This window comes from Pelodiscus sinensis, chromosome 3 (assembly GCF_049634645.1).
Source record: "Pelodiscus sinensis isolate JC-2024 chromosome 3, ASM4963464v1, whole genome shotgun sequence".
In the NCBI taxonomy this organism is placed as follows: domain Eukaryota; kingdom Metazoa; phylum Chordata; order Testudines; family Trionychidae; genus Pelodiscus; species Pelodiscus sinensis.
Genome location: NC_134713.1, coordinates 7,535,309 through 7,607,240, shown reverse-complemented (window position 1 = coordinate 7,607,240; position 71,932 = coordinate 7,535,309). Strand labels below are relative to the sequence as shown.

The 71,932-nt window shown below is 45.0% G+C and overlaps 1 protein-coding gene across 5 annotated transcripts; it reads left to right on the top strand.

Moving 5' to 3' along the window:
- The first annotated feature begins 11,494 nt into the window (after positions 1-11,494).
- Positions 11,495-58,873, top strand: LOC102455312 (beta-defensin 5). 5 transcript variants are annotated; one of them, XR_012902447.1, is made up of 7 exons: positions 11,495-11,692; positions 42,569-42,788; positions 44,843-44,973; positions 47,442-47,513; positions 49,547-49,594; positions 57,546-57,647; positions 58,844-58,873. XR_012902447.1 is itself a non-coding variant. In XM_075923327.1 (6 exons), the coding sequence occupies exons 2-5, from the start codon at positions 42,731-42,733 to the stop codon at positions 49,571-49,573; spliced, it is 288 nt and encodes a 95-aa protein (XP_075779442.1). In that variant the 5' UTR covers positions 11,495-11,692; positions 42,569-42,730; the 3' UTR covers positions 49,574-49,594; positions 51,458-51,913. The 5 variants fall into 5 exon arrangements, 2 of the variants coding, with proteins under 2 accessions (XP_075779442.1, XP_075779441.1); XR_012902446.1 differs by lacking the exon at positions 58,844-58,873 and adding an exon at positions 53,430-53,464 and having other exon boundaries at positions 42,644-42,788; positions 57,546-57,646; XR_012902445.1 differs by lacking the exon at positions 58,844-58,873 and adding an exon at positions 53,430-53,464 and having other exon boundaries at positions 57,546-57,646.
- The last annotated feature ends 13,059 nt before the right edge of the window (positions 58,874-71,932 follow it).

Sequence of the window (71,932 nt, the reverse complement as noted above, 5' to 3'; positions counted from 1 at the left end):
GGTCATCCTAGCTATTTAGGAGGAGTTCTTGAAGGGACAGATAGATGGATGAATGGATGGAGTGACTCTCGCAAATCTATAGTCGATATATAAATCTGCCTTTCCTACTAGAAAGTAAGGTATAAAGAACGGAGAAATCCATGTTTTGAAGTTGAGCATATTTACCTGGTAAGCCAGGTGGGTTGCCCACTCAGCTCTATGGGTATGTCTACACTACAATGTTAATTCGAACTAACTTAGTTCGAATTAGTTAATTCAAACTAAGCTAATTCAAACTAACGGATCCACACTAAAAAACTAGTTCGAATTAGCATTTTGCTAATTTGAACTAGCATGTCCACATTAAGTGGACCATGAACCGGGCTTAAGGATGGCCGGAAGCAGTGCCAGCAGGGCATCAGAGGAGGACTTAGAGCGTGGAGATGCTGTCTCAGGCTAGCCGAGGGCTGTGCTTAAAGGGTCCCGACCCCCACCCCGGACAGACAGTTCTCAGGGGTGCCCCGCTTGCAAAGCAGTCCTGGCTTGGAGTGCCCGGACTACCCACACTGGGCACATCACAGCACTCGGCCATCAGCCCGGCTGCACTTGCCGCAGGCTGCCATCTGGGGAGAGGGGGTAATTGGGGGGCTGCAGGAGAGCTTCCACCCCCAGAAGCCCACAGAGCCAGCCCAGTCCTCCCCATCGGGGGCTCATGCCCCATTCCTCCCTCACCTCCTTCCACTTACCCTTCCCTAGCCCCTCTTCTTGATGTACAAAGTAAAGATAAGGTGTCTTCCAAAATGGAATCTGTCTTTATTGAACAAAACTGGGGGAGACTGGGAAAAGAAGTTGGGAGAGGGGAAGAGAGAGGCTGGGAGAGGGGAGGGCAACTACAATGATCAGGGGTTGGGAACAGGTCCCATATGAAGAGTGGCTAAAGAGACTGGGACTTTTCAGCTTAGAAAAGCATGAGTGGGGTGGAGAGGGTGCATACAGAAAAGTTCTTCATTAGTTCCCATAAAGAAGGACTATAGGACACCAAAGGAAAGGAATGGGTAGCAGGCTTCAAACTAGTAACAGAAAGTTGTTCTTCACAAAGCAAAGAGTCAACATGTGGAACTCCTTGCTGCAGGAGGCTGTGAAGGCTAGAACTAGAACAGAGTTTAAAGGGACGTGAGATCAAGTCATGGATGCTGGGTCCATGGAGTGGTATTATCCAGGGGGTAGGAGTGGTGTCCCTGCCCAAAGTTTGTGGAAGGCTGGAGAGGGATGGCACGAGACAAATGGCTTGGTCACTGTCTTCGGTCCATCCCCTCCAGGGTCCCTAGGGTTGGCCGCTGTCGGCAGACAGGCTACTGAGCTAGATGGACATTTGGTCTGACCCAGGACGGCCATTGTAAGCTCAGGGCTCAGGGTCGGGGGTCTCACTGGACCCCCTTGATTCTCTTGCACACCTGCTCCTGGGTGGCCAGGATGGCAGCTCTCCTGCCCTAGACGGCCACTTTCCTGTGCCTAGTGCGGAGATCGTGGACGAGGTCCACGATATCTGCAGTAGCCCAGGCGGGTGCCCGCCTCTTGCGGTCCTGGGCAAGCTCCCAGGAGCTGCCAGCCTGGTCCTGGGAAGAGAGGGAGGGCTGGGGGACATCGGGTGGGTGGCTCGATCCGTGCCAGGTGCAGGGTCTGCTGGCTGGGTGCTGGCAGGCTTGTACCTGGCACGGGCACCGTAGCCAGCCCGTGCCCCTTTAAGGGGTCCGGGGCCGGGAGGGGGGCAGAAGAGTTTCTCTGGTGTTGGCCAGAGTGGCCACCAGGGAAACCTGGGGAGGGCTAGCCTCCCACTAGTTCGAATTAAGGGGCTACACACCCCTTAATTCGAACTAGCTAGTTCGAACTAGGCTTTATCCTCGTAAAATGAGGTTTTCCTAGTTCAAACTAAGCAGTCCGTTAGTTCAAATTAAATTCAAACTAACGGAGCGCTAGTGTAGCACCTATGAAAGTTAGTTCGAACTAACGTCCATTAGTTCGAACTAACTTTGTAGTGTAGACATACCCTCACTGACTATCTTCATGAAAGCTCTGTAGAAGAATGATGCAGTACGGAAATCAATCCTGTGTTCCACATTTAAGCAGGGATATCTTCATTCACCATTCTGTGTCTGAGAAATTCCTGCCCTGCTTATCATTTGGAAGTAAAGATAACAACGTCTTATTTTAATGGACATGAACACAGAATATGAGAGTTTCTTTTCCCTTTTTTAGATGTGAGTGATGGTTAGATGTGAGTGATGCTGAGATTGACAATAAAGGATGGAAAGCAAATTGTTAGCTGGAAAATTATTCATGGGGAGCCCTTGAATCATGCATAATAATTTGTTATCATTCCTTTCATAAAAGGAACTAGTGAGTGGTAAACTGGCATGTTAGTGGTTTGATAGAGGCATGGGAGCTGTTTTGCTGTTTCTTATCCTTAATATTCCTTAATATTCTATTTTTTTAAAACAATGAATATACATCATGCTCATGTTATCTAAGTCTGTTTCTAGGCTTGGGGACATACATATGAGGGTAGTTTACATGGGTAAATTTTTACCTATTTGTTCCTCCTTTAACAAATCCATGTGGTTTGTGCCGTTGTCGCAGGAGTTGTTTTCACTCACAGTGTGCCTGCACAGTGTGTAAAATGCTCTTTTCAATATTCCACAGTATGTCGACACTGTCTCTGCCTCCATCTCCCCCAAACTCTTCCCTCCATGAGGTCCCCTCCTTTATACTTGACTTTCTATACATGACCATGTACTGCAGGTTCCTGTGAAGAAATTAAGATGGCGGCACAAATCCCAAAGAATGGTGCTTCTAGAAACCCGGATAAATGTGCAAGTCTGTGTTTCACTGAGACAGCAACATGGGATCCTCTCCTGTTACCTCCTGGTTTTCTCCACAAACCGGTTCCTTTTATCAGTGCCCCCTGACCTGCTCCCAGCTCTCCATCAGAGCCCTTTCCATAATCTCTGCAGGGACCAGCCATGGAGGGACTTGTCTTTACTGGGAAAAGGCATTGTGTTAGGAAAGCTGCTAATATTTCAACAGGGAAGGCAGTGCAGCCTATTGGCTAAAGCACTGGACTGGGACACAGGCAAGCTGGATTCTATGCCTATCTCCAGTGGTGCTGGAATAGTTTTTAGAGTGGGGGTGCTGAACTGTGCCCCCCTTAACCCTGTTGATGCCCCTAACCCCCATTGGTGCTGGGGTTGGGAGCAGAGCAGTAGCTCTGGCCGGAGAGGGGGAGTATGCAAGCAAAGATAAGGGGGGAGGGGAAGCTGGTGCCACAGCTGGGGGAGGAGTAAAACAGTGGGCTGGGGCCAGTGGTCAGGACCCACGCAAAACCAGGGGGTACTCAGAACCCATCACACTTCTAGTTCCCATGCCTGTGCCTTTCTTTGACCTGTTGGGTGACCCACGGTCCTGCCCCACATGTGAGGTCCAGTAGTTAGGGCAAGACTCAAGGGAGAGATTGGCATGTACCCATAAGCAAGAGGTGTCATGTGATCTGCCCTAAGAGTTCCTCCCACTGCTCTTTGCCTATCAGAGTGGGGTTTGGCCATATTGCACTGCCCATAGAGTGGGTTGACTAGATGGTTCTGAGTTGGGTTGACCAATAGGGAACAGAGTCACGTGACTCCTTCCAGGAACTTCTCCTTTCATTGTCTGCAAACTAGAATGGGCTTCAGTCCCATAAGACCACCCAAGAATCATCATCAGCATCATCAACAAACATGGGCTCAATGCCCATTGGTGTCCGATGTCTCCCTCACTATTTCCTTCCATCTTTCCCTGTCCAGTGCGGAGTGGCTTAGTTTCTGTAGACTAGCTCTGCACCAATCTACTATATCATCTACCCATTCTCTGTGGGATCTGCCTCTCCTATTCAGACCATCTATTATGCCAAATAACAGGGTCTTTATTTTTCGCTCATCGTTCATTTTGCAGATATTCCCAAATATTTATTTATTTATTATTTATTTAAATATTTTACCCCGCCTTTCTATTTAAAATATTCAAGGTGGCTTACAAGAACAAACAAAAAAAATACAAATATATATACAAATTTAAAATATAAGAATGTAAAATATGAGAACTCAGAGGGACATAACCAGCTAAACACATATAGAGAGGAGGAACACACACATACAGACTCAAACATTAATAAAAGCATGAGTAAAAAGGGTGGCTTTAGCCTGACGCCGGAACAACACTAGTGTTGTCGCCATGCGAATATCCCGAGGAAGAGAATTCCACAGCCTGGGAGCAAAAGCTGAGAATGCCCTGTTCCGCGTAGATGTTAATCTTATCTCTGCAAGTGGGGAAACATGAAGCAAAGCCTCCCCAGCTGACCTCAATCCCCGGGCAGGTTCATATGGGAGAAGGGGGTTCTTCAGATACCCTGGACCCAACTCATTTATGGCTTTATAGGTCATAACTAAAACCTTAAATTGTGCCTGGAAACATACCGGAAGCCAGTGCAGCTGCCGAAGCACTTGCATAATGTGCTCCGTATAACTAGTGTTAGTTAAGACTCGAGCAGCCGCATTCTGGACCAGTTGAAGTTTCCGAAGGCTCTTTAGAGGTAGAACCACATAAAGTGCATTTCAGTAATCCAGTCGGGGTGTAACAAGAGCATGGATCACTGTGGCCAAGGCATGTTTGTTCAGTAAGGGTCGCAGCTGGTGGATTAAATGAAGTTGCCCAAAGGCACTCCTGGCCACCGAAGAAATCTGATTTTCAAATGTTAAAACAGGGTCCCGGAGGACTCCCAAGCTGCGTACCTGTTCTTTCAGGGGGAGAGTAACCCCGTCTAGAACAGGTGCCATGTCACATTCACGAACAGATGGCCTCCTGATCCACAGGACCTCAGTCTTATCTGGGTTCAACTTCAGCTTATTTGACTTCATCCAAACCATCACTGCCTCCAGACACCGATTTAGATCAGTCACTGCCACACCTGGTTCTAATGTCACAGAGAAATAGAGTTGGGTGTCATCTGCATATTGGTGGCACCATCCTCCAAAACTCCTTATGACCTCTCCCAGCGGCTTCATGTAGATATTAAACAGCATAGAGGACAAGATGGAATCTTGTGGGACCCCATAGCACAATCACCACGGGATCGAATAGAAGCCCCCTAGCTCCACCTTCTGAAAGTGTCCTGACAGGTAGGACTGGAACCATTGCAAAACAGTGCCTCCAATACCCAATTCCGCCAGGCGTCCCAGAAGGATATCATGATCAATGGTATCAAAAGCCACTGAGAGGTCTAGGAGAATCAATAAGGATGCACTCCCCTTGTCTATCTCCTGGCGTAAATCATCTACCAGGGCAACCAAGGCTGTTTCAGTTCCAAAACCAGGCGTAAAGCCAGACTGAAATTGATCTAAATAGTCTGTTTCTTCCAAGAAAGCTTGGAGTTGCAATGCCACCGCCCTCTCGAGTACCTTGCCCAAGAAGGGATTATTAGCAATTGGGCGATAGTTATTTAAGTCATGTGGGTCCAGAGAGGTCTTCTTGAGTAATGGTTTTATCACTGCCTCTTTCAAGGCAGCAGGAACCATACCAGATCTAAAAGACGCATTAATAATCCCCTGGACCTAGCCAGTTATCCCTTCCCAGCTAGATTTAATAATCCATAAAGGGCAGGGGTCAAGTGAGCACGTGGTCGGTCGCACTCCTCCAAGCACCCTGTCCACATCCTCAGTCTGCAATAGCTGAAACTGATCCAGAGAAAAAAGACTGGGTGTTGCACTCAACACATTCTGTGCCCCACTTACACAGCAACCAGAGACTAAATCCAACCGGATGCAGGCAATCTTATTAGCAAAATGTTTTGCAAACAAATTTCAGCCGGGGGCCAAAGGCTCCTCTATTTTGTCACGAGTGCCAGACTGCAACAGGCCCCACACTACTCGAAACAATTCTGCTGGACGGCATTGTGCGGACGCGATACGGGTGGAGAAGTAGCTTTTCTTTGCTGTCAGCACCATCACAGAGTAAGCTCGCAGTTCAGCTCTAACCCGCAGTCGATCAGACTCAGCTCTAGTTCTCCTCCAGCGGCGTTCTTGCTGTCGCACAGACTGTTTTGCTGCCATCAGCTCCTTAGAAAACCAGGGAGCAAACTTGGCTCGACTGGTCTGAAGAGGGCGCTTAGGAGCAATCATATCAACTGCCTGGGCTACCTTGGTGTTCCATATATCAACTAGGGTATCTACAGGACTATTTGCCATAATGGCTGAACAATTTCTCAGGGACCTCAGAAAACCCTCCGGATCCATCAGCCTCTGAGGACAGATCATCTTAATTGGTCCTCCGCCTCTGTGGAGGGGAAGGTCAGCAGACCAAGTAGTGATCAGTCCATGACAAAGGGAGTGTAGCCACATCTCTTATCCCAAGAACTCTATCACCCTTAGTCCAAAAACCAAATCGAGCGTATGACCTGCAACATGTGTTGGGTCAGTTATTTCTTGGGATAATCCTAGGGTGGCCATGGTATCCATAAAATCTTGGGCCGGACCAGACAGAACAGCCTCAGCATGGATATTAAAGTCCCCCAAGACCAAAAGCTTTGGCGTCCTCAATGCCACCTCCGAGACCACGTTGGCCAGCTCGAGCAGAGCATCTGCCATAGAGTGAGGTGGGCGCTACACAAGCAGCATACCCAACCTATCCCGGCCACCCAACGTCAAGTACAGACACTCGAATTTGACACTTTGTTGGAACACAACCCTAGCCAGTGAGATAGTATCTTGATAGACAATTGCCACCCCACCTCCCTGACCATTAAGCTGTGGCTGATGCTGTACCGAGAACCCAGCCAGGCACAACTGGGAAAAGTCAACGCCTCCCTCCACTCTCAACCAGGTCTCAGTGATACAACCCAGGTCAGCCCCTTCATTCAGAATTAAATCGTGGATGACAGCTGTCTTCTGGGATACTGACCTGGTATTGAGCAACAGCACCCTCAGGGCTGATGGCCAGGTATTAAAGTTCCCAAAATTTTTAAGGCTGGGAATAGGACTGGAAAAAGGAAAAGCACGTAACTGTTTAAATCTCATTCCCCTTGGCTGGCCAGTCTGGATCTTACTTCCATATCCTCCTCTACCTGTCACAACTGCCACGATGCCATCTGAGCCCTCCTCCTTAGCACCCTATCTGTGGCAAACCACATATTGGCGGTGGGGGTGGGATGGGTAGCAGAACAAACACACACCTTCAATTGGGTAGCTAAAGGGAACTTCCTCTCACCAAGAACCCTCACCTGCCCTCCCTGCTCTCTCCAGGGACTGAATAGGCCACCACACAACCAAATGTGTTGCTCTCACCAGCACACACAAACACACATGCAATTACAATCTACCACCACAGCATACACCCCTGCCCCTGAAGGACTCCCCCAAGAGGGTGGCCCGCCGGCAGCGGCCCGCCACCAGGGGCGGCCTCCTGGCTTTAAGGCTGCCCCTGGTAATGGCTGCAGGCAACATCTGCAGCTGAAAGGTCTGAGCCCTACCAGACAGGCCTCTCACTCAGGAGCTAGGTGGTAACAACTGTGCAGCAAGAGCTCTGCCTTCTGAGGTCTCGAATAGCTGTAATATACTTCCGTTGTATAACCTTCTGCAGTAGGTTCTCTTTCGGCTGTATCTTCCTATATCATTCCTTGTTGGTGACTTTCTACATCCATCCTATTCTCAGGATCTTTCTAAAACAACTCCTCTCGAACACCAGTATCCTTCTTTTCAAATCTTTTGTTATCACCCATGTCGTGGACAAATTTGGTGAACTAACCCATTTGGAAAGGGACTTGTGACCTCTCTAAGAATTCCTCCTGCTACCCTCTATCACCCGCTTTGCATTTTGACCTGTAGGACCTTCCAGAAAGTCACAGCAGGTTGAGCACACAATGAAATTCAGCAAACAACACTTCAAGGTTGTACATTTACAGAAGAAAAACCAAACACACGAACACTTGAATGGGGGGAAACTGATGTGGCAACAGCACTGCTCAGACAGATCTGGAAAAGGCGTGATGGACCACAAACTCAGCATCGGTCAAAGGTGAGATGATGCTGAAAAAAAAATGTAATGTTGGGGTTCATTAGCAGATGCACAGCATTAACGTTACATGCAGTGATATTACTGCTGTACTTGTTACCGATTTGGTCTCAGTGGGAATGTGGTATCCATTTTTGGCACCACTGTATAAAAAGGATGTAAAGAAACAAGAAACAACGCAGATGTAAGTGAGAAAGATAATAAAAGGGAGGAATCCAAGCCTTATGGGCAAAGTCTGTAGGAAATGGACATAATTAGTTTGGAGAAAAGAAATCATTGTCCACTATGTGCTTCCTCTGCTGTTTTTGAAATTCTGGGAGCAGCCCTGGGAAAATCTTACCCTATTTTAACCGCATGGGTGCGGTTAGTCATCAAATTCATGTCCTTCATGTCCCAGTTTATAATTGCATCAGCCTGCACTGACACTGTTTGGTGCCATGAGCCAGGGACTGGTTATTAGGAACAGCACAGTAATTACCAAATCAAAATTAAAAGTGGCTAAAAAACACACTTTTTTTTTCCCAATAGAAAGGCACTTGCTTCTCTGCAGATGGTCACAGGGCTAGATGCAGAAAGGAGTTTGTGAAACTTAGAATGTCTGCAAGGAATAGTCACTTCTGATGTCTGGCCTGCTCTATTTCATTTGGTAATTACAGGGTAAAAGTTATAATTAATTCACATGTGGAAGCAGCTTAGATCTTCTTCAGGGAAGGTGCTAATGGATGCATTCCAGTTATGAAGGTATTGTAATTATATTATTCCTTATTAGGTTAGAATGTCCTGGGTAACACTGGTGGTGCTGGTTATCATCTGGTTTAATTACATCTTAATTAAAGTGTGTCAGGATCTAGCTTTGTGTGGAAATGGAGCAGTGCTGAGAGCTGCTCAGAACAGAAAGACCTGACAAAAAGAGTAGGGGTGTGTGTTTATGGAGGGTGTTTCTAAACAATATGCAATTTATCTTTACTTAAGTCACACACTAGTATTATGTTGAGAGAAACCAAATGGATGTCTGCAATTCTTCAAGACACAGCAAGAGAAACCTCCCACAGAGCAACCTCCCACAGTGAAAAGACTTAGAAGGTCGCCACGTTAATCTATATCTAAAAAACAGCAAGGAGTCCTGTGGCACCTTAGAGAGCAACAGATTTATTAGGACACTAGCATATATACCTGGCATTGCTCAGGTCTTTAATTGTACTAATGTTTGGGGTTTGGTTTTGTAAATTAAAAGAAAAAGGCTTGCTGCCCACCCATGTAGCCACTCTCATATAGCGTCCCTCAGAAAAGCAGCCCCTCCCTTTGCATGTTCTGGAAAACTGTCCCTTTTCTTGGACTTCTTGTTGTCCTAGCACAACCAAACCCTGACCTTGCTTTTAATTAGGAGAAGAGAAAGCTGCATACCAAATTTGTTGGCTCTATCTCATGTTACTGTTTAGGAGGAGTTCTTGAACAGACAGACAGATAGACAGATAGATAGATAAGCTTGCTTAGGCCCTAATAAATCTGTTAGGGTATGTCTAGACTACAGAGTTTTGTCGACAGATACTGTCGACAAAGCCTTTGTCGACAAAGAGCGTCTAGACTACATCCAGGTCTGTCGACAAAGCAAGCCGCTTTGTCGACATAACAGTGTGGACGCAAAGGACAGTGTAGATGCAATAATGCCTTCTATCAACAGAACTCTGTCGACAAAAGGCGTTATTCCTCATAGAATGAGGTTTACATACGTCGACAAAACTGCTGAGTTTTGTCGACGTTATGTCGACATAACTCAAAGGCAGTGTGGACACAGGTATAGTTTTGTCGACAAAAGTCCACTTTTGTCACCAAAACCCTGTAGTCTAGACACACCCTTAGTCTCTAAATTGCCACAGGACTTCTCATTGTTGCTCCAAAAGTGAGGGCATTTAGCAAATCTCTCCCACTCTCTCTCATTTTCTTTGGTTAAGAAACACTCACACATCATAGCCCTCCTCCCTTGGATTCCTTTCTTGCAAATCCTTTGTACTGGGATAGTTTCCCACGGGGATTTTATGACTCTTGATATCTTCAGATAAATTTCCATCCTTATGCCATAGGACCAGATAGACAGACTCATACTTGGTGTGAAGGCCAGGATTTTAATAGAGTTTACAAAAGAGCTAGATAGATTCATGGAGGATGGATCCACCAATGGCTATTAGCCAGGATGGACAGAGAAGGTGTCCCTAGTCTCTGTTTGTCAGGAGCTGTGAATGTGTGACTGGATAGATCACTTGATGATTCCCTCTGGGGCACTATCAGAAGATAGGATATTGGGCTAGATGGACCTTTGGTTTGACCATGTATGGTCATTCATGTGTGTGTGTGTGTGTACGCGTGTGTGCACGTGTTCAGTATGGACACCACAAGAATCAAGAAAGAAATTAAAACAATCTGTTTATTGTTTTTATTATTAACAAATACTTTATCCTTTTATAAATACTACACTAACTTGCATTAAACATCTACAACTTGGTGGAAAATGCCAGACCCGGCACTTTTAGAAAATATACAACTTCTTGCTGCTAAAGGAAGAGGGGGTCCTATTCTTTAGAAGAAATTGAGGGCCTCTGGAGGTATGTCTAACTGCACACTTATTTAGGAATAAGCTATTTCAGAAGAAATACTCCAAAATAGTTTATTTAGAAATAGGGTTTCTACACTATTGGGAAGCCTCGAAATTAGTCCAAGATAGGCTCCCCTAATGTGGATGTGCTAACTCATTTTAGAGCTCAAGGAAGTATTGGGGAGTGATTACTAGGAATGGCTTTGGAGAGGAGCTATTTAGAAATAGTAGCAGTGGCGTGTCCACACTACCGCTATTTTGAAATAGCTATTTCAGAAGAGGGGTTATTCCTCGTGGAATGAGGTTGGAATAAGCCATCTGTTCTTTTGAAATAACAGAATTGCTGTGTCGATGCTCACATTGTTACTTAGAAATAACATCAGTTATTTCAAAATAACTCTGCTGTGTAGATGCACACTACGAAGGACTAGCCAGACCTCTAAAATGGTGGGAGGAGGAGCAGGCTGCCAGCTACTTTCTGGAAAATCAGCCGAGCAATGTCCTGTCACCACAAAATACCAGAAGGGGGGATGGTAAGCAAAGAGGCCTTCCTTAACAACAGAGCACAAAGCAAAGGAGAAGCAAAAGGCTGTTGGGAGGGACACCAAAGGAATATTTAGACACCCGCCCCATCAGACTGACTGAGGAAGGCTGCTGCAGGATGGGTGGTTGCCACGGGGAGACAGAATCCTCCTCTAACTTCAGCCAAGGTTCACTCCAGCTTCCAGTAGGTTCTGAAAATAAGTCAAGGTGAGTGTGATGGGGCGGCCCAGCCCTGCACTATAAATCAACCTGTGGGCAGGGTCCAGCTGGCTGAGAGCGCCCCACCCCCACGGCCTTGCCAGACATGCTCCCTGGTGAGCCGCATTATAAAAGAGGCTCACTTGGGGCTGACGGCCGAAGGGGAAGGACCTGCAGAGCCAGCTCCTCACTCAGAGGAGTCCCCGCAGCCGGAACCAACGCCACAGCCATGACAACCTCAGCAGCAACAGCCGTGGCCACAGTCGTGGCTCTGGAGACAGGGGAGAGGTACGACCACAGGAGAACTGCGGGGAGGCAGGAAGCAGCCCAGGGCAGGGAGTGATAGTTCCTGGAGTGCTTGGCCGATTGAGGGGAAAAGCCCCCTGGCTGAGCAAGCAGTGGAGCGCTTCACTGTCAATAGGGCCCTGGGCTGGGACCTGGTGGAGTGGGAGGACCCGGGTCCCCCTATCCTCCCCTTCCCTGCTGAGGCACTCTGAAGCAGGGGAAGCAGGAGCGGCAATCCGTGCCCCCGCCTGCACGGCCATCAATGGCTGTGACGTCATCATCAAGTGCCTGGGCCAGCGGCACTCTAGGCAACTGCCTAGTTCGCCTACGCTCATGGGCCGCCCCTGAGGGGAAGGCCGACTGCCAGAGGACTAGGCCACAAGGCCGTATGTATTCCAAGAGGGGAACCTGTAAAGACTGTACCGTAGGGCCGTAGTGACCCCCAAGTGGTGGAAACATATAAAGACTGAGACCCAGGGGCAGAATGAGGGAATTCCCAACCAAAGGGCTGCACCCCTCGATAGTGAGGTTAACTCAAATTTGACAATAAGTGAGGTTGGCAGATGATGGGGAGGAGCCAGGTGCAGTCATCAGGGTGGTGGTGAGGCAGCAGTTAAGGCAGATCTATGGTTTTATTCAGCAGCTGGAATAGACCCAGCTGGAATGTTGTCAGCTGTGGGGAATGCAAGCTGTGTTGAAAACTGTATGATAATTGTATGCCAACACATTAAATGCTACAGCTCCTGCTCACAAGGCTAGAGAAAGACTGATTTGATTATGAGCAGGGATTGAGAAACAGGGATGATCATGTGAGGTGATCATATTTCTTTACTTATTTTGGTATACAAAAGAGGTGAAATTCCCTTTATCCCCACACCTGGAAAATTCTAAAATCCAAAAAGATAGTAAGGAAGATTTTCTAACATTTCTGATTTACATTAGCAGTTCCTTGACTTAACAAGAAGCACAGGTCTCAGGTTTCAGTGGGGAAGTCTACATTAGATATTAGGAAAACCTATTTCACTAGAATGGTGGTGGAGTATTGCAATGGGTTGCCTAAGCAGCTGATGGAATCGCCATTCCTAAAGATGTTTAAGCCCTGAGTTGACAAAGTCCTGGCTGAGATGCTGTAGTTGGGATTGGTCCTGCTTTTGGCAGGGGGTTGGACTCAATGACCTCCTGAGGTCTCTTCCAAACCTAATCCTCTATGGCTTTGTCTACACTGTGAGTTTTGCCAAAAGAGGCAATGCAAATGAAGCATGGATGTGCATTTTCTCATGCTTCATTTGCATACTCTCTTTTGGTCTGTTTTTGCGCAAAAACAAGCAGTGTGGCCGTGGCCGTTTTGCACAACCCCCCCTTTTTGTGCAAGATCCTTATGCCTCTCCTTTGCGCAAAACAGAACAAAAGAGAGTATGCAAATGAAGCACGAGAAAATATTCCTCAGCACTTCATTTACATTATCTCTTTTGGAAAAACTCATAGGCTGTGTCTAGACTGGCAAGTTTTTCCGCAAAAGCAGCTGCTTTTGCAGAAAACTTGCCAGCTGTCTACACTGGCCGCTTGAATTTCTGCAAGAACACTTACTTCCTACTGTCTGAAATCTGTGCTTCTTGCAGAAATACTATGCTGCTCCCATTTGGGAAAAAGTCCTTTTGTGCAAAGCTTTTGTGCAGAAGGGCCAGTGTAGACAGCTCAGATTTGTTTTGCGCAAAAAAGCCCCGATCGCGAAAATAGCGATCAGGGCTTTTTTGCGGAAAAGTGCATCTAGATTGGCACGGACACTTTTCCGCTCTTTTCCGCAAATGCTTTCAACGGAAAACTTTTCCATTAAAAACTTTTCCATTAAAAGCATTTGCGGAAAATCATGCCAGTCTAGACGTAGCCATAGTGTAGATAAAGCCTAAGAGTTTATGATTGTAAGGAACTTTACAATATCTACCTTTACTAGCAATAGACTCTGTGCCTTAGAATCCCCTATTTGGGAATGTGCCTTACAAAAATGGGGATTTGATTACTCAGTATAGTCACTAATGGAAGGACCCTATTTTCCAATAACTAGCTGAAGTCAGATTCAGCCATGAGATTTCTTTAGTAGTAGCACTCACCTTAATGACAGCTGAGAACCTGATCCATTATGACCTTTCCTGAAATCCTTGTTCATATCTAAAAAGATCTCCTTTCTGGAGATCATTTCTGGATTTGAAAGGCCTGCTGTCCTCCGACGGAGAGTTGGTAGGATCTGTTGTGAGTCTCTCCAGGAAGAGAGTGAACTTGAAAGTGCGGGAGTGCTGACATCATCAAAGAGAAATGCTTAAAAACAAAGCCTGAAAAAATCCATACAAAATGATGCAGTGTGAAAAACAGGAAATGGAGAAAATGAATGAATCTGTAAGAAATGCAGATCCAGCAGATGTATTGCAGCATTTTGGACCCCTCTGAACACAGCCATGAAAATTTAAATGAAACGGCGATTATTTAAATCGCCGCTTCATTTCACTTTGCCCAATAAACAAATATACATGGCTCCGTCGACAGAGCCATGTAGTGTAGACGTACCCCTAGTGCCCATGGGTGTTGGCAGTAGCAACCTTGGGGACTGAGGCTTCGAACTCTGACATGGGCCATCCTGGGAATGAGAGGGACCCCACCATGGAGCAGGGGGCTGCTGCCTGAGGGTATGTCTGTTATACCTTGGTGTCTTTGTACCTCGGTACCTTCAGTGGTCTGAATTGTCAGTATCAGCATCGTCTGGTCAGGGTCGTCCTGGCGTGCTCCTGACAGGACCTCTACTCCGTTGGTGATGATAAACTTTTGGCTGCGTGCATAACAATCGGCCCGCCCTTTATCTAGAATGTTAGACCCCGTGCACTTTGGTCAACACAAGAGATCTCTGAGAGGCCCCGGAAACGACAGATGCAGGCAAGGTCTGAAATCAATCCAGCAGGTCTATTGTCAAATGCGAAGCTCTACCAGTTGGTAACAGAGATCAGTACAATGTGACACCACTGGGCACTATGGCCCACGTTGACAAGGTACCAACACCGGGCAGGCCTATTGCCATATAACAGATATTAACAGCAGTCAAAGTTAAGCTACTGTGCATTCTGTAAGTTTAGGCAATGACACCTACAGTTTAGGTGCCTAGTGCACCCCCTTTGGCTTACAGTTTGTTCTCGGTGGCTCCCTGTGTCCTAACTTACACAATCACACAGTTATCAGTAAGGCCTCTTTCTTGGCTCCTATGTTACTGAACCAAAGTCTTGCTCGCTAGATTGCTAGGCCTGTTGCTGTTTTCATGTTACAGGCCTCTATTCAGGCCTGCTGACTCCATGTTACTGACCCTCAACTTACTACAACGTCTAGACTGCAGAGTTTTTCCGGGATATCAGAGGTATCCTGGAAAAGCTCTTCCATGTCCAAAGAAAGCGTCTGCTTTTCCAGAAAAAAAAATTCGGAAAAGCAGACATGTTTTTTCAGCATCCCTGTAAACCTCATTCTACAAGGAAGAAGGGATGTTCCGAAAGAGGCATTTTTTCTGATATTTGGTCCTGTGTAGACAGGCCAATTGTCAAAAAAGCCTCTTTTGGAAGAAAAGTGGAAAAAGATATGCAAATTGAGGTTCGCAATTTGCGTATCTTTTACCGATAGAATTTTGTAGTCTCGACACAGCCTGAGGGAGCTGGGTGATTGGTTGGTATGGGAATGTGGATACTGGGGACTTGTGGGTAAAGAGGCTGACCCCTTGGTTGGGGGATATAGTGTGAAGCTGGTGCTTGAAAGGGGGAGATTTCTTTGAGCAGGGGGGAAAAAGCAACATTAGAACTGGGTGACCAGGTATTAAAGGGATTGGATGGCATGGGGACAAAGGCTGTGCTAATGTCTTTCAAAGAAACCGCGCCCTTTAAAAACTCCCCACACTTAATAATGAAAGGCGGGGTCCTGGTCTGTTTACTTGGGGAAATGGGAATTTCAGTGAACACATGGCATTGCTCCCCAGCTAGGCCGTAAATGCTAGCTCCTGTGGCTCTGGTCTGCCAGCCCAGGCATAGCTTGAATGCCCCTGTGTGGGAGGGCACATGTTCCCCAAATGAGGTGTTTACACAGAAGGAGAGGCACAGAGAGCGTGGGATGAATGGGGGTGGATATTTGGATAATGTGGTGTTTTGAGAGTGCTTGAAATGAGAGTGGGTGTGGGACGAATGCTAATGGGCTAGTTATCTACTAGTTTAATTAAGTACAGGTATGGCAGGATCTGCCTTTGTGTGGAAATGGAGTTATGTTGAAAGCCGCTCAGAACAGAGGTAGCTGTTAATTGGATTCTGTGTGTGGGAAGGGGTAAGCTACTCACATGTTGTATTTACCTAGATCAAGGTCTGGTGTTTTGTTAAAGAAATCCCAATGGATGTCTGGGAATTCTTCAGATCAGAGCAAGAGAAACCTTCAACAGTGAAGCTATTTACCTAACCTCTGCACTTAACTACATTTAAATATCCCCGGCTTCATTAAAATAAAAATGGCCGCCACATTGTGCCGGCTCAGCTGATCATCAGCACAGTGCATGAGTCAAGACGTGGATCGGTTGATAGGGGAAGCCTTTGTTGACTGTTCCTGTAAACCTTGTTCCACGAGGCATAAGGGAGCGGTCAACAAAGGCTTCCCCTGTCGACCAATCCACGTCTTGACACACCGCTGTGCCGACGATCAGCAGAGTCTGCACAACGCGGTGGCCATTTTTATTTTAATGAAGCCGGGGATATTTAAATTCCCGTTTCATTGACTATATTGGGTAGCCTATTTTACATGCCTCTGTTGGCAGTGGCATGTAGTCTAGACGTACCCAGAGAGAGAGAGAGACATTGAGAGAGAACGAGAAAGAGTGCAAGCAGTGACAAGATTAAGACATCATACTAAGGGAAAATTTGGAACTTTGTTGTGGTTTTGGTTTTTATTATGAACAAGTGATTCATTCAGACAATTTAATCAGGAGAAAAAAACTGATTAAAAATTCCACAACCTTTCCCCCCTCATTGCAGATTTGAGAAACGTCACAGACTTTTCTCTGGGGCCTGCAGAGCCTTCCAGTAAATGCAAAAAGTCAAGGCTTGACTTTCCTAATATTCTAAGGCAGAGAATAGGGAAGTGGAATACAAATAAAACAAAAATCCACACGTTAAAAAGAAAAAAAAACACTTCTGGTCTTCTCCTAATAATAAAAAGTCAAAAAACTCTATTGCCAATACTATATTCTGATTTACAATTAACCTGCATTAACCAGGGTTGTATATCTATAGTGCATTAGAAAATGCTTGGTCTGGTGCAGAAAGAAGAATGGTTGTGTCCTGCTACTAAAGGATGAAGGTGCATATTCCTTTGAGAAAAATGGAGGCTCCAGTCTCTGCAATGGACTGGCCAGAACCCTAGACAGCACAAGGAATTAAGGACCACCAGCTGTGGTCTGGAAAGTCATCTTGCTGATGGGCCGTTTCCTCAACATGCTAGAGGGAGGTGGAGCTCCCCTCAAGAACAGAACACAAAGCAAGGCAGAAGGGTAAGGATGTTAGTAGGTAGGGTTTCCTACAGAGCCTACAGAAAGGAAGTTTGATGGGACACAAGGAGACTATTTTGACACCCCACATCTCCCATAGGGAGTTGGATGAAAGGTAGGTGGGAGACAGTGGGTAAGTGAATCTTCCTCAAACTTCAGCCAAGGTTAACTCCAACTTTCAGCTAGTTCAGAAACGCAGCCAAGGAGAGGTTTGTTGACAGCCAGGCTACGTCTACACTGCAGGCTTCTTGCACAAGAACTTTTTGCACAAGAGCTCTTCTTGCACAAGAAAACCCCTATCTGGTTGTGTCTACACTGCACCCCTTTTCCGGAAAAGGGATGCAGATGAGACAAGTCGGAATTGCAAATGCAGTGGGGGATTTAAATATCCCCTGCTTCATTTGTATAAACATGGCTTCCGCTTTCTTCCGGCTTGGGGCTTTGCCGGAGAAAAGCGCCAGTCTAGATGGGATCTTTCGGAAAATAAATCTTTTTCTGAAAGATCCCTTATTCCTGATTTTAAGAGGAATAAGGGATCTTTCGGAAAAGACTTTCTTTTCCGAAAGATCCCGTCTAGACTGGCGCTTTTCTCCGGCAAAGCCCCGAGCCGGAAGAAAGCGGCAGCCATGTTTATACAAATGAAGCAGGGGATATTTAAATCCCCCGCTGCATTTGCAATTCCGACTTGTCTCATCTGCATCCCTTTTCCGGAAAAGGGGTGTAGTGTAGACACAGCCTTCATGAATAGCCATCAGAGCTTTCTTGTGCAAGAGTGTCCATGGCAGTGTGGATGCTCTCTTGCGCAAAAGCACATGCCAGTGTGGACACACTCTGAACCTGGTTTAAATGCATCTGCTGGGGACTGTTGAGATGTTAGATGTTTCTACAGAACACTTAGAAACTGTCTTAAGTTTCCCTAGCTGCAATTTAAATCCAATCATCTCTTGTTCTCTCCTTCTGGAGAGAATGAAACAAATCTTCCAAAGCACTCAGTACCTGCAAATGCCCTTAACTTTCACATTTTGTACATCAATATTTCTTCTCTCTACTTTAGATTGTTCTGGGTTGATGCCTCATGGATTGAGGAAGGAAGAAACTCATAGAACTAACTGTAAAATTCCTCAGTTCATTTATAGGAAAAAGGCATAAATTTCTTACACACAGTAATAGAAATATTATTCACTTTGTTTCTCACTTATAAAAATAATTGTAACATCCTTGTAATGTATTCTGATGCATGAAATTCGAGTATTTCCCTGCATGCATGTACAATATTATGAAATGTACAAATGTACAATGTTACAAAACAAGTACATGCATTTACTTATTCTTCTGCCACTGCTTCTTAGGTACAGAAGTGCTCTGGGATTCTTTTCAATAGGACCCTTACTCAAATGGAATGGGATGTTTTCCATTGTTGTCAAAGGGCTTTTGATCAGGCAGTAGATGACTGATTATATTCATACTGCAACTTCTTCCAGGCAGGGACATGCTAACAGTATTTCACTAGGCAGGCTGCTAGCATGGAGCTGTCCCTATAACAGGGTCTGGCTTCAGGCTTAGATGATCTGGGAAGCAGAACTGGAACTTCTTGGGAATCTTTCATAAGAACAGGGGTATATTGCAGTGGTAGAGTGTTTGACTGCAGATCAAGTAGTTCTTGGTTCAAAAGCAGTCTCTTTTATTTCAGTAGGAGGAAGGTGAAGCACTTGAATGGTTCCCTGGGGAGGTGGTGGAATCTCCATCCCTAGAGGTGTTTAAATCCCGGCTTGACAAAGCCCTGGCTGGGATGATTTAGTTGGGATTGGACCTGTTTTGGGCAGAGGGTTGTACTCGATGGCCTCGTGAGGTCTCTTCCAGCCCTAGGATTCTAGGATTTTATGAACATATTCCTTCTGTAATTAAGTATTTGTTGCTTTAGTTTTTGCCAAGGACAAAAGTGTGTTTAATTTTAAAAATATATATACATGAATGTGAGTTCCAGTTTTCTAACGTTTATATATTTTTTGTTTTAATTTTTATGCCATGAAGCTAATCACATTTCAAGTGCACAATTTTAATTAAATCCCACAGTAGAATTTCAAATTTCTCCTTTAAAATATAAAATTTGTATCCTACATGCAGGTTCCACAATATTTAGTAAGCATCAATTCTTTTTAAAATGTCTACATTGAATTTATGTATGTATTTATGTATGAGTTGTTGCTTAATTTTGTAGAATATTATTAGGAAAGATTTAAAAACAAAATATGGAAATTGCTTTTGATTAGAGTAGGAGGTAAAGGGAGGGGAGATCTGTTTTCCAAAATGGAATATATTTACTTGGAAAGCCAGGTAGTCAGAGAGCTTATAGAATCATAGAACACCAGAAATGGAAGGGACTTTATGAGGTCATCAAGACCAATTCACTGCACTCATGGTAGGACCAAGTACCATCTAGATCAGCATTTCCCAAACTATGGGCCGTGGCCCGGTACCGGGCTGCAGGAAAAATATACTGGGCCTCAGTGTGGCTGCTGAGAGGGGAGCAGAGCAGGGTGGGCTGGGTGTGTGTATGTGTGTGGGGGGGGAAACCAGCTCCAGGAAGCAGGGCTGGGGGCAGCAGGGCTGTCCCGCAGAGATGGGGGAAGGTGGGTGGGCGGCTGGCAGAAGCAGGGTTGGGGGCAGCAGGTCTGTCCTGCGGAGATCGGGGCTGGTGGGCTGGCAGAAGCAGGGTTGGAGGCAGTGGGGCTGTCCCGTGGCGATTGGGGCAGGAGGGCAGGCGGCAGAAGCAGGGTTGGGGGCAGTGGGGCTGTCCGGTGGATATCGGGGAGGGCAGGCGGTGGAACCAGGGCTGGACGGGAGAGATCAGGAGGAGGAGGATGGGAGAGCCAGCTGCCAGAAGCAGGGCAGGACGGGAGCAGTGGGGCTGGTGGGGGGGGGGGTTGTCGGGGGAGCAGGGCTGACCGGGGGAAATTGGTGGGGTGTGAGGTTTACTGCTGTCGATAAAACTGCCGAGTTCTGTTGACGTTATGTCAACAGAACTTGGTGGTAGTGTAGACACAGGTGTAGTTTTGTCGACAAAAGTCCACTTTTGTCGACAAAACTCTGTAGTCTACACATACCCATGGGGTCCTTCCATGGAGAAGGAGAAACAACAGAACTCACAACAGCCTGACCATTTCTGTTGTCAATTTTTAGAGGCCTCACCCATGATGAGAGTCCCATAGTGTTAACTACAATAAAGGACGGTCTCTGCTGCAAAGAGTTAACCATTGAAATGACAAAGCAACTGCTATTAACACCACTGTACAAATGAGGAGACAAGATCCAGAGAGATGAAATGATTTCCCCAGAGTCAGGCAAGAAGTCACTGGCAGAACTGGGAACTAAACTCAGATTTGTCAACCCTCTCCTGCAACTGAACCATAAGAGCATTCTTTCTGGATCTGCTTTGCGGCTTTACGCTGATAGGTCAGCCAAGCGACAAGCAGCTCTCCGAGTTAGTCTCATTGATATTGCTCAGGTTTGCTGCTGATGTGAGGTTTCCTCATCATGCCGATGGGGAAATTCCATGAGTAGAGAGGATGCTACGGGTAGAGATTCAGCACAGGTAAGGTCACGTCTGGAGTATTGAGTCCAGTTCTGGGCCTCCCACTATAGAAAGGATGTGGACACATTGGAGAGGGTCCAGCAGAGGGCAACAAAAATGATTAGGGGGCTGGAGAAATGACCTACGAAGAGAGGCTGAGGGATTTGGGTTTATTTAGTCTGCAGAAGAGAAGAGTAAGGGGGGATTTGATAGCAGCCTTCAACTTCCTGGAGGGAGATTCCAAAGAGGATGGAGAGAGACTGTTCTCAGTAGTGACGGATGGCAGAACAAAGAACAATGGTCTCAAGTTACAGTGGGGGATGTCTAGGTTGGATATTAGGAAAAACTATTTCCTAATAGTGACGCACTGGAATGGGTTCCCTAGAGAGGTGGTGGAAGCTCCATCCCTAGAGGTTTTTAAGTCTCGGCTTGACAAAGCCCTGGCTGAGATGATTTAGTTGGGATTGGTCCTGATTTGGGCAGGGGGCTGGACTTGATACCTCCTGAGGTCTCTTCCAGCTCTATGATTCTATGATTCTATGCCGCCTTACGGCCTGGGGACGGTTCTGTAGGCATCCTGACTCCACTTCCCTCTGACTCCCATAAGTAATTGGGGGGGAGGGCAATTTATTCCGATTACTTAGCTCCCTTTCTGGTGTTAGGGATGCACAGCCCTTACCCCACCCCTCCTTGCCTGTGACATGGCCTCCCTCATCCTTAGACCCTTCCTTCAGGCGTGGGGTTTTCACAGCTCATCTTCTTGGGCCTATCTTCTGACTGAGTGCCTTCCTCAGCAGCTCCTCCAGCAACTCTCCTTGCCTGGGCTTGGAGTCTCCTGTTTGATTCACCCACCTCCAATCCTCTGACCAGACGGGGTGGATCATAATTGTCCCAAAATCCTGAGTGCGCTAGGTGGAGGGAGGATCCTGGTCCCAGGCTCTTAACTAGCTATCCCTGGGGCCATCATCCCCTCACTCAGGGGGTAGTTCCAGGATAAATGGAACAAAATAACAAGCCTTTGAGGCTGTACAAGTGGTACGGTCCCCTACTGAACAATGCAAGCGGGTGGAGGAACTCCATGGCTAGTAGGCCTGGAGCTGTGGGCCCGGACCTCGTCAGAAGGTGGACAGACGGCATCCCTTGCCCTCTCTCTGTGCATTGGGGGCTCTCAGAGACTGCAGACGGGGGTCAGACAAGAGACCTGAGGGCACAGGAGATCATGGTGGCTTTTCCTAGAAGGTTTCGGTGACAGGAGAAAAAAGCCAGAGTTTTTGCTCTCCAGGGATGGATGTAAAGGGGGCAGAGGCATCTGAGGGGTTATTGTGTTCCAAGGGAGCTGGGGCATGGAGGAAGGTGGGGTGGGATGGGGCGGGTAGAGGAGTATGGATGCAGAGGCATACAAAAGGAATCAGGGTTTGGGGTCCCCTGAGAACAGTCACCTTGGTATTGTCACAGGTCTCGCTGGCAGTGATCCAGACCTTTCTGTGGGATGGAGCAAAGACCTGTGGCCTGAGGGGGCTGGATGTTTGAGTGGTGTGGGGATATGTGTGCTGGGGATTTGGGGGGAATCAGGCTGAGCTGACCCCTTGGCTGAGAGAGATAGAGGGGAAGTTGGGACTTTGAAGGGGCTTTGTTTCTTTGACCCAGGAAAATGGAGCCAGGAATTAGAACAAGGATACTGGAGAGAACTGATTTTACAGGAATAGTGGCTGTGCTTAGTGTCTTGCCCAAGAAACCAGAAAAAGCAGTAAGTGGTGGTAGGTTATTGTGGCTTCTGTACTGGCACACAAGGGACTATTAATGAACATGTGGCAACTCCAGCTCTCCCTGGGCTTGGCTATAAATGAGAGATCCTGGTGGAAAGATATGGATGCCCAGAATGAGTGTGTAGGCAGAACGAGTGCATATGAGAGTATGCAATGAACGGAGGTAGGCAATGCATTAAGTTATATCTTGGGCAATCTACTGTAATGAGGGTGGAGAAGGAGGAAGTGAGCGTGAATATGGGATGAACGCTAAGGGGGATATCGGGTTTGAATACACTGAGTAGGCATGAACAGCTGAATCAAGCACTGTGCCACACATTTAGATATATCTTTATACAAATCAGTCTACTGGCTTGTTATTGCTGGGAGCTGGTACAGTTGGAACCTGATACAATCTTTTGGGATTGAATAAGTCTCTCAGACCAATATTTATCATCCTAGAAATTTTCAGGGGGAATTCTTTTCAGACCCTTTTTGTAGTTTCTCAAAAGTAAAAACGCATTGAATTTCCCCTCTTTCCAACCTTGTCTGGCTACGTCTAGACTTCAGTGCTTTTCTGGGATACCTCTGGTACCTCTGGAATCCTGGAAAAGTCATGCCCTGTCCAAGGAACACGTCCACTTTTTTGAAAAAAATTTCAAAAAAGTATATGCGCTCTTTCACCATCGCTGTAAACCTCGTTCTAGGAGGAAGAAAGGGATGTGTCAAAAGAACATGGGTTTTTTTTTTTCAAAATGTGGCAATGTATAGCTGCGCCAAATTTTAGAAAAGCCTTTTTCTGGCTTACCTTTGTAGTCTAGATGTAGCCTCTATGGTGAAAGAATCAGCTGCTTTTCCGGAAAAACTTGCCAGCTGTCTACACTGGCCACTTGAATTTCTGCAAAAGCACTGACTTCCTACTGTAAGAAATCAGTGCTTTTTGCAGAAACACTATGCTGCTCCCGTGCTTTTGCGGAAAAGCATCTGTGCCAATCTAGACGCTCTTTTCCGAAAATGCTTTTAACGGAAAGCTTTTCCGTTAAAAGCATTTCTGGAAAATCATGCCAGTCTAGACGTAGCCCTTGTGTTAGATAAGTTGCACCAATTGCTCTTGGGGGTGAATTCTGTGTGAAAAATATCAAAATTCTGCATATTTTATTTGTCAAGATAATGCCATATAACCTCTCGAATTAAAACTGTTTTGATAATTTTTTAAAGTACAATACAGAAAAAGGTAATAATAACTATTTAATATTATCTAAACACATGAAAGTTAAGTTACAAACACTTAGTAACTAATACCCTGCATTCCAGTGGTAATTCTGGATTTTCATTTAAATTAAATTACAATACAGAACACCATAAAACAACAACAGAGGAAGTAGAATGTCATTTTAAGTGGCTCAGGATTTCACTCATGAAAATCATACAGCATTGCTAATATTTATCCTACATTTCTATGCAATACAGTGCAGTGTTTTCATTTAAATTATGGTACAGAAAACAAAGAGCTTTCAAGTTTTTCTCAAGTGATTTCCTTATGTTATAAAACATCAAATTGTACAGTGAAAAACTTCTCCCTGCTTCTGGACGGGTTTAAGTTGGGGGCTATAGGTGATGATAAGTGGTGTTCTATTGTTGGTTCTCTTGGGTCTGTCTTGAAGTAGATGGTTTCTGGGTATTCGTCTGGCTCTTTCAATTTTTTTTTTTATTTTTCCAGGTGGGTAATTGACGTTTATAAATGCTTGGTAGAGATCCTGAAGTTTCTGGTCTCTGACAGTGGGATTAGAACAGATGCGATTGTATCTAAGGGTTGGCTATAGACGATGGATCGTATGGTGTGTCCAGTAGTGAGCGTGCTGATACCTGAGATGATGGGGCATTTTTACATCCCAACATCAGTTTCAGCCTGGACATTCTATATGAGAGATCCATTTCCTGGACACCACAGTACAAATCACCAATGGTAAATTAGACACGACTCTCTACAGAAAACCCAGAAAATCCTATAGCCCCCAACTTAAACCCGTCCAACGCATTATCAATCAACTACAACCTATACTGGAACAGGATACTACACGCCGAGAGGCTCTGGGAGACAGACCCATAGTCTCCTCTAGACAACCACCTAACCTCAGGATAATTCTTACCAACAACCACAGGACATAGCACACTAATACCAACCCTGGAACTTTCCCTTGCAACAAACCCCGGTGCCAGCTTTGTCCACATATTTACTCTGCTGACACCATTATTGGACCTAACCATGCCTATTACAAGATCAAGAACACATATTCCTGTTCATCCAGAAATATAATTGATGCCATCATGTGCCTAAAGTGTCCGTCTGCCATGTACATAGGACAAACGTCTCAGACACTTTGCCAAAGAATCAAGGCACATAAAACAGACATCAGACTCTCTCACAGAGAGAAAGCTGTTGCTTGCCATTTCAGCCAGACTGACCATTCTGTCAATGACCTTAAAACATGCATATTGCTTCAGGGTGATTTTAACTCCTATCACCCCTAATGTCATTACCTCACAGACACTAACCTTCCCTCCCCCCTTCTTTGTTCTTAAACCTGATTCGTCATTTTTATATGTGTTCACATTTTTTTTGACTGTATCACTTTGGTATACATGGTCGTGCCAATTTTCTTCCACATATTGATCTGAGGAAGTGGGTCTGGCCCACGAAAGCTCATCACTAATAAACCATTTTATTAGTCTTTAAAGTGCTACAGAGTTCTGTCTTTTGTTTCAGCTAGACAAGACTAACACAGCTACATCTCTATCACCATCTATTCCTAATACACTAAGGGCATGTCTACACTACAAAGTTAATTCGAAATAACAGCAGTTATTTCGAATTAACTTTAATAGCGTCTACACAAGGCAAACCGCTATTTTGAAATAAATTCGAAATACTGGAGCCTTTATTTCAAATTTGGTAAACCTCATTCTACAAGGAATAACACCAAGTTCGAAATAGCTATTTCAAATTAAGTGCTGTATAGACACTTAATTCGAAATAGGGAGCCTCCAGCCCTTCCCAGGGAGCCCTTGTTGCCACTCTGGGCACAACCAGGAAAGCTTACTCTCTTCTCCCCCAGCCCCGGAGCCCTTAAAGGGGTTGACTCTGGCCACAGTGCCTGTGCCAGCTCCAAGCCTGCCAGCCCAGAACCAGCAGTGGCCACCGGGGCCCCTGACCCAGAGGACCCAAAACATGAGCCAGCAAGCCACTGGCATCCAGCCCTCCACCGCTCCCCAGGAGCAGTCTGCCTGCTCCCAGGAGCCTGACAGGGGCCAGAGAAGGCGGGCGCCTTCCTGGTCCAGGGTAGAGATCATGGACCCTATTCAGGTTTGGGGGGGATGCCCCCAATGGCCATGATCTCCGCACTAGATGGAGGAATGTGGCCATCTATGGCAGGATAGCTGCCAGCCTGGCCACCAAAGGCCACATGTGAACCCAGGAGCAGGTTAGCATGAAAGTCAGGTTGGTCCGGCGAGACCCCTCAACCCTGAGCCCTGAGCTTCCCCTCCCCCTTCTTCCCCTTGCTTCCCCCTTCCAGCTGCCTCCTCCCAGGTTTCCTCCTCCCCTCTTCCACCCTCTCTCTTCCCCTCTCCCACCCTCTTTTCCCAGTCTCCCCAGAGGTTCATCCGCCCCCCCCTCAGTTTTGTTCAATAAACCCAGTTTCTATTTTTGAACATACGTGTCTTTTGTTTGACATCAGAAAGGTGGGCTAGAGAGAGGTAAGTGGAAGGATGTGAAGGAGGAATGGGGCAGGAGCCCCTGGTGGGGAGGACCGGAGAAGCTCTGAGGGCTTCTCTGGGTGGACGCTCTCCATCAGGGCCTCCTGGATCCTGACAGCCCCCCGATTAATCCCCCGGATGGCAGCCTGTAGCAAGTGTAGCTGGGCTGATGGCAACGACCCCACGAGATGCGTGCTCAGAGGCAGCTCTGGCTCCATGAAGCCGAGTGCTGTGGTGTCCCGAGTGCGGGCACTGAGGGCTCTCCAAGATATGTTACCAGATTTGCCCAATACTCTGGGGTATGCTCATTTATCAGGGTTACTCTTATGGGACTGGGGGGAGGTTAACAATTTGATCAGTGTGCTGTTTGTGCTTACGTGTGCTTTCATATGGAGCTGAATTCTCCCTGCTGCCAATTCCCCCTCCCACTGGAGATCTCCTGCAGGAACTAGGTTCCTCAGGATGGGGTTCTTACCACCTTAGGAACACACACAGACACTCAGACCCACTAACAGAGCACGTCTGAGAGGACTGGGTACTCAGCACTCACAAGCTGACCCCCTCATATGTCCCTGGACTCAGATGGCTGGGTTTAACAGCAATGCCACACTGCTCTCTCTTTGGACTCCGTGGGCTGGATTAAACAGCACTTTAAGCTGCCACCCTCATAAGCCCCCAGGTTCAGCACCACAGTCATTCATTGGTAAACCACACGATGAGCAAACCCGACAGGATTTTGGGCACCTCAGGGATCTTTAGCTTGGGTACAAGAAGCGTTGTTGCAGAGCGAATGGGGAAACCAAAACAACCCCCTTAAGGAAGAGTGAGCAAAAGAGAAAGAAAGAGAGAGAGAAGCAACCAGCTTAACAATGAAAGTTATTTATTTCTGAGTAGTGAATAGATATCAGAAAGTTACAATATTAAATCTAAATTGAAACTGATTACAAATGTTAGGAAATCATATAACAGGGCAGGGTCAGGAGGCTATGCTTAGAGAGATAGTTGATGGGAGGGAGAGAGAGACCTCACCACTCCATGGAGCTTGCACTGATTGGGATTCCCAGATGATGATTGTAACCGGAGGTCCAGAGGGCAGGAGACAAGCAGCATGAGCAGAGCCCGCAGCATGAGCAGACAGGAGATGAAAAAGTCTCAATGGAACTGATGCAGTTTAAATCCAGGTATCAGAACAGTTTTTCTTTGGGCAAGGATAGGAGTTTTTATAGGGATAGTTCAAAGAGAAAGAGGAGAGACAATAGAGACTGATCACCCCTGGTTATGGGTGATGTTCCTTGAAAGAGCTCACAATGCAACTAGGCAGTTTCAGTATTTTAGATGTCAATAGGATCGTTACTAGAATTGGTCTGATAATGACTAATTTGGGTGTGAGCAGGCCTGGATTCATTAGCATCTGGAGCAGAGATTTCCAATCAGGCAGTGCTTCTCTGCTTTCGGTATCCGATAGTTCACTGCGGTTCCTGCCTTGGAAGAGCTGGTTTCCATTCTGTATGCTAATGTGTTCTATCTTCAATGCAGATGAGGCTGGGGTGTTTCCTTAATTAGTTTAGGTGTGTCTTCCCTGGCCTTTTCATTGTTTTGTCTGATTCCAGCAAAGGCTTAGGGGAAGGGGCGGGAGGATGGTTTTCCATGAATGTCACTCCCTGGCTCCCAAAAGCACAGGGCTGGTAGGTAACAGATAGGACTGCTTTGCTGTCCCTCATCAAGGTAGACAAGCAAGCGGGAAACCCTGAGAACTGTCTGTCCGGGGTGGCTGTAGGGACCCTTTAAGCACAGAGCTCAGTTAGCCTCAGGCAGCAGCCCCACACACTAAGTCCTAACCTGATGCCCTGCCAGCACTGGTTCCGGCCATCCTTAACTTCGGTTCAGGGTCCACTCAGTGTGGACGTGCTGTTTTGAAATAGCAAAATGCTATTTCGAAATTGTTTTTGTATTATTTCGAATTAGCTTAATTCAAATTAAGTATTTCAAATTAAGTTAATTTGAAATAGCACGGTAGTGTAGACATACCCAAAGAAACTTGTTACATGCAAATTCTTACCTTAACAGTTATTCTAATCAGCTCTTTCAGAAGGTAGGCAGCCTCTTTGCTTGGGCCCAGTCCTTATTTCTGTTCAATCATACATATTTTTCCCTCAGGCATCTTGGGTGGTAATTGGGAGTTTCCTGACATCTGGCTTCTGCTTCTATTGTATGATTGTATTATAAATTGTATTGTAAATACAGTGCCCATCTATAAAAAGTGAAATAAGAACAACCCAGGAAACTACAGACCAGTTAGTTTTACTTCTGTGCCAGGGAAGATAATGGAGCAAGTAATTAAGGAAATCATCTGTAAACACTTGGAAAATGGCAAGGTGATAGGTAACAGCCAGGATGGATTTGTAAAGGACAAATCATGTCAAACCAATCTGATAGCTCTCTTTAATAGGATAATGAGTCTTGTGGATAAGGGAGAAGCAGTGGATGTGGTATACCTAGACTTTAGTAAGGCATTTGATACAGTCTCACATGATATTCTTATCAATAAACTAGGTAAATACAACTTAGATGGGGCTACTATAAGGTGGGTGCATAACTGGCTGGATAACCGTACTCAGAGAGTAGTTAATAATGGTTCACAATCCTGCTGGAAAGGCATAACAAGTGGGGTTCCACAGGGGTCTGTTTTGGGACCGGCTCTGTTCAATATCTTCATCAACGATTTAGATATTGGTATAAAAAGTACGCTTATTAAGTTTGAAGATGATACCAAGCTGGGAAGGATTGCGACTAATCTGGAGGATAGGGTCATAATTCAAAATGACCTGGACAAATTGGAGAAATGGTCTGAGGGAAATAGGATGAAGTTTAATAAAGAGAAATGCAAAGTGCTCCACTTAGGAAGGAACAATCAGTTTCACACATACAGAATGGGAAGCAACAGTCTGGGAAGTACGGCAGAAAGGGATCTAGGGGTTATAGTGGACCACATGTTACATATGAGTCAGCAGTATGATGCTGTTGCAAAGAAAGCAAACATGATTCTGGGATGTATTAACAGGTGTGTTGTGAGCAAGACACAAGAAGTCATTCTTCCGCTCTACACTGCGCTGGTTAGGCCTCAGTTGGAGTATTGTGTCCAGTTCTGGGCACCGCATTTCAAGAAAGATGTGGAAAAATTGGAGAGGGTCCAGAGAAGAGCAATGAGAATGATTAAAGGTCTAGAGAACATGACCTATGAGGGAAGGTTGAAGGAATTGGGTTTGTTTAGTTTAGAAAAGAGAAGATTGGGGGGGACATGATAGCAGTTTTCAGGTATCTAAAAGGGTGTCATAAGGAGGAGGGAGAAGACTTGTTCATCTTGGCCTCTGAGGATACAAGAAGAAGCAATGGGCTTAAACTGCAGCAAGGGAGGTTTAGGTTGGACATTAGGAAAATGTTCCTAACTGTCAGGATAGTCAAACACTGGAATCAATTGCCCAGGGAGGTTGTGGAATCCCCATCTGTGGAGATATTTAAGAGTAGGTTGGATAAATGGGATGGTCTAGACAGTATTTGGTCCTTCCATGAGGGCAGGGGCCTGGATTCGATGACCTTTCGAGGTCCCTTCCAGTCCAAGTATTCTATGATTTTATGATTTCCCCCTTTATATTCCTTTTGCACAAGACAGGAATTCTTTGTGCTCAAAAGGTTGAAAGTTCAAAGGGCTGCTTTTTTTTTACCTTGAGTGGAAAATTACCTGATCTAAAATATGTTTCAGCATCAGGTGGCCTTGCCATGTGACCTAGTCTAACTAACCACAGTCCAGGCTTGCAGGAAAAAACCAAAACCATTTACAAAGTGTTACCCTGAGCACTGGACCAAATTTACAGAGTACCAATAATAGCCCTCATTAGGACATTTAGAATTATAAACCGGTCCACGCAAGATCCCACACAAGGATGATACAGGCACACAAAAGGGTACATCTACATAGCAACATTATTTCAAAATAAGTTAGTCCGCGTATACATATCAGCAGGGCTCGCCGAACCACGGCGAGCCCCGCTCGCCAGCCACACTGTCCGATGATCTGCCCATGCACAGATTGTACTGTGCATGCACAGATCGCCCGAACCCAGCTCTTCCAGGTTGCAATCTACTTGCTGCAGGCGATTGCATTGTATTATTTGTCGAGCCCTGCACATCAGGCAGTTATTTCAAAATAATGTTGAAATATTTAAAGCTGCAGGACTTCTTACTCCAACTCCTGTAATCCTCATTTTACAAGAAGTAGGAGAAGTCAGAGGAAGAGGGCTCTATTTCGAAATAAGTGCTGTTTAGATGCTCTTTATTTTGAAATAAACTGTGCATTGACATACCTCGAAATAAACTACGTAAATTGAGCTAAGCCCTGCTGTATAGATGCACCCAAATGGTTTGCCATTTCCGTGCAGCCACAAAAATATTCTTACCTGAAAGCATTCTCCTCAACCAACTCCTTTTCTCAACGCCTTCTGCCCTGGTCTCAGATCTCCCTCACCATCTTTCCCATGACTTCTATAGGGACCAGCCATGGAGTGACTTGTCTTTGCTGGGAAAAAGACGTTGTTTTGGAAAAAAAACAGTTTCTTGCCATTTCAACCAGAAAGGACATTTTCTCAACGACTTGATTACCTGCATCCTACTTCAAAGGCCTTTTAAGACTTCACTTCAAAGAGAATCCTCTGAACTGTCATTCATGCTTAAATTCGACACTTTACACTCAAGTTTGAATAAAGACGCTAATTATCTTACCGATTACAAAGATAGCTTCCCCAATTATCATCTCTAATATCATTAGCTCACAGACATTTACCTCCCCCCCCCCCCCCCCCATCCGCCTTCTGTTCTGAAATTTGATTTGTCTTTTTCATATGTGTTCATTTTTTTAATTGTATCGTTTGGTATATATGGTTGTGACAATTTTCTTCCACTATTTGATCTGAGGAAGTGGGTCTGGCCCACAAAAGCTCATCACCTATTAAACCATCTTGTTAGTCTTTAAAGTGCTACATAGTCCTGTTTTTTGTTTCAGCTACACCAGACTAACACGGCTGCATTTCTATCACTATTGTTTTGGAAAAAGCTGTTTATGAACAGGAAGGCATTGCCACCTACTGGCTATAGCATTGAACTGGGACATAGTAATCCTGTGTTCTACAGCTGTCTCTGTCCAAGAGTGAGTTTGATCAATAGGATATATTCCAAGGTGGGAGTTGAGATGTAATTGAAAGTAAGAGATGGCATATATCCCTCAAAGACCTCGTCCTACCACCCTCTACCCACTGGAATACATATTTGAAAGTAGGAATAAGAAAGCCTCCGGAAAAGACTTTATTTTCCGGAGAATAACGTCTAGACTATCGCTTTTCTCCGGCTTTTCCCTAAGCCGGAAAAAAGCGGCAGCCATGTTAATGCAAATGCTGCGGGGGATATTTAAATCCCCCGCGGATTTGCCTATTCCAACGTGCTACATTAGCATCCTTTTTCCGGAAGGGATGCCAATGTAGACGTAGCCACAATATATATTTTTTTGCACATATAAATACTTTCAACTGCTTTTCCTCCAAGGACATCACCCTCTGTATCAAACTGCAGTAACTGAAGACCAAAATGCCCATTCCTAAAGCATTGTTAGGAATTGAAGTGTGCTTATTAGGGTGCCCTCTTGTGGCCTAGGATGGCGGAGTTTCCCTCTAAATCCTAAACATATTTCACATACACTCAGTTTTCATCCCCATGTCTCTCCTCAGATTATTCTGCTTCCCTTTCTTTGACTCCCAGAAATGAACCCAAGCTAGCTGGTCCCAAGCCAGTATCCCTAGCCTTCATGCCAATGCTGTAATATTGAGCCGCTGCACCTCATGGACACACGTAATGTAAATGACCTACCGCCTCCCAGCAGCCACATGCATTGGCTAGACAGACAACATCTGCATTGCAGTCCGTGCTTATATAAAAACCTCAACAGGTAAGAAAGCCATCTGAGGAATAGGTCCAGCCCTTCCTCCCATTACTACATTGCCTGACCTTGCTTCCATAGCCTTAACCTGGGACTTTGGACTGTATCTTCCAGGTACTGACCTCTGTGAGAACTCAGATGCCCAAGTGCCTAGAGCACCTCTGACCCTGATTGTCTTCCTGGCTGCCAGACCACTTGATACCAGATTCCTGCCCAAAAATCAGAAGACAGGGATAATGGAGCAGACAAGGCATGTGTTTATTATAATGTCCACTAACGAATAGCAACCACAGCCGTCTCTGGACTTCCCTATACACGCTAAATCATTTCTAAAGTGCAAAGTGGTGATGTGATGTGCGCAGAATGATTGTGCAGAGTAAGCATGTGAGTGTGGAGAGGGGGCATGGGTGTTCAGAGGAGTGTACCCATATCCCAATCTATTGAATTAGTGTACAGAGGATGAGTGCAGATCAGTGCATATGGCAGTGTGGAATGAGTGGAAAGGGAAAAAAGCCTCTTTCGAAAAAGAGCAACTAGACTGCAACCAGTACTTTCGAAAAAGCAAGCCGCTTTTTCGAAAGAGAGCACCCAGGCAGTCTAGATGTTCTCTTTCAAAAAAGCACAGTTTGCATTACATAGCGCCTTTTGTCGAAAGAGCACTTTCGAAAAAAGGCGTTATTCCTCGTGAAATGAGGAGTACCAACGTCGAAAGAAAAGTCGCGTTCTTTCGATTTAATTTCGAAAGAACGCGGCTGTAGTCTAGACTCAGGTGAAGTTTTCTCGAAAAAAGGCTACTTTTTTAAAAAAAAAACCTGCAGTCTAGACACAGCCAGTAAGTTTGGCGTTGTGGAGTAAGAAGTAATGAGTGTGTGGATGGAAAGACAGGTTGGAGTGAGTGTGTGTGTGAAATAAAGGCACTCAGTGGGTGTAAGCGGGACACACAAGTAATGGATACACAAATTCATAACACATTTATGGAAATTAACGTCTCCGGAATGTTGAGTGTACCTGCTGGTAGCAAATCATCCGGCAGTTGTCAGAGATGGAATGAGGTTCAGTCCATCAGGTTTACCTGCACACATCTAGGAATGAGACTCTTGATCCTTGAGGGCATAGTTACATTCCCCTCCACAGTGACTGTACACACCTCTGCTTTACCACCATTACAGTTGCCTCTGCTGCTGGTACAGAGACAAGTCTAGAGACTAGGGTGGGAGCACATATTTTCTGAAGAAATAAGTCCTGGCTAACCTTTCTTGAATATGGAGAGATACATGTGCAATGCACCCGGGGGCAGGGCCGGCCCCGATCACTCAGCAGGCGCACAGAAATGGCCTGGTGGGCGCCATGGCACCCGCAGGCACCGCATTGTGGACCACTGGTCTATATATTATGGAGTTGCAAGGTTGGGGTTCCATTTACAGGCAAGCTGTGACTTTGCGCATCTCCTCAGAGCACAACATGAACCAAAAGAATTTGTTTCATTTACGAAACAGATGAAAGTATCAATACTATCTCATTTCTCAGAGGGGTAGCCGTGTTAGTCTGAATCTGCAAACTACATGCATGACTACATGCATCTGACGAAGTGGGTCTTTGCCCACGAAAGCTTATGCTCCTACACTTCAGTTAGTCTATAAGGTGCCACAGGACTCTTCGTCGCCAATACTATCTCATTGTCACACAATCAGTTGCATAGAGGCTGGTGGTTTAAACATCCATGTATCAATTAACATGCCCTTGTGGTTTAGTATTCCCTTTAGTTTAGGTCTACTTTTAAAAATGAAAAAGTGGAATTTGATAGCAGAAAGTGATAGAAACAGAGCCCTGTCGTCACCAGAAGACACATGCTCACCTCTCTGCAAGGTGGTTTAACAATAGCTTGCTTTTGTTAAAAGATGATATGCAGTCTGTTGTCGGTAACTGCTGTTTGCCTTTTGGAGTATTCCAGCAGACAGCTCTCTACAGACCAAATGTATGGTGCTTCAGGCTTCCATTGAAGCAGGAGCCAAAGATTTTAGAAACATGGGAACTTCTCCCAGATTCTCAGGGTATGTCTACACTACAGAGGTGTTTTTTTTTTTCAGAAAAACAGCATTTTTTCCAAAAAAACTTCAATTACGTCCACACTGCAATTGTGTTCTTTCAAAAAAAATTGAACAAACCGAGGGTTTTTTCTGATATTGGTAAACCTCTTTCTACAAGGAAGAAGCCTTTTTCTGAAAGAGCTCTTTCGGAAAAAAGCGTGAGTGGATGGGGAAGAGGAAGTTCTTTCGCAAGAAGAGGAAAGAGGAAAAAGCACAGGTGCCCTGGTGGCCATCCCACACATAGTAATATCAGCATACACGTGAGAGAGCGTCCATTCAGTGTGGATGCTATTTGTCGAAAAAGCAGATCGCTTTTTTTATGCGCTTTCTCAGTGAGACATAGCCTCAGAGATGTGTCTTAGAAAATCAACAATCTGGAATACCTTCTTTCTTAAGCAAAGAGACCCTCAGATTGCATGTTTATATCCACAGAAATGGGAATTTGGGTTGATTGATTTCAGATCAAAAGTTGCGGGTGGAATTTCCCCATTGCTGAATGATGACTGACACAGTTTGGCTAATGTAATGTAGTTGTAGCCATGTCAGTTGCGGGATATTAAAGAGAGAAAGTGGCTGAGTAATTTGAAAGCTTGTCTCTCCTTTCTCCCACCAACAAAAGGCTGACCCAACAAAAGATTTTATCTCACCTAAAAAACATTAACAAGCACCTTAAGTAGGACGCTTACCTTTCTCATTAGCAAAGTGATGACAATACTACTGCCCTGATTAAGAGGTGTGGTGACATGACAAAATAAATTAAGGTCTTTGATGTGCTCATGTGTTTCATGTGTGCGGGCCTCATATAAACTCTATATAAATCCAACACTGGGGGTTTATTTTGCCCATTGCAACAATGCACTGCAGCATTTTAATAGGAATAGTTGGATGTAGCTCAAGACAAGAGGGAAAAACTGGGTTAACAGGTAAAGGCTAGATTTTTAAACAAGGGCCAGGGGTATAGCTTCACTTTACAATAGAGTAGAGGCACTAATAAAGAGGGAGCTGTAGAGTCCTTGTGTTATAGAGGTACAATAACCCCACTAAATATTATCCCTTCTTAGGTGAGACTGTCTCATATAACAGTTTTGCTGGTTATCTGCCACTTTAATTAAATCTTGGTGTGTCCAATTTCTGAGTGGTTCTCAACATAACTCCTGTGCGTGGAAGTGGAGTTGTGTGGAGAGTTACGTGTGTGGATTGGGGGAGGGAGGAGTTAAAACTATTTTCATATTTTTTTTCACTTAAATGAACATCTGCTGCTTGGTTAAGGAAATCCAAGTGGGTGCTAGCAGTTCTTTAAAGCACAGTAAGAAAAGCCTCCAAAAATCAGGCCATTTAATCCAGCTCTGCCTCTTTCTTTCACTTCCTTTGCCTGTGCTTTGAGATATCCCAAGTCTCTGCTTCCCAGAACATAGGAGTGGGTGGTAGGGGATGGGTCACTTGATCATTCCCTGTTCTGTTCATTCTCTCGGATGCACCTGGCTGCCATTGGCCACTGTTGGATGACAGGTTACTGGGCTAAATGGAACATTGGTCTGACCTTGTATGGCCAGGGCTGGCCCTACCATGAGGTGAACTGAGGCGGCCGCCTCAGGTGCCAGATTGTGGGGAGGCGCCACTAGGACCCAGAGTGTAGACAATTGTGTCTGCTGCTGGTGCATATGTAGGTAGCAGAGCAGTGCCGTGAGAGGAGTAGAACAGGAAGAAGGCAGAATTAAGATCTTTCAAGGTTTTGGCCCAAACGAGGAGCCTGGGGGCGTCATTTGAGCTCCCCGCCTCAGGTGCCAAAATGTTGTAGGCCAGCCCTGTGTATGGCTGTTCTGGTGTTTCTTAAGAAATACATACACAAGAAATAATAATCTCCAACAAGAGGCCGGAATTCCTTCTGTCCATGTACTTTCCATTTATTTTGAGTTGTAATAGGGACAATTGGGCTTTTCTGCCTTCTGACATCTTCAGATAAACAACCCTCTATAAGTGATAGGACCAGACCAATAGACACATACTCTGGTTTGGAGGAGGAGGGAGGAGAAAGATAGGAGGGGCTTGTTAAGGGAAGGATACAACATGTACTAAGGAAGAATTTTAAACCATTTTCATTTTTAACAGTATCAATTATTAAAAGTATTTTCAGGGAAAATTTCTCTGGTTATAGATTCAGAGACCCCTTGGCTTTTCAGCTCTGTGGTTGAAAAGTCTTCTAGCAAGTGTGCCTACCAGCAAAAGAAAGAAGATAGCACTTGATTTTCCTGATGTTCCTAAGGAGCACAATCAACAATACATGAGTAAATGAATAAAAACAAGCCCTCCCCAAAAGATCATGCTTAAAATACCCTTCCAATCTTCTCCTCACTGTAAAGAGGCAGAAAAGAGCACAGCCCCAATGTAATTTTCTCCTTGAGAACTTTCCTGCACTGTCTTGGGTTAAATATCTACAGGGAATTAGAAAATATGTGACCTCATGCATAAAGAAGTGCCATGTCAGTCTACTAATGGAAAGGGGCTCCTATTCGTAAGAAGATATCGAAGGCTTAACTCTCTAAGGGGGGCTGTCCAGGCCTCTTTGAGAGTCAGAGGAGGAATTGTCTACCAGCCACCCCATGGAAACTTTGCGGAACCCATCTCCTCAGGATACTGTGAGAGAAGGGTGGGAGGTTTTTCCAAGGATGGGAATCCATTGGCTACGTCTACACTGGCCCCTTTTCCGGAAGGGGCATGTAAATTTCAGCAGTCGTCGTAGGGAAATCCGCGGGGGATTTAAATATCCCCCGCGGCATTTAAATAAAAATGTCCGCCGCTTTTTTCCGGCTTTTAAAAGCCGGAAAAGAGCGTCTAGACTGGCCCCGATCCTCCGGAAAAAGTGCCCTTTTCCGGAGGCTCTTATTCCTACTTTGAATAAGGAATAAGAGCCTCCAGAAAAGGGCACTTTTTCCGGAGGATCGGGGCCAGTCTAGACGCTCTTTTCCGGCTTTTTTAAAAGCCGGAAAAAAGCGGCTGACATTTTTATTTAAATGCCGCGGGGGATATTTAAATCCCCTGTGGATTTCCCTACGACGACTGCTGAAATTTACATGCCCCTTCCGGAAAAGGGGCCAGTGTAGACGTAGCCTTTGTGTTTAGTTTAATTTTTTTTCACAATTCCAGTGGAAAAATGCAAGATCCAAAATGGATTCCAGCATCAGGGGACCTGGCCACACATGGTTTGGCAGGACCAACTTCAGGCTTACAGGAGAAGCAAGACTGTTTACAGATCCTTGTCTCAAATACGGGGCCCATCGTGTTCCTAGTGGCTCTCATTTATCAAGTCTAGATTAGTGAACAGGTTTCATATTACGAATTTCTAACTTCCAGTATAGGAATGATACATGCAGTTTCAAGTTTTCCTGTGATATTTTACGTGAAATATTTTGCATAGAGAGTTCTCCAATTATGTATATTCATAAGCATATTTTCATAAAGCATGGAGAGTGGGCATGACGGGAGGTATGTTTGATTTTTGTGTAGGAGAGTGTTTATTTTTTCTGAAGCACGTCACACAGACACACACACACACACACATATTCTCCAGCTTCTCTCAAAGTCAAGCCAGGTCCTCAATCGGTCAACTAGGCACCAATTAAGACAGATCCTTGGGTTCTAGTCAGCAGCTGGGGAGCGATCCAATTGAAGCATCACAAGCAGTGGGGATTGTGTGGTCTACTAAAACCATTATTACAATTGTAAACTTTCACTGTAAATACTCTTCGTCTGCCTACAACCCAGGAAAGAGCATTATCTGGACTAATCAGCCGGTCAGCATACTGCCTGACTACAGTGAGGTGGGGTGAGTTGTATCTGTTATTACATTGCCACCACCCTGCAATTAAATGTAATCTGATTTTAAATGGTTTTTGTGAATGCACAAAGAAACATGTTAATTAAACCAACCACATCCATGTTGTCCATTAAAATACGTATCAGACCCTAATAAAACACTTCGGGTATGTCTACACTACCACCCTAGTTCGAACTAGGGTGGTAATGTAGGCATACCGCATTTGCAAATGAAGCCCGGGAAATTCAAATCCCGGGCTTCATTTGCAAGTGCGGTATGCCTACATTACCCCGATAGTTCAAACTAGCGGGGTAGTGTAGACATACCCTTCTTCAGCACTAGTCTTAAACGGTAAAAATTGCCATCAAATTGATTATGACCAAGGGTTGAGAAAAAAACTAAAAAAAAAAAAGTTTTCAGATGCTATTTTTTAATAGAAATGTGGTGATACCCACTGGCTGAAAAATTCTAAAATCTAAAAGGGTACTTCTACACAGCGGGGCTATTTTGGGATGCTGGAACTATCCCAAAATAGCTACCCTATGTTTTTTGAATGCGCCCACTATTTTGAGATAGGTCTTGAAATGGCAGGCATGCTATTTTAGCATCCCTGTAACCCTCATTCCACAAGGGTTAAGGGATTTCTCAAAATAGCAAGTTATTTCAAATTTTGGCGCTGTGTAGACTGGCCAGATTTCAAAATATGCTATTTTGTAATTAAATTGAAATAAGATACACTATTTGCATAACACAAATTGTGTATTTTATTTCAAGTTTAGGGGAGTGTGTAGAAGCACGTAGAGAGAATGAGGTAGATTTTCTAACAATTCTGATTGAAACTGGAGGGTGGGGGGAGAAGGGAAAGGTGAAGGAACTTCCTTGAATTAATTCTCAGAGGGTATCTTTAGGGGGAAAAGTCAATCTTCATTTAAAATTTGTCATGAATGGGAACCCACCACAATCTTTATTAAGTTGTTCCGTTGGTTAATTATTGTTATAGTTCAAAATATGCACCTTGTTTCCAGTCTGAATTTGTCTATATTTAACTTACAGCCATTAGATTACATCATGTCATTTGCTATTAGATTGAAGAGTTGATGGTAAAATAATTGTTCCTCACATAAGCATTTATGAATTGTGATTACATCAACCCTTAACCTTGTTTAGCATGAGGAAACCTTTTGAGCTCTTTGAATGAATCACTTTATGGCATGTCTTCAAATTTGTTAATGATTTTCATGATTTCTCCAGCTGACTAATGTCTTTCTTGACTTATAAACACTGTAAATCCTTATGTAATTTTATGGAAGATGGGCCTTAAGATTTGCAATTCTAATTAAGTGCCTTGCAGAAATGAGTCTTTGATAACCCATTCAAGTATCATTCAAAAACATGAGCTGTCTTTGAAATAGAGTATCCAGCTAAAATTAATGAATCTTCATTTGCCTTTTGATTTTCTATTTGGATATCTGTCTCTCTCTGGCTGAGTAGTTGATTATATAATGTGTTGACAAGAAATGAATAGTAGATAAACACCTTCTAGCTATAATAAACTGGGGGTTCTTCTGCTGTGGAAATAGACTGCACACATAGTTCCTCCATCCCCTGATAGAAAAGTTAGAGTAATCTAGAATCCAGTAGAGTGCAGATTTCAAACCAAAATTTAAGAAAAGTAATACAAACTCTACTAGCAACACAAATTAACGCCTGTCTTGGCTTGTGAAAATGAGGCATAATAGAACTTATGAGCCTTAAAAAGCTCCTCATAAATTAAGCTGAATGATCTCATAAGAACATAAGAACATAAGAACGGCCGAACTGGGTCAGACCAAAGGTCCATCTAGCCCAGTATCCTGTCTACCGACAGTGGCCAGCACCAGGTGCCCCAGAGAGGGTGGACCGAAGACAATGATCAAGTGATTTGTCTCCTGCCATCCCTCTCCAGCCTCTGACAAACAGAGGCCAAGGACACCATTTTATCCCCTGGCTAATAGCCTTTTATGGACCTAGCCTCCATGAATTTATCCAGCTTCTCTTTAAACTCTATTATAGTCCTAGCCTTCACAGCCTCCTCTGGCAAGGAGTTCCACAGGTTGACAACACGCTGTGTGAAGAAGAACTTCCTTTTATTAGTTTTAAACCTGCTACCCATTAATTTCATTTGGTGTCCTCTAGTTCTTCTATTATGGGAACTAATAAATAACTTTTCTTTATCAGCCCTCTCCACACCACTCATGATTTTATAGACCTCTATCATATCCCCCCTCAGTCTCCTCTTTTCTAAACTGAAAAGTCCCAGTCTCTTTAGCCTCTCCTCATATGGGACCCGTTCCAAACCCCTAATCATTTTAGTTGCCCTTTTCTGAACCCTTTCCAAGGCCAAAATATCTTTTTTGAGGTGAGGAGACCACATCTGTACACAGTATTCAAGATATGGGCGAACCATAGTTTTATACAGAGGCAGCAAGATATTCTGGGTCTTATTTTCTATCCCTTTCCTAATAATTCCTAGCATCCTATTTGCCTTTTTGACCGCCGCTGCACTCTGTGTGGAAGTTTTCAGAGAACTGTCCACGATAACTCCAAGATCTCTTTCCTGATTTGTCGTAGCCAAATTAGCCCCCATCATACTGTACGTATAGTTGGGGTTATTTTTCCCGATGTGCATTACTTTACACTTATCCACATTAAATTTCATTTGCCATTTTGTTGCCCAATCACTCAGTTTGGTGAGATCTTCTTGGAGTCCCTCACAGTCTGCTTGTGTCTTGACTATCCTAAACAGTTTGGTATCATCTGCAAACTTTACTACCTCACTGCTTACCCCTTTCTCCAGATCATTTATGAATAAGTTGAAAAGGATTGGTCCCAGGACTGACCCTTGGGGTACACCACTAGTTACCCCTCTCCAATCTGAAAATTTACCATTTATTCCTACCCTTTGTTTCCTGTCTTTTAACCAGTTCTCAATCCAAGAAAGGACCTTCCCTCTTATCCCATGGCCATGTAATTTACACAAGAACCTTTGGTGAGGGACCTTGTCAAAGGCTTTACTATATCTACTGGATCCCCCTTGTCCACATGTTTGTTAACCCCTTCAAAGAACTCTAATAGATTAGTAAGACAGGATTTCCCTTTACAGAAGCCATGTTGACTTTTGTCCAACAAATTATGTTCTTCTACATGCTTCACAATTTTATTCTTTACTATTGTTTCGACTAATTTGCCCGGTACTGAAGTTAAACTTACCGGTCTGTAATTGCCAGGATCGCCTCTAGAGCCCTTTTTAAATATTGGTGCCACGTTGGCTACCTTCCAGACATTAGGTACGGAAGCCGATTTAAAGGATAGGTTACAAACCACAGATAATAGCTCAGCAATTTCCCATTTAAGTTCTTTTAGAACCCTTGGATGAATGCCATCCGGTCCTGGAGATTTGTTAACATTAAGTTTTTCTATTTGTTCCAAAACCTCACTTCAATCTGGGACAGTTCCTCAGATTCTATGTCAGTATCGCTGTCCTGGTCAGGTGGTCGGTAATATATCCCTACTGCTAATTTCTTATTATTGGAGCATGGAATTTCTATCCATAGCGATTCTATGGAACATGTTGATTCACTTAATATTTTTATTTCATTTGATTCTACATTATCTTTCACATACAGTGCCACTCCGCCACCCACCCGGCCAGCTCTATCCTTTCTATATATTATAGACTTTATACTAGGACTCTTAGATATTTAAAAAACAATTTCCTGGCAGCGATTTAAGCTGCATCACTTCTTCTCTCTTTCCTGAGAGAAATCGAGTAAGGGCATTAGAAACTTGAAATGCCACCGGCTTCCAGTTCTTTGATTCATCAACATTTGATGTCTGTTCTTTAGACAGGTAAGGTAAAGGCTAATGTTTTTGGTGGAGGAAAAGAAAGAGAAAACTCCTTTCACTAACTGTGAAATTCCTCAGTTTAGATATACATGAAAAACAAGCAAAGAAAAATACCCGTTCCTGGCTTAAAGTGTTTACAATGTTATTTCGTTTGTTTCTCATTTTAAAAAGGATGTTTACAATTTTATATGTTGGCAAAATAGTAACATTAACTATATACGAGTAAAATATCGATAAACATACAAAACAGATACACAAATGCCAACCCCTTCTGCCAACGTCTCACATTACACGTGTGTTCTCCAATTGCAGTCTGTACTAGGGACCTCATTTCAATGTGATAGGTATCTTTCCTTTGACTTCAAAGTGCTTTTGACCAGGGAGTTGTAAATACTCATATTGTAACACCGTAAGCCAATTGTTAATATTAATATTTGATTAATGTTTATAATTATTAATATTAATATTTAGGTCACTTTCTTATTACCAGATGGCAACATACACTTAATAAATTGGATATGTTTCAAAACAAAATTTCACCAGATCTGAATTTCACAATCCCCAGCAGCCCATAAATAGAGACTCTGCATCACCCGTGTATCTTGGAGTCTCTTCTCTCTGGTGACGTTGAGTTCCCAGCCAAACATCAGTCATGAAGATGCTCCACCTTCTCTTTGCTGTCTTCTTGCTGGTTCTGCAAAGCGCTCCAGGTAAGAGCATAATGATATGAAGAGACTGTCCTGAGATATCCTTATATTTTGTATCATATTTTTTCAACTCCCCCCTCCCCCCCTCGCTCATTGAAGGGCTGTAGGGCTTACACGTTTTGCAGCAGAAAAAGTCTTGGGATCAGAAAGGTGATCCAGATCAATTCTGTTTGGCTGAACTATAACCAGCAATAATACCCCCAACAGTTGACCTAGCGGAGTTCCATTGGGATTGGTTCTTGCTGCTACAATATTCAACCTTCTTATCAAGGACCTTAACCCCTCCCCCCCCCAAAAAAATCATCACCTATAAAGTTTGCAGGTGACAAAAATGAAGGAAAAGGTCAGTGATTCAGATTTTTCTCAGCTGGTAAACTTGACATAGGGAAATAATATGTGTTTTCATATAGCTGAATATAAATATTTGTGTAAGGGGACTGTTACCCCTTACTAAAACTCTGTGGGAGTTTTTTGGTTTGCCAGCTTCAGAAGGGGAAGGATTCATGAGACTGACAGACCCCAGAGACAATGGAAAGCAGTCAACACTCCAGCTCAGCCTGACTGACAGGTTGTACGCGGGGATTGTTCTGGCTCTCTCTGAGCAAACAGAGAGCTGAAATAGTAGTGCAAGCTGTGTGAAGAAGTCCTGCAGCGACAGAACCAGACACAGACAGCCCAAGGAGTGCAAGCTGTGTGCAGAAGAAGTTCTGCAAAAACAGAGAGCTGAAAGAGTAGTGCAAGCTGTGTGGAGAGACAGTCTTGCAACAGTAGAGCCAGGCATACACAGCTCAAGGAGTGCAGACCCTGTGTTGAGCAGCAGACTGGCAGTGTTCAGAGAGCCAAAAGGAACAGAGAAGCAACACAAGGAGCTGGAACTGGCCAAGCAGCACAGCCTGCAGCTGGATGTGGTGAGCAGCTGGGAACTGCAAAGTGTGGGGAGAGGCTCTGGACTGGGAGAGGGGTCTGGCCACTTAGAGTTTGAGGCTGTGTGGTCACTGCCAGAGCAAGTGTGTACAGCCTGCAGCCCCCTCCCCTGCAGCACATCCAAGGCCTCTAAGGGGCCTCTAAGGAAGAGACTGTGGACTGTCCTTACACTCTGCAGGCTGCTGTTTTGATGTCCCTGTGCTACAGAGCAGGGCTGTGTATTCTCATTTAACCATTCTCATTTTTTCTTATTGTATTCTTTTTAATCAGTTGATGTTTAATAAATTGTATTTGCTTTGAACCTTATGAAGTGATCACTGGGCCAAGAAGGCCTGCAGTGTAAAGAGAGCACCTCGGAGTGGGGACACCCTAACTCCTGCCCCTAGTGACTACAAGGTCGGGGATTAAGCCCCAGGAAACCTGGGCCCAGCCTTGTTGGGGTTTCGAGGGCTCTGCTACTCAGGAGAGTGGAGGGGGAGCCCTCAGGATCAGGGAGGCCGTGGGGTAAAGGAAGTGGGAGCGGGGACTCAGATCCTTTCGCTGGTCCATTTCACCGGGGTGGTATAGAAGCCAGGAAAGTTCCCCACAATAGCGGGACCATTCCCCCGCTTACATTTGAATATTGGGGGGAAAGCATATCACATGATGAGACACTGCAAAGATTTGGGGGCTGGGGATAGATAATCAACTGAACATGAGCTCCCAGTACAATGCTGTGACCAAAGGATTAATTCAAATTTTGGCTGTATAAAGAGGGAAATCTTAAGTTGGGGTAGGATACTTTTCCATAGCAGGATGTGTATTTGCCACATCCTATTATGACTACTTCGAGAATACTGTCTCCATTTCTGGTGTCCACAAGCCAAGAAGGATGTTGATCAGCTGGAGAGGATTTAGAGAAGAGCCATGAAAATTATTAAAGAATTAGTATATATGTCACATAGTTATTAATTCAAAGAGCTCAAAATGTTAACATCAACCATTAATCTTACCTTTCATAAGGTAATCACAATTAATAATGCTTATGTGAGGAACAATAATTTTACCACCAATTCTTCTAGAGTTAATGGGAAATCTGTCTCTTATTTACCCTGCTGTGGGAATGAAAATAAAAAGTCTTTCTCTCTCCACAGGGCGCACCCACTGTCCTCCTGTGAATGTCAAGCAATGTGTACATTCTGGGGGCATGTGCTACGGAGTATGTTCTCCTCCATTTACAGATTTTGGAAGCTGCGGTATGGGGATCTCTTGCTGTAAATGGTTGGTAAGTGCAGGACCCACCAGGTGGCTAACATGGAGCATAGAGAACATTTGGGTCTCTAATCTTGACAGCTGTTTAGTGAGCTTGAAGGCTCAGAATAGAGAACCCTGGGGCAAAGGAAAATGTTATGCTGTGCTGATTCTGATCCATCCGGGATTCACATATTAGAATGACCTCCCAGCTGCTTTACCTTTGCTGTCTATGGCCTGTACACTTCCAGAAAAAGTCACCACAGTTCTCACCCTATAACATGCAGCCTCGCCCCTGGACAGTGCTTACATGGAGGGTAGCATACAAACAATTATGCATGCCACATGCATCCATGTATTGCTGTTGCTCTCCTCCATGTGCTTTTAAAGCGCTCTCTGTTACCAGCTTGCCATCACGTGAACAAGGTCTATGAACAGATTCTGCCATATGGAGACATTGGCGTTTCATTTTAGAATGGGCAAATCAACAGGGAAGGACAAAAGCAAAGCCCCCAGGAGAGAGCATGAAGGGTGTGTCTCCTTTCTATCAGGCTGTGTCTACACTGGCATGAATTTCCGGAAATGCTTAAAACAGAATACTATTCCGTTTTCAGTTATTCCGGAAAAGGAGCATCTACATTGGCAGGCTGCTTTTCCGGAAAAGCCCTTTTTCCGGAAAAGCGTCTGTGGCCAATGTAGACGTGCTTTTCCGGAAAAGAGCCCCGATCGCCATTTTCGCGATCGGGGCTTTTTTCTGGAAAAGACTACCGGGCTGTCTACACTGGTCCTTTTCTGGAACAGTGTTTCGGAATAAGGACTTATGCCCGAGCGGGAGCAGAATAGTTTTTCCGGAATAGCGGCTGATTTTGTACAGTAGAGCATCGTTGCTTTTCCGGAAATTCAAGGGCCAGTGTAGACAGCTCGCAGCTTATTCCGGAAAAGCGGCTGATTTTCCGGAATAAGTGGCCCAGTGTAGACACAGTCTCACTGTGTAGCACCTTTCTAACACTGTGTAGAGTGTCTGGCGTTGAAATGCGAATGAGTTTGCAGCTTTGTTACACTGGGAACTAGCAGATTTACCCAGCGTTGCTCGGGTATGTAACTCGAGAAATAGTTAGTTGGATTTTGTTGGGAAATCAAAGGAGGAGGGAAGGAGGGCACAGCCTGGTCCCATCAGGAGCTGCATGGGGGGGAAGGGAACCCCCAGGCCTCAAGAAGAGTGGTGCAGCAGGAGAGGAGGGAAGGAGGACATCACTAGGCCCTGTGAGGAGCCAGCCACACAGGAGGGTGAAGGGAATCTCCATGCTCCAGGTGAAGTGTCAGGGAGAGAAGGGAGACATTGCTAGGCCCTGTTGGAGCCTCATTGCAGGGGTGTGGCTCTCCCCAGTGCTCACTCTGCAGTATCCCAGCCCGGCACACTGCCCCCAGTGGTGAGTGTGAGGATCCATTCTTGTGCCCTGGGCAACAGGCTCGTGCACGGCCCCGCCCCGGGCATGCGGCACCTAATTGACGTGTATGGGGCGCCGTACCTCCAGGTGTACGGTGCATGTGTGGCCCCACCCTCGGGCAGCAACCTATGGGAGGTGCCTGATGTGGCGCCCCGTACTACTTCAAGCAGGCGCTCCCCATAGGCAACAGCCCTGTTGCCCTGGGCAGCTGCCCGGCTAGCTCCCCCCTCTTAATCTGGCCCTGATCATGCCCCTCCTCTCTCTGCCCCTCGCTTTCCATGTTGGGGGGAAAAGCCTCCTTCCTGCCACGTCCCTTGTTCCCAGCACAACCAAATGCTGACTTTGCTTTAAGCAAGGGTAAGAGATAGCTGCCTACCAAAGCTAGGTGGCCCTAGCTGTTACTGTTTAGGAGGAGTTCTTGGACAGACAGAGAGACAGACAGATAGACAGACATTTCGTTTCTAATATACATATAGATGATTGTGTTTAGGGGGTGTATGATCTGTCATAGTTCAATATGAAACAACTGAGTCTATCAAAATAAAGCTAGAATATCTAGTGGCACATTGGCTTTTGGTTGACACTTCTATTATTAAAACTTTCAGGTTTTGTATATCATTGACAGAAGGATCCTATTTTCAAAAAATATCTAGGGACAGACTCAACCATGGTATTTTCTTAGTGCCCTCGCCATATTAATAGAAGCCAATCTGAGTCCATTATAAGCCCTTCTTCTCACAGGCTTGTCCATCTCTGGAAAGGACTCCTTTCTGGATACCATTTCTGGATATGAAAGGCCTCTTGGCCTCAGACTGAGGGGAGTTGGTAGGACCTGTTGTTGAGTTTCTCTGGCAAGAGACAAAAGTATGGAAGAGCAAGAGAAATGACCTTGACAGAAATAAATGGCTCAGAAATGAACCCTGCAAAGGAGTGTGGCAGAGGAGATTTTGAAATCCCTGTATAAAAACAGCCAAGGGGGAAAAATTTGGCCCCAAAAGAAGTAGCTTTAGGCCAGAAGGATTTGGGTTTTTATTTTGACTTTTTTTCTCCTTAGATTCAAGAGGTTTCTGATCAAACAGGAAAAAAAGTCCCACCTCAGTCACCTTGCAAATCTGATCCAGAGAAGGTAAACTGCACCCTCACAATGTGCATATCACAACTTCACTAAAACAAAGGGGTGGGAGGGGGGCAGCACTTTGAAAATCAATTTCTGGCCTGGTCTTCACTACAAACTCCATTGAGAATGATGTAGTGGGAAAAAATGGAAATCAGCAGAATGCTGAATATGTGAGAACCACTGATCCAACAGGTGCCGGGCACCATTCCCACAACTGGGCTACTGAAAATGTGGGACCAGATCCTGAAAACACAATGAGCTTCCTTGAGCATAAAGTTGCTCTGATGTGTGTTTGTGGGGTAGAGGTATAACCCAGGCACTTTACTGTGGTTCACTGTCCCATGTAAAAGCGGTGAGAAGTCCTGTGGCACCTTATAGACTAACCGAAGTGTTGGAGCATAAGCGTTCATGGGCAAAGACCCACTTCATCAGATGCATCTGACGAAGTGGGTCTTTGCCCACGAAAGCTTATGCTCCAACACTTCGGTTAGTCTATAAGGTGCCACAGGACTCCTCGCCACTTTTGCAGATTCAGACTAACACAGCTACCCCTCTGATACTTGTCACATGTCGTGGCATTTGGGCTATGTCTAGACTGCAGGCTTCCTTTGGAAGAAGCTTTTCTGGAAGAGATCTTCCAGAAATTTTTTTTTTGAAAAAGCATCTATACAGCAAAAGCACAATGAAAAAGCGATCTGCTTTTCCGAAAGATAGTGTCCACGTTGATTGGACGCTATCTCGCTTTTCAGTTGTGATTACTGTGGGCCGAGTGGCCACCAGGGCACCTGTGCTTTTTCCTGGAGGCCTCTTCTTTTGAAAAAACATTCTCTTCCGCATCCACACATGCCTTTTTCCAAAAAAGCTTTTTTTTTGTTGCTCTTCGTATCTGCCCACAGCTGGCGACAGACTTTGATGGGCCATGGGTGGGGAGGTCTTGCTTCCAGGCTCCCAAAAGAGGCAGGACCTCAGGTGGAAGGGGCAGGCCCAGCCAACCCTCAGCGCCACCCGGACAGCACTGTGTGGGGCTCCGATGGTGATTTAAAGGGCATGGAGTTTTTAATTCACAGGGGGTATGTCTAGACTGCATCCCTCTGTCAGCAGAGGGATGCAGATTAGGCAGGTCGACATTGCAAATGAGGCAGGGATTTAAATATCCCGTGCCTAATTTGCATGAAAATGGCCACCGCGTTTTGCCGACTCAGCACTGCAAACCTCCTTGCAGGAGGCATATGGGATCTGTTGAAAAAGTCTTTCTTTCTCGACAGATCCCCCTCTAGACTGCCGCTTTTTGCGGACAAAGTGCTGGGTCAGCAAAAAGGTGGTGGCCATTTTAATGCAAATTAAGCACAGGATATTTAAATCCCTGCCTCATTTGCAATGTCGACCTACCTAATCTGCATCCCTCTGCTGACAGAAGGATGCAGTCTAGACATACCCACAGTGTCGAGACAACTTCTCCCTTTGCTCCCACCGCACTGCATTGGCAACCTTGCACCTGCTGGATCTATCCTTAAATGATGCATGTCCAGCCCGGTCAAATTCATGTTACAGGAGGGACAGGACTCAGAGGAGAAGTTGGGAGGAGTGAGACACTTTCCCAGACATTGTGGGCTTGTCTTCACATAAAACCCCTAGTATAGCACAGGGGCATTGCGGCTGCTTTCCCAAATTGCTTCAGTGAAGAGGTTGTCTACAGCAACCGAAGACTTTCTTCCACCTTTGTTGGTATTCTATCTCCCAGAGAGGCAATAGCTAGGTCCAGGGGAGAATTCTCCCATCCACCTAGTGCTCTCTGCTCTATTCGTGAGTTTGTCAGAATTCTGACAATCAGGGGTGTCAATTTTTTTCACTCCTGAGTGACATAGATATACAGATATAATCTCCTACTGTGGACAGAGTCATATACCACGGAGACATGCTGAAGTCAGGGGATGCGAGTCTGGGATCTCTAGGCTAACAACTACAGTGTTCCTCAAGGCAAAGTTTAAGGCATTCTTTAAACGTAATGCATGGATTATGTAATTATGTATTTCTTGTTTTAGTTTTGCTACCAAGAAAAGAAGTGTTGAATAGAAAAGCTGGAGATGGAAGTGAGTCACATTGTTCTATACTTTCAGGACTCTTGGTACTACTCTTATAGGTCATGAAGTTAATCACATTTGGTATAGCTCACAATTTTGGTTAAAGTGTGCAGGACACTTTAAAATGTGACACTTGAAAAGTTTTCATGCATGTCGGAGTGAAAAATTGGTACAGTAGTTAGCACAGTTCATACATTCATGAATCATATGGCCTTCCCTTTAAATTTATCTAATTAATTTGGTTGTTGCTTAACTTTTTAGAATGTTAACAGGAAGGGTTTTGTAAATTAATCTGGCTGTGTGACAAGAGAGGAAAGTGTAAAGGGATAGGGAGTGGATGTTCTGAACTTGACAACACTTACCATTTCAACCAGGAAATGAACTCTCTCACAGAGTTAGCAATATCCAAATATCTTCACTAAATCTCTGTAGAAAAATGTTGTAGGAGAGAAATGAATCTCCTACTCTAGAGTTAACCAGAGTTATCTGGTTACTGGGGGGCTTTGCTTTTTATTTGAAATGCCTGACCATATTTTCCTTGTTTTCATGGATACAGATAGTCCCCGACTTACAAACAAGTTATGTTCCAAGCACTTGGTCATAACTTGATCTGTTCATAAGTCAGACCCCATTCATTTACATGTGACTGCACTGTTCGTAAGCGCGGATCGCGTACATAACTCAGGGACGTGCTTAATGGGAGGTTGGTGGTAGGGACGAACGGTCGTAAATCGATGTGTTCGTAACCCAGAGACTACCTGTATAAACATAGAGCATGAGAATCTGTTCCCTTTTCACAGTTCAGTGAGTGATGAACATAAGAACATAAGAACGGCCGTACTGGGTCAGACCAAAGGTCCATCTAGCCCAGTAGCCTGTCTGCCGACAGTGGCCAGCACCAGGTGCCCCAGAGAGGGTGGACTGAAGACAACGATCAAGCGATTTGTCTCCTGCCATCTCTCTCCAGCCTCTGACAAACAGAGGCCAGGGACACCATTTTATCCCCTGGCTAATAGCCTTTTATGGACCTAACCTCCATGAAATTATCTAGCTTCTCTTTAAACTCTGTTATAGTCCTAGCCTTCACAGCCTCCTCTGGCAAGGAGTTCCACAGGTTGACTACACGCTGTGTGAAGAAGAACTTTCTTTTATTAGTTTTAAACCTGCTACCCATTAAATGGTAGCAGCGGTTGTCCATGCAGGATTTCTGGGAATCTTGGAGATGATGCCTTGCTTCTTAAATCCTTTGTATCCTTTTCATCTGGACTGTGAAGAATCTTGAGAGCTGGAAAAAAACCCACAAGGGAGCCCTTGAATCACCCATAATAGCTTGTTCTTCACCTTTTAATGAAAGTAACTGGCTATGGTGGGGTGTTGCAAACATATGAGGGAGTGTTTTGATTTACATGCAGTGGCTGTTTTGCTATTTCTTACCCATACAAATTCCTTTTCTCTTTTATTTTAAATTAAATATAAATGTAACCCTTCTGCCAGGGAATGCCAGCAGCAGCCAGGGCCGGGTTCAATGTCTAGGGTTCCCTTTCCATCCACCTCACACAGAACTGGCTCGAGCCCCACCCAGTAGCCTGGGAAATTCACACACCCCTTGGCGCCTCTGAGAGGCAATGCTTCCCCACTCGCAAGCACAGAGTCTGAGGGTAGAAAATTTAATGAAAGAGGGAGAGAGGTTACATGGCATTAACTTGGGAAAATACCACAAACTTAGTTCCTAACCCCCCATGAGTAACCATCCCAGCTCAAATGGATTGATCAATGTCCTTTGCTCCTCAGGCTTACTAGTCCAACAAGGTAAGGGTTCCATTCATTTACTCAAACTTTCTCTGTACCCCACTTCAAACACCCCACTTACAGCTCTGTCCAGTCAGTGTGGACCCTGACACATCACCCGGATGATTCCACTCATTGAGCCTGAGGCCATGCCACCTTTGTGCTGCTCCTGTGGTCTGCTGGTGCCGCCTGCCGCCACTCTTACCAGCCGCCCACCAGTCGTTCCCACCAGCTGCTCCACTGGCCACCTGGCACCGCTCCGACTGGCTGCCTGATGGTTGTTCCTACCAGCTGCTCCACTGGCCGCCTGCTGCTGCTCCTACAGGCCGCCTGCCAGTCGTTCCCGCCAGCCACTCCGCTGGCCACCTTCTGGTCATTCCCGCCAGCCTCTCTGCTGGCCACCACTCCTACCGGCCACCTGCCGGTCGCTCCTGACAGCAATCTTGCTGGCTGTAATGGGTCTGTCTCCAGGCCAAACAAGAGACTTCAGCTCTTAGGGTATGTCTACACTACCACCCTAGTTCGAACTAGGGTGGTTAATGTAAGCTACCGAAGTTGCAAATGAAGCCCGGGATTTGAATTTCCCGGGCTTCATTTGCATCTTGCCGGGCGCCGCCATTTTTAAATCCCGGCTAGTTCGGACTCCGTGCCCGCGGCTACACGCGGCACGGACTAGGTAGTTCGGATTAGGCTTCCTATTCTGGACTACCGGTACACCTCGTGCCAAGCCTAATCCGAACTACCTAGTCCGTGCCGCATGTAGCAGCGGGCACAGAGTCCAAACTAGCGGGGATTTAAAAATGGCAGCGCCCGGCAAGATGCAAATGAAACCCGGGAAATTCAAATCCCGGGCTTCATTTGCAACTTCGGTTGCCTACATTAACCACCCTAGTTTGAACTAGGGTGGTAGTGTAGACATACCCTTAGTGATTTCAACTTATTAGCCACCACCTAGGCTGGCAAAAGATTCTAGCTTCCACTGGACTAGCAAAAAGACTTCTGATTGAGTCTGCTTCAGGTCTGTTTTTAAAACAAGGGGGACAGTGGCAAGTTGAACTAGTCTTATAGCTCACACCTAACAGGCATGAAGCAGGCTGACTCAAGCCCTTTCCCCCACAACTCAGTTCACTCAATTCTGGAAGGGGGAGGCTTGTTCATCTGAGACCTCTTACAATGGTGGTGTCTCTCCTGCAAGCACTGTTGTCATATTTTACAGTTCCCACATTTAGGGGTAGCATGACTTGTGACCCCCACCACAGCCCAAATTAGATACAATACATCACATTCCATTCTAACAACGGATCCTCCATCAGCCCTGGCTGAATTGGATTTACATAACCACACCTCAGATTCCTTCCCCCTCCTGGCATGAGCTGTATTTACATATCAACAGTTAATTATCTTGCAAAGCTAAACAATTGGAGTGAGCACACCCATGCTCAGGGCAGCCCTCTCCTTTTAGCTGGCTGATAACAAGCAGTAGTTCAGCCCCTGCTTACATAAATAAAAGAAAAATGTTACATGTTTAAATCTTCCCAGAGCTGTTCCTAGATGCTCTTTTTCGAAAGAGGCTTGCAGTCTAGACGTAGCCTTGGTGATTAATTGGCACAGCTCTACTGAGGACACTCACTGCAATAAGATACCTAGGATTTTTGCCTAAAGGGAATCTGGACAACTGGAATTATCTGTGAACTCAAGCAGCTCTAAAATAACTATGTTTTCATTTGGATAACTAAAATGCATGCATTCCTGGGACTTATATTTTAAAACTGATGGGATGGATTGTTCTCCAGCATAGCTTCACTGGAGTCCTGAGTGGTTTCTTAAAACAGCTAGAATGGTAATTCAGGGAGTTCATTGACCCAGAAGTTATTAAAGCTGTGTCAGTCTTCCCTTTCTGGATTTCACAGGCATCACCGTAGATCAAACTTTAAAGGAAGAGTTAATGGGGAGTGTTGGGATATATAAAAAATTATTAGGGGTCTGGGATAGTGGTAAGGGGTCAGCCACAATTAGCATTGCCTTTAAACATGTTTTTTTCCTTTTGTTTCTGCAGTTTAGAAAGATAGATTAAGAATCCGACCAAAGCAGGTATTATCCTTTCTGATGTATAAATATGCTTTTCCCCTTCATTTTTGCAGCCTAGAAAGATAGATAAGCATGCAGCTGCTCTTCTTTGTTGTGTCTTTTACTTACTGGCCTGTATAAAATATTTCAGGGTTACTTTTCTTGTAATCTCTGTAACCTGTTGATTCAGAAAGTTTGTAGCGTAGAAAAGTGTTGATTTAATTAGAAGTGTTGTAAATAGTAATTAGGGTGGGTATAATAATATTCATCACCTGCCTGTTAATATTCATGGGATGGGAGTTAACATACCAAATAAGGTTTTAGGGAAAGTAGTGATAGACTGTGAATTAACATACTAAAATAGATAAAAGGATGTAATTGGTGCCACATTGTTGCCACTAGGAATGATGTGTTCGGAGTCCAAGGTTAACATGCATAGGCAATAAAGCAGTTCCATTTACCGCATCCACACATGGGTCTCCTGTTTCTTCGCTAATGGGGATTATTTGAGATGTGACTTGAGCAGTTGCCACATTGGGGGTGGGGTAAGGGATGGTTCTTAGTAGCCACACAATAGTCCCACTTGCTATCTCTCACCAACAGATATTTTAACTTCAGGGACTGTCACTATGACCAAAACAGTCCATTTTATACACACTCTAAAGATCGGTTTCTTCTTGGCAAAACTGCTGGGAGCCAGTCAGAAAAGGAGCCACGGTTCTAGTGAAGATTTGAAATGTCCACCCACAATAAATTCTTGCATCTTGTGCCAACCCCTCTTGTGCCATCCCAGACCCGTTAGGCCACAGTGGTTTGTGCAAAATGTCTTGGGACATATAACGAATTGGGTTAGCTCCAGTCAGCAACTTACTTCTGCAGGACACTTCCCATCGCCCTCCCCACATTGTGATCTTTGACCAACTTGATAGGATGTTGGGTCATTGCCCATGTGGCAATTTCTTTGCCAGCACTTAGGGCAGCTGCAGAAAGATCAAATTTTGAAGTCAGGAGAGACTCTTTGGCTGTGTCTAGACTGCACCCCTTTTGCGGAAAAGGGATGCAGATTAGACACATCGCAATTGCAAATGAAGTGGGGATTTAAATCTTCCCCGCTTCATTTGCATGAACATGGCTGCTTTTTTCCGACTCGGGGGCTTTGCCGGCAAAAAGCGCCAATCTAGACGGGGATCTTTCAGAAAATAAAGCCTTTTCCGAAAGATCCCTTATTCCTGATTTTAAGAGGAATAAGGGATCTTTCGGAAAAGGCTTTATTTTCCGAAAGATCCTCGTCTAGACTGGTGCTTTTTACTGGCAAAGCCCCAAGCCGGAAAAAAGCGGCAGCCATGTTCATGCAAATGAAGCGGGGAAGATTTAAATCCCCGCTTCATTTGCAATTGCGATGTACCTAATCTGCATCCCTTTTCCGCAAAAGGGGTGCAGTCTAGACACAGCCTTTATGTGAAGTCTGTTAGAATAACAGTGGTAGAAAGGTAGGGCTGACTGGGACCACCAAGGGTGATCCAGCCCAGCCCTCTATGTGGGGGCTGGACCAAGTAAACGTAGACCATACTTGACAAGTGTTCTCCCACCCTGTTCTTAAAACTTCCAGTGACAGGGATTCAACAACGTCTCTGGGAACCACCTTACACAGTCTAATTGCCCTTTTAATTAGAAAGTTTTGCTTATATCTCCCTGTGACAGGGCATCTGCCCCACACTGGCCCTTTAAGGGGTTAAAACCCAGCCCTAGGTAAGGGCTGGAGCCATAGAGCAAGCAGATAGCTTCCAGTTAGGGCCCTGCTATGGGCTGTATAAATAAGGGCTCCAGGAGGATGGAAGGGAGAGACACTCTTGCTCCGACTGGGGAGCAAGAGGGACCTGGCTGTCAGGGAAGCTGGAAGCTTCCTGATTTAGAACAGGGTTGGGGAAGTCAGGCTGGGGAAGCTCTGGCCAGGCAAGCTCCCAGGCTGCAGGGCCTGAAGCAAGACCTGAAGGTACTAGGGCTTCAGGGAGGCAGCCAGGATAGGCAAAAGCAGCAGGTCCACATCCCTTTGCAAATGAGGAATGGCCATTTCCCATTGCAGTTTGCCCCTGTGGCAGGGGCTAGATGACAACTGGCAGAGGGTCACTGAGGCAAGGTGGACATAGGGGAATTGGGGGTCCCCAGAAGGGGAGGACTCCAAAGTGTGAGGGCACTATGGCAGGGCAATACCCTGGTAGGAGGGTGCCATGGTCTGAGAGAGACGTGGGCCCTGACCTAGAGTGGGGGAGAATAACAAGTAACAGTGGATGAAATATCAGCCAGAAGGGGGCATTCTAGCACCAAAAAGGCTAATTACCTGAGTGACCAGCAGGAGGCGCTCTTGGTGATGAGGCCCACCCTGTTACACTCCCCTAAATCCCTCTTGCTAAAATTTAATTATTTCTTGCACAACCTTCAGTGGACCTAAAAATCAAACAGTCTTTATCATCTTTATAACAACCCTTTCCATATTTGGAGGCTGTTCTCAGGCCCCCGTCAGTCTTCTTTCCAGCAGACTACACATTCACAGGGTTGGGTTTTCTCATCCTTTGACATTTTAGCTGCTCCCCTCTGGAAACTTTCCAATTTGTCCACCTCATCCTGAAGTGTGGTCTCCAGAACTGCACACCAGCAGGGACCTTCCCAGTGTTCAGTAGAGTGGGGCAATTTTGTCCCATGTCTTACATACAATCGGTGCCGAATACCTCCCAGAAGGATATTAACCTTTTTGCAACTACATCACATTGTTGATTCTTCTTCACTTTGGGCATGTCTAGACTACAAGCTTTTGTCGACAGAGGCTTTGTCGACAGATACTGTCAACAAAGCTTCTGTTGACAAAGAGCGTCTAGACTATATCCAGTTCTGTTGACAAAGCAAGCTGCTTTGTTGACATGAGAATGTAGACGTAAAGGACAGTGTAGATGCAATAACGCCTCCTGTCGACAGAACTCTGTCGACAAAAGGCATTATTCCCCAAGTTTTGCTGCTATTTTTTTTTTGTGGGGGGGGGGTGTGAGGGTTTCTCAAAAATCAAAAAGGGGGAGCGCGATGCCAAAAAGTTGGGAACCACTGGAGGGGGTATAGCAGATGACAAAGGGTGTGTTTAGACTACAGGGTTTTGTCGACAAAAGTGGACTTTTGTCGACAAAACTATACCTGCGTCTACACTACCGCTGGGTTCTATATAGCAAGCCCGTTATTTCTAAATAAATTCAAAATAACCGGCTTCTTGCTCCAGCTTCTATAAACCTCATTGTACAAGGAGTAAGGGAAGTCGGAGGAAGAGTGCTCTATTTCAGAATATGTGTAGGGGCACATCTAGACTACGTTTATTTTTCAGAAGGAGATATGCAAATTTGGTGCTAATTTGCATATCTTCTTCCACTCACTTTTTTACAGTGATTTTTTTTCAAAAGTGAAGGTAGTTTAGATGCGGTTCTTTCAGAAAAAAAAAAAAACCTTTTTCAAAAGAACCCTTCTTCCTCAAAAAATGAGGTCTAGTCTAGACATACCCTAGATGTGCCCAAATTCGAAATAAGCTGTTTCAACTTAAGCTACGCAATTAGCGTAGCTCAAGTAGCGTAGTTTATTTCAAATCTAGCCCTGCTGTTTAGAGGGCTAGATTAATATTATAGGGTATGTCTACACTACCACCCTAGTTCGAACTACGGTGGTAGTATAGGCATACCCATACTGATTAATATTATACAAAACAAATACACAAATACACACACCCTAGAGCCAATAGTTCCCAGGTACAGCTGTGTTCTGGAATTATTTGATGCACAAGGACCCTCATTTAAATTTAATGGGAGGCATTCCATACTCTTCTGTGAAGTTTTGACTGGGTGGGAAACATTTGCTAGATTCATACCGGAACTTCCTCTAGGCAGGGACTTGTCGACTATTTCCCTGAAATTTTTCACAAGTTTTTTAATGTACATATTATAATAATTGTTAATAACAGATTGCACCATAAACTTGTTAAATGCGAACTGTTTCAAAACAAGATTTCAACAGTTCAGCATTTCACAATCCCCAGCAGTCCATAAATACTCTCCTTCTCCTGTCTATCTACCAGTCTCTTCTTTCTGGCAGCAATAAGATCCCAGGAAAACTTCAGCTATGAGGATTCTTTACCTTCTCTTTGCTGTTTTCTTCCTGGTGCTGCAAAGCTCTGCAGGTAAGATCATAATAAAATGAAGGGACAATATAGAAGCTTTTTTCTTCTTAAGTTTTTTTTTATGGTGTGTAGAAGAGACTTGATATTTAGTTGGAAAATAGTCCTGGGATCAGAAAAGCACTTTAAAGTGCCTATTAGGATCCATTCAGATTTGACTGAGGTATGACCTGTAGTAGGATCCCCAACAGGGACTGGTTCTTGCTAGTCAATATTTTTCTCAAGGGCTTGAAAGAAAGCATAAAATCATCACCTTTAAATTTTGTGTAACCCACATATTTACTGGGTTAATTCACTGGCTCATCTAGTGGCACTTAGACCACTTACAGGGACAATAATGTGTCTTCTACACAGCCTTAGCTGAGAGCCAGCAGGCTTTTAGCTCATGCATGGAAGTTCATACACTAAGCTCCAGAGTTCCCAGGTTCTGTTCCACCTGTCAGCGTTACATTTGCAGGTGTCAAAAATTAAGGGCGGGTCACTGATGCAGAGGACTTTGTATCACGTGGTAAGCTGGGCAAAAGTGAACAATCATGCAGCTAGATATAAATATATAGACCTAGGAACAAAGCTCTACTATAGCCATAGGACAGACTGACTCCATTCTGGGAAGCAGTGACCCTGAAACACCAGATTTGAGGATTGTGGGTGGACAATGAGTTGAAAGTGAGCTTCCAGTGCAAACCTGTGGCTAAAAGGGTTAATGCAAAATCCTTGCATATGTACAGAGGAGAATCTCAAATAGGAACAGAGAGGTTATTTTATTTCTCTAGTTGTCACCTCCAGTTGTGACCACTTCTTAAACATTGTGTCCAGGTCTGGTGTCCGCACATCAGAGAGGATGTTGACAAATTGGAGAGGGTTGAGAGAAAAGCCACAGGAACAAATAAAGGATTAGAAGACAAGGCTTACAGTGATAGACTCAGAAAACTCAATCTCTTTAGCTTAGCAAAGAGAAGGTTAGGGGGTGAGTTGATCACAGTGTCTGAGTATGCAAGCAAGGGATAAATGTTTTATAATAGGCTCTTCAATCTAGTAAATAAAAGTACTAAGTGATCCAATAGTTTTATATTGAAGCTAGACAAATTCTGACTGGGAAGAAGGCGAACATTTTGAACAGTGACAGTAATGAACCATTGGAACAACTGAAGATGCTCTGCTGTGGGAATAAAAATCAAGATTGTTTTCTCTCTGTTTAGGCCGGAGTGATCCCAGATATTGTATAGGTCGGAGAGAATTCTGCTCCCCTGCATGCCGCTGGCCTTCTGTACAGATTGGAGTGTGCGCTATTGGTATCCCTTGCTGTAGAAGGAAGGTAAGTTCCAGATTCCATAAGGCAGACATCTCTGTGTAAACGGAACATTTATGTCTCTCTTTTCTACAGTTGCTGTTTCCTGACCTTGTAGGCTTAGAACACAGGGCACTTCCCTAGCACATGGGGAAAAGGAGACTATAATACTGCCCTGAATCTGAACTATCTGGGATTGCCACATATGAATAAGTTTACAGGCGCCTTACCCAGGACTTGTCCAGAATCTCCAGTGCTCAGTGATACAGAGATTGCCCCTCTCAGACCTAGTAACACCCAGCTTCACCCCCAGGCCAGTGTTTGCATGAAGAATAGCAGAGAGGCAATTAAGTGAACCATGTATGGGCAATTTGGCATCACATAGAGCCATAGAATCATAGAACCATAGAGCTGGAAAAGACCTCAGAAGGTCATCATGTCCAGCCCCCTGCTCTAGGCAGGACTAATCCCAACTATTTATGGCCACTCTGTCCATAAATAGGATCTGCAGCCAAAATCACCCCTAAGTCTACAGAGCTGTTTCATTTTAGAGCATAGGAAATAATAAAACAGGACAAAAGGAAAGACCATAGGAGAGAGCATGGGGAATGTGTCTTCTTGATATCATTGTGCAGTGCTTACCAGAGCAAGAGGTCTGCCATTTAAAACGTTAATCCTTGATAATCAAAAAAGCAACGGATATAAGTTTTGAGTGGTGTGTGTGTGTGAAAGAGAGAACGAGCGAGGAGAGAGACCATAGGGTCTGTCATACTCAATCTCTTTATCTTAGCAAAGAGAAGATTGGGGGTGAGCTGATCACAATTTTTGAGTATGCAAGGGAGGAATAAATATTTAATAATAATTAAATAAAGTCACTGAGGGTATGTCTCAGCTGTTTTTCTGACAAAACTCGAGGAACGTCCACACCGCAATCATGTTCTTTCGCAAGAAAATCAAAAGAACAGAGGGGTTTTTCCGGCATTGGTAATCCTCGTTCTATGAGGAAGAAGCCTTTTTGTGAAAGAGCTCTTTTGCAAAATGGCATGTATAGACGGGGAAGAGGGAGTTCTTTCAGAAAAAGAGGAAAAAGGAAAAAGCGCGGGTGCCCTGGTGGCCACTCAGTCCATAGCAAACACAGCTTACATGTGAGAGAGCATCCATTCAGTGTGGACACTCTCTTTCGAAAAAGCAGATTGCTTTTTTGATGCACTTTTGCAGTGTGGATGCTGTCTTTTGGAAGAAGTTTTTTCAGAAGATCTCTTCCAAAAAAAGCTTCTTCCGAAAGACGCTTGTAGTCTGATGTAGCTTGAGTGACTCTAAAATGATTGACATGTTGTCCTCTGACACTTACATTTTTTTAAATGTTCAGGATTTGTATATTTCACTCTCATAATCATGGACAGAAGGACAATATTGGCAATAAACAGATGAGGACAGATTCAATCACAGAATTTTCTTGGTAGTAGCACTCACCATGACAGCTGCCAATTTGATTCCATTATAATTCCTTCTCGCCTGCTTGCCCATTTCTGGACAAGTCTCCTTTCTGGATCTCATTTCAGGATTTGGAAGGCTTCCTGGCCTCTGGATATGTCTAGACTACAGAGCTTTTCTGGTGTACTGGAGGTATCCTGGAAAAGCTCTGCCGCATCCAAAGTACACACCTATTTTTCCAAAATAAATTTCAGAAAAGCAGACATGTTTTTTTCAGCATCTTTGTAAAACTTGTTTTACGAGGAAGAAGGGATGCTCCAAAAGAAAGTGTTTTTCTGACATTTGGCCCCAGGTAGAAGGGCCGAATGTCAGAAAAGCTTCTTTTGGAAAAAAGCTGAAAAAGAGACGCAAATTGCGACTTTTCTTTGTAATGTAGACACAAGACTGAGGGGAGCTGGTGGGACCCATTGTGAGTCTCTCCGGTAAGAAAGAGATCAGAGAAGACTAGGAGGGCAGAACTTAACAAGAAGAAATGGCTGAAAAATGAGGTCTGCAAAAGCAAGCTGGGAGGAACTCAGAGAAGAGCCGAGGAGAGGAGAAAATGGTGTCCCAACATGAAAACAGCTAAAAAGAAGAAATGTTCACTTGGCTCTGGAGGAAGCATCACTAGCCCAGTTTTCCTGTTGACATTGTTTTGCCCCAGGTGGGAGGAGAGGCCTGGTTCAGCTAGAGCTGAGTCACACACACACCCAACAAGGGAAACTGAGGCGTTGTCTGAGTCTGATGAGACGATAAGCCACAATCTCACAACATTGATATTGTTTTTATTTTTAAATATGCTCAAAATGAGTTTGAAAGAGAAACTATCTGTGGAAGTAAGTCATGTTCTTCTACACCTTATATATTTTTGGTTTATTTTTCTGTATATCATAGAGATCGTCAAGATTTGTAAAGTTCACAATTTTGATTAAATCCTTCCAGGGCATTTCAAATTTAGACTTATATTTTACACTTTTGATGAACATTTCAGTGACATTTTTGTATCATATTTCCAGCAGTTTTAATGTTTACTTTGCTATGGCACTTTTTTGGTAATAAGCTCATTTGTTGTGGTTGTCACTTTAAGTGTGTCGAATGTTAATTGGAAGGTCATTTGTAAGAAAACGAGACTTTGCCTGCTTTACTAGAGAGCTAGGGGAGAAGGGAAGGCAGATCCATGTTCAAAAATCAGGCATGTTTATTTGCTAAGCCAGATGGGAGCAAGTTTAGATATACCGGACTATCTTCATTAAAAGTCCCTAAAATAATGTTGCAGGATTGCAATTCATCCCCTGCATTTGAGTTCACCAGGAATATCTGCTTTCAACAGTCAGTGATGTTTTTTGATGTGAAAGGCATTGCCATATTTTCCTTGTTTTAATGGCTATCATGCAGAATGTGAGAGTTTCCTCTCTTTTTGTAGTTCTAGTGAATGATGGCGACAGAAGTTGTTAATGCCGGACCTCTGGCTATCTGGGAAATGATGCCTTTTTTCCAAAATCCTTGGATCCTTTCCACCTGGGCTGTAAAGAATTTCTTGAGCTGGAAAATATCTTCAAGGGAGCCCGTGTATCACCCATAATAACTTGTTCTTATCCTTTTAATAAAAGTAACTGGCTGTAGCGGAGAATTACAAACATTCTTGGAAGTGTTTTGATTGATTTATAGGGGTTACTTTTCTTCCCCTAAAATTTCCTTTCTTCTTTTTTTCATAAAATAAAATAAACTCACTGGGATAAACTGCTGCAAGTTCACAGAGCTAACAGCCTTGACAGCCCCTTGGGCAATAGGGCAATGGGGCTAGGGGACTAGCTCCATGTTCCTGGAAGAGATGGGGTCTTGGGTAGAAGGTGCGGGGATGGGAGCAGCCAGCCCTCAGTGCTGCCCAGGTGGTAGCAACCCCTCCAGGCAAGCCTACGGATCAGCTTTGAGAGCGTGGCTTGGCCCTGCCCCTCACCCCAGGCAACCCTAGGTGCCTCTCTAAGCATGCCACATGGGGGCTCCCCCTGCGATTTAAAAGGGCAAGGGATCCAGGTGCCACTGTTGCTACTTTTGAATTGCTGAGCACCAGGGAAATTGTCCCTCCCATCAGCAGACCTTTAGATTACTTCTCTAACAAATGTGTCTGGCTGAGAGGTTGGGTTCAGTTACAGCTTGGCTGCACGGTGTGTAATGCTCACATCACTGTGCCGCTGCATGCCAGCCCTCTCTCTGTTTCACTCATCTCTCAAATCTCCTCCCCCTCCCCTCACGAGACCCCCTTCTTTCTTACCTGAGCCTCTAGGCATGGCCCTGTGCAGCAGGCTCCCTGTCAGGAATCAGAATAGCGGTACAAAGGCCAAAGACCCTGGCTCCTGGAAACCTGGCTAAATTCTCAAGCCTGGGGTAACTGAGGCAGCCACACGGCATCCTCCCCTTGAGAGAAACAGCTGAACTTACAGGTCCTTTCTCATTTCTGTGCAGCAGCAAAAGATTGTGACCTCTATAAACCTGCTCATTTTTATCATAACCCTGTTCCTTTTCCTAGTACCATATCCCCCTGGTTTAAGCCCATCTCTTGCTATCACAGCCCTTACCATGGTGCCTGCAGGGACCAGCCCTGAAGAGACTTAAAGCACCGTGTGAGAATCAGTTTTACTATATGAAGAGGGAAGGCAGTGCATCCTAATAGTTAGAGCACTGGGTGAGGGCATAGTAAACCAGGAGTCTGTGCCTGTTTCTCTCCTGTTGGGTGACCCAGAGGCAAGGGTGCTGACAGTCTCTGTGGGCCCCTGTGTAAAGAGGGGGGGAGCACATCTCATAAGGGGCGGGGCCTCTGGTGGAAGGGGAGAGGACAGCCTGAGGCAACACCTGAAGTTCACCATGCCGACCCTAAGGCAGCCCTCTGCTCTTCGTGGACTGCAGCAACTCCCTATGTAGCCCGTAGCACACCTCAGAGTGGTTGATAGGGAATGGCCAATTGGGGTGACCCTCCCCTAAGCCTCATTCTTCAGCAAGCCCCAAGCTCTACAGCTAAAGAAGCCATCGGCAGCCCCACTGCAAGAATCTCTTCCCCGCCAGCACCCCCTGCCCACCGGCAGGCCCCACCAATGAGCACCGCCTCCTTCCTCTCAGAATCTGCTGTGGATGAGATGTTTTCCACGGCTGTGGGAAGGGACGAAGATGGAGGGTGCAGTGCACTCGGGGAGGGGGGGGAGCAGAAGGCTGGATGGGGCAGGAAGAAGTGAGGCAGGAGTGGGTCCTTGGGGAAAGGGGTGGAGAGGATGTGAGGCCTGGGCAGAAGCAGGCCCCACCATGTCTGATTAGAAACTCAGCACCTAGGTCCAGGCCCGGCCTTAGAGCAAGGTGAGCAAGCCAGTTGCCTTGGGCCCTGAGCCTTTAGGGTCCTGTGCTCGCTCACTGCCCTGGCTGGGAGCCTCCCAGCCACGCGGTACAGCCAACCACAACATGCTGTCTTGGGCCATGCAAACTCTTTAGCTGGGCCTGCCTAGGTCCCAGCCCTGCACTCTCACCAGGGACAGCCCTGCATTGACTCATAGGGAAGAGGGCCATGTGCTCCTCTCATGTGGTTCAATTTATTTTAGATCTGACAGAAACCAGGACACTCCAGTTAGACTCAACCACTTCCTTACGTATTGCAAGCCTTCGAGCTGTTAATATAGCCCTTTAAGTTTTACTATCCATAAAAACAATTACTGGGCCATTTCAGCCTTAAATACTATAAATTTAAAAACAATTTGTACAGTACAAAACAATACAAAAGCAATTAATAGAAGATGTATTATAATATAGTATTTAAGCCTAGGTCACTTACATTTCACCCATCTTCCAACTACAGTATCAGGCAGGAAGTGTGTAGTCCCTTTGGGATGCTGTGCCCTGCCATGGCCAGTGTGAAGGGTCTTTTACTTCTAGCTACAACCAGCAGTACCTGGGTCAATCCTGCTCCCTACTGCCCATCAGTTCTTACTAAGCCCATTTTAAAGCAAAGCAGGACATGGTTGTTCTAATAATATCTACCAATTAATTACATAGGCTGTATCTAGATTGCATCCCTTTTCCGTAAAAGGGATGCAAATTAGACACATCGCAATTGCAAATGAAGCGGGGATTTAAATCCCCCCCGCTTCATTTGCATAAACATGGCTACAGCTTTTTTCCAGCTCGGAGCTTTGCCAGAAAAAAGCGCCAGTCTAGATGCGGATCTTTCGGAAAATAAAGCTTTTTCCGAAAGACACCTTAATCCTCTTAAAATAAGGAATAAGGGATCTTTCGGAAAAAGCTTTATTTTCCGAAAGATCCACGTCTAGACTGGTGCTTTTTTCCGGCAAAGCTCCGAGCCAGAAAAAAGCATCAGCCATTTTTATGCAAATGAAGCAGGGGGGATTTAAATCCCCGCTTCATTTGCAATTACGATGTGTCTAATTTGCATCCCTTTTACGGAAAAGGGATGCAATCTAGACACAGCATAGTATGTAAGACACCTATCATACCCGTATGGGATACATTCTGCTACTCAGGATGTTGCAAAAGTATGTGCCTGGTTAACAGTTTTATGGCTGTCTCTGCTTTTTGCTTATCAGAAATAAAATGTACCAGTTTACTCCCAGTTTTCTTGGTATGATCACACGGTGCTTTGCAGGATACTCATGATTTTGCAAAAACTTTATGCAAAAACTACGTGCACCAGACTTGAGACAGGCCTGAGTTTTGATTTGTTAGAGGTCTGTACTTTGGGTAAAGTAGACATTGTTGCTTTGGTTAAGACCCGGCTGTTTAGGTTCCTCTACACTTGCCTAACCCAGAAGGCTGCCCCATGCTGAAGTCTTGACATATACCCTCAGAGGAGGGACATGGATGTGAGACCTGACTCATGGGCTGAGTCAGAGAGGGGACACATCATTGCAGGGCCAGAGAGTCCACAGCAAGGGGAGCACCTGGAAGGAGAACAGCCTGCTGTGTCTCTAACCATGAGGTGATGCTGGGATGAGTGTTCCTCTTCACAATCCTTAGGCGGTGAGTTGCATGGACCCATGGTGCCTGTGCTCCACCAATATTCGGCAATGTGGGCCCAGCTCCACCAATATTTGGGCTTATATTTTCAGAGTTGTCCAGTCCATAGGATGGACTGGGGCAACTTCCCCAGGCTTCACACTTTGTGGGGGGCCATACTTCAGGTGGATGTGAGGACACAGGCAGCCTGGGAGGTGAACAGAGGACCTGGCATGAGCGACGCATCCTCACCCCACCTTGTTTTGCCCTGTGCATGCTCCACCTCTTCCCCCAAGATCCTGCCCCTCCTCTTCCCACTACCCAGAAGTAGTCAAAGATGCCACATTTCCCCTCAGCTTTTCCACAAATTCTGAAAAGCAAGCTCCTGAAACAAGGCACTCTCTTCCATATAGTGATAGGGCAGGGGTGGCCAACCCATTACAGACGAAGAGCCAAAATAGTGGTGGATACAGTGCAAAGAGTCAAGGGAAAGAAGTTGTTGAGCAAAAGAAAAAGCATTGCCCCTTTAAGAGCCGCGTGTGGCCCAAGCAGGCTTCTGTTAGCCACAGTGTCAAATCTCGCCCCTGACGAGACAAGTAAAAAAGGTCAGAACAGGGGACCATGAGAAGAGCCGCGAGTGCGGGAGCCGCAATTTTTCCTTTGAAGAGCCGTGGGTTGGCCATCCCTGTAATAGGGGATGGTGCTACAGACCAGTCTATGCCCATAGAATTATAGAATCATAGAACCAAAGGATTAGAAGGGACTTCAGTGGCCATTAGTCTATCCCCCTGCCAAGATGGGGAGGCAGGATATGTTGTGCCTAAACTATGCAAGGCTAACCCTCTGTCAACAAAGCCAGATGGCAGGATGGCAAAGGCAAATGAAGCTGCAATCTAAATAATCGCCACTTCATTTAAATCAAAATGGCTACCACGCTGTGCTGATCAGCTGATCAGCAGTCTCGACGGGGATGTGCCAACCCCAAAACTCCTTGTCGGCAGATCCTTTATGCCTCGTGATTATTTAAATCACAGTTTCATTTCCCTTTTTCGTGTAAACTAATCTACATGGCTCCGTCGATGGAGCCATGTAGTTTAGACGTATCCTTGTTGAAAATCTCCAGGGAAGGAGATTCCATGACTTCTTAAGTTTGGTTGTTCCATTGTCCTACTGTTCTCATAATTAGGAAACATTTTCTGAGATTTAATCTCTAATCTGCTGCTGTTTGAATTGATTATGTCTTGTCTTACCCTCTGTGGCAAGAGAGAGCAAGGTTTTGGTGGCTGTTGATGTTTTTCTATTTTCATGGCAGCCGTTTGAGGATGTAAAGATTGCTTTCATGTTCTCCTTTAATCTCCTCTGCCAAACTAAACATACCCAGTTCCTCCAGCCATGGCTCACATGCATTCCATTCCTTTGATCCTCCTTGTTCTTTGCCTTTGCATCATTTCCAGTTTGTCTACATTCTTTCTTTACAGCAGTGACAGACTAGAGCATAGAACTCCAACTGCATTTGTGCAGTGATATTTTCCTCCCTGTGGCCCTGTCTACGCGACAAAGAGGATCAAAGCAGACACTTTCCATGTTCCAGGGTTCTAATTAGTGTGTCTAGTGAAGACATGCCATTCAAACTGAAGGGGATCTCCCATCAATGCCGGTAGTCCTGCTTCTATGAGGGGTGAGGGAAGTCGAAGGGAGAGTGTGCTCCTTTCAACTTCCCGCAGTGTGGACAAAATTTGAGTTAAGCTACTTCGACTTCCGATACACACTTAACATAGCGGAAGTGGCACATCTTAATTCATAGAATCATAGAATACTAGGACTGGAACGGACCTCGAGAGGATATTGAGTCCAGTCCACTGCCCCCATGGAAAGACCAAATACTGTCTAGACCATCCCTGATAGACATTTATCTAACCTACTCTTAAATATCTCCATAGATGGGGATTCCACAACCTCCCTGGGCAATTTATTCCAGTGTTTAACTACCCTGACAGTTAGGAAATTTTTCCTAATGTCCAACCTACATCTCCCTTGCTGCAGTTTAAGCCCATTGCTTCTTGTTCTGTCATCAGAGGCCAAGAGGAACAAGTTTTCTCCCTCCTCCTCATGACACCCTTTTAGATACCTGAAAACTGCTATCATGTCCCCCCCGCTATCTTCTCTTTTCTAAACTAAACAGACCCAATTCTTTCAGTCATCTTTCATAGGTCATGTTCTCTAGACCTTTAATCATTCTTGTTGCTCTTCTCTGGACCCTCTCCAATTTCTCCACATCTTTCTTGAAATGCAGTGCCAAGAACTGGACACAATACTCCAAATGAGGCCTAACCAGCACAGAGTAGAGCGGAAGAACGACTTCTTGTGTCTTACTCACAACACACCTGTTAATGCATCCCAGAATCATGTTTGTTTTTTTTGCAACAGCATCACATTGATATTCAGCTTGTGGTCCACTATAACCCCTAGATCCCTTTCTGCCGTACTCCTTCCTAGACAGTAGCTTCCTATTCTGTATGCATGAAATTGATTGTTCCTTCCCAAGTGGAACACTTTGTATTTGTCTTTATTAAACTTCATCCTGTTTACCTCAGACCATTTCTCCAATTTGTCCAGATCATTTTGAATTATGACCCTATCCTCCAGATTAGTTGCAACCCCTCCCAGCTTGGTATCATCTGCAAACTTAATAAGCGTACTTTTTATGTCAATATCTAAATCATTGATGAAGATATTGAACAGAGCCGGTCCCAACACAGACCCCTGAGGAACCCTTATCTGCAAGTATAGACTAGGCCTCTGTGTAGCACCTGACATTTGTCATTCTTGAATTCATTTTCCTCGATGACTATTCCGATCGGTAAGTGTTTCCCGTCTGGCGGTGCCTATGGATTCAAAACACTCTCCAACTGATAGATGAAAACAAGAGGAGCTCATAGAGGCATCTGTGGGGAAACCTGAGCAGCTCTGTCTTGACCAAACCACAGTCATGTAATCAGGCAAGCTTAGGCCTGGATAAAGTCTGGTGCAAAACATGCACGCAGGCAACGCCTGAACCGAAAGCATGAGAGAATATGGCTTCCGTGCTTAAGGGAGTTGGCAGAGCACGACTACAATGAGCAAACACAAGGAACTAGATTGGAACATTCCAAAAGATAAGCCGAAGTACAAGACAAGACCTGGCAGCCCTTACAGCCATGAAGGAGTAAACAATTAAAAAATATAGTGTATCATGAGTAGAAACAGTGACGGATAAGCTGACTACTTTAAGTTTCGGTTAAAGAATATAAAATAAAATAGTTTTAAACCAATACTGCTCAACACGCAGCCCTTGGCCTGTTGTTTGTGGCCCATGGTCCAGTTTGGGTTTATGTGGGGCTCAAGACATGGCCCATGGGTGGGATCCTTTGAACATGGCCTCCACTGGGAACACGCTCCACAATGACAAGGTGTCTCCCAGGCAGGGTGAGCATTGAAGACGCAAGGGGATGGGCTGGCTGGAACAGATGGGTACAAGATGTCCGCGTTTCTAGCCCTCCGGGAGGAGGTGCCAGGAGCGCCGGGGCACTGTGGGAAGTGCTTTGTATTCATGACCATCGGGTGAAAGAAGCTCTTTGCATATTTTTGAAATAAATAAATAATAATGGAGATTGCCTATCTACTAGAACTGGAAGGGACCTTGCAAGGTCATCGAGTCCAGTCCCCTGCCTTCACAGCAGGACCAAGTACCATCCCTGATGAATTTTTGCCCCAAATGCCTCAATGGCCTCCGCAAGGATTGAACTCCACACTGTAACCACACTGAAGTTGTGGCCCTCAGTATGTGCTGTGAGTATCATTTTGGCTCCGGGGCTTCCGAAGTTGAGTAGTCCTGTTTTAAACAATGAGTGGTTAATCATAGTCATGGGCACCCAACTCAAGCCTGGTATAAATATAGGTATAGAAAACATAATCAGAGGGAGGGACTGAATAAGGTACCCCACATACCTTATTCGCTGCAACTAGAAGCCGAACCTGTTCTTACTGGTGACTGGCCTCTGTGGTGACTGGCCTCTGTGCATGGAAAAAGAAAGAAGTTGCTTCCTTGTGTCCAACAATTGAAGGTTTGCTAACAGTAGAACCGCGTGTGATTTATAAAAATAAGTACATGTATATCCATAGCCTTAAAGCTGAATAGCTTGTGTAGTGTCTTAAGTGTAGATGTTATTATATTGTCTGTACTAATTATCCCACTTATTGGAATAGATCGATGTAACTTTGCATTGCTTTTCTTTACCATATTGGCTGTGTCTACACTGGGCCACTTATTCCGGAAAATCAGCCGCTTTTCCAGAATAAGCTGCGAGCTGTCTACACTGGCCCTTGAATTTCCGGAAAAGCAACGATGCTCTACTATACAAAATCAGCCGCTATTCCGGAAAAGCTATTCTGCTCCCGCTCGGGCATAAGTCCTTATTCCGGAACACGAAAACGGCGATTGGGGCTCTTTTCCGGAAAAGCGCATCTACATTGGCCACAGACGCTTTTCCGGAAAAAGGGCTTTTCCGAAAATGCAGCCTGCCAATGTAGTATTCCGTTTTAAGCATTTCCGGAAATTCAGGCCAGTGTAGACACAGCCATTGTGTATAATAAAGTTAGAGGTAGAGTTTGCTCTTCATATCTACTGGCTCCTTTCGTATCTAAGACCTCAAACACACGACAACTGGAGTCAGAAACAGGATCCCACAGACCCTGACAGACCAAGGAGATCTGTGAACCATGCTGCTTTTTAGGAGTAGTGGGGAAGGAAAGAATAAGGACCAGGGTATGACACAGGAAAGGTCATCTGGTAACCTCTGGATTGTCCTTGCATGTTACATAAGCCAAACTCAGCTATTGGTCGGATGGGATCAAGATGAAATTTAAGTAATTTGGTGAAAACAGGGGGAATTGATCTATTATAAAAAGGGGAAGTAAGTTAGAAGGAAAAAAAGAGTAACAAGTTAACTCTGCAGAGTCTAAAGAGAACTGAGCAATTAAAATGGTGTAAAAATGCTAGAAGAAAAAGTGCCGTAGGAAAAGAATTCTAGGTTTCTTTGCAGTCTTTCTGGAGGAAAAATAGGCCTTTTCCAAAAGAATGTCCGTAAATAATCCAGGTAGAGACAATTGGATTTAAATAATTTAGCTATGGACACTTTAGTCAAATTTGCTAAAAGAGCATAAGGGCTTTTTATTGAAAATTAACTAACCCAACTAAATAAAAGGGAATATAATTTTTGTATAGTTCTGTGGAAATACTGTAAACAATGTTGAGTGTTGTCACGTTGCTGAATTGGAGGAAAGCAGCCAGATCGCTGCTGCACCCCTAAGTGGGGGTGTTGGCCCCAGAAATTGGTGTGGGGGGAGCCATGTGGGGTATTGAATGGGAGATTATTGTTTGTTGATCTTATGTACGCTATTTATGTGAGTGTATAATGTCTGTGTGTGTAGGTAGGAATCTGTAATCTGTGTGGAAGCTGAATATTTCTGTGAATGTGGTCAAGCATGGCTATGGACAGGCTGAGTAGCAAAGCCCTGTGGAACAATGGCTCTCAATAGGCTATGGACACACCCAAAGAATGGGATTTGTCACCTGAGGGCAGCCAGCAGGAAACATAGAGATTGGCCTCTGACCAGGTGACCTGCTGCATACAAGAAGAGGCCAGGAAGGAGTATAAAGAGGCCATGTGGTCGATGCCATTTTGGTTCTCAGCTCAGCACTTCATCCCAGAGGCAGCATTGCAGGGATTGAAGAGCCCGGAAGACCTGTGAACCCATCCTGATCGTAGGATGTGCAATAAGAACTTTTAAACCAGCAGCTGCAACACCTCTGCTAGAGCCTGCATCGAGGACTGGGAGATTCGGTGCATGTAACGTACTGTACTTTAATAACCTTACTCTCAGGCTTTTCTTTCTTGTAATAATAAACCTTTAAATATAGATTCTAAAGGATTGGCCCAGCGTGATTTGTGGTAAGGTCCAGAGGGTAAATTGACCAGGGATCTGTGGCTGGTTTCTTGGAACCGGACAGAACTTGTTCGGGGTAGGTGGGATTGGGTGCTAGGACCCCCCACCTGTGTATAGGCCCGGGGCCATCTGGGGCACGGATATTGCTGGGGTGTCGGAGGGGTTTTGCTCGGGAGGCTTCAGGCAGGCAGCTGAAGCGCTCTGTGGGACTGGTTTGTGGCCTGTTTGGAGAGATCGCCAGTCAGGGGGACTGTAAAGAGCCCCGGATTTGAGCAATTCGCCCTGAGCGGACGCCCTAAGCTGTGACCAGACACGGCCCGGTCCGTCACAAGTGTATGCATGTATCAGTCGATGTATGTATACATTGTATAAAATGTGAGGTTTCTAGGACCTAATTAGTGTTTCTGTACATTTATGAAATTCAGTTTTGTAGGCTTTGAATAAACAAACTGGCTTTATTTGGTTTTTAACAATGCTATTTCATTCAGAGCTGCAAAACTATCAAGACACTTTTGCCAGACACAGGTAACTGGTTGTTTGGCTTTCTGTA

Bases quoted from the DNA above. Each gene is read 5' to 3' on its own strand.
- LOC102455312 (XM_075923327.1), top strand. From the start codon at position 42,731: ATGAAGATGCTCCACCTTCTCTTTGCTGTCTTCTTGCTGGTTCTGCAA. The intron at 44,974-47,441 runs GTAAGTGCAGGA...TTTTCTCCTTAG, and splicing joins TCTCTTGCTGTAAATGGTTG to ATTCAAGAGGTTTCTGATCA. The intron at 47,514-49,546 runs GTAAACTGCACC...TTCTTGTTTTAG, and splicing joins GCAAATCTGATCCAGAGAAG to TTTTGCTACCAAGAAAAGAA.